We start from the raw sequence: 72,089 nt of genomic DNA, 5'->3' as shown, positions 1-72,089 counted from the left end.
TCCAAGTGGATCGAGGTCCGACCCTTAACCAGCATCAGGTCCGAGCAGGCGGTGGCGTTCTTCACAAATGTTATCCATCGCTTTGGGGTCCCGAACTCCATCATCACCGACAATGGCACGCAGTTCACTAGGAAGAAGTTCCTGGACTTCTGTGAAGACCACCACATCCGTGTGGACTGGGCCGCCGTAGCTCACCCAATGACCAATGGGCAGGTGGAGCGCGCCAACGGTATGATTTTCCAGGGACTAAAGCCGAGGATATACAACGACCTCAATAAGTTCGGTAAGCGGTGGATAAAGGAACTACCCTCGGTGGTTTGAAGTCTGAGGACGACGCCGAGCCAAGCCACGGGTTTCTCACCGTTCTTTCTAGTCTATGGGGCCGAGGCCATCCTACCCACGGACTTAGAATACGGTTCCCCGAGGACAAAGGCTTACGACGACCAAAGCAACCAGATCAACCGAGAAGATTCGTTGGACCAGCTGGAAGAGGCTCAGGACGTGGCCTTACTACACTCGGCGCGGTATCAGCAGTCCCTGCGACGCTACCACACCCGAAGAGTTCGGCCCCGAGGCTTCCAAGTGGGAGACTTGGTACTTCGGCTGCGACAAGACGCCCGAGGGCGCCACAAGCTTACTCCTCCCTGAGAAGGGCCCTTCATCATCGCCAAGATTTTGAAGCCCAGAACATACAAGCTGGCCAACGATCAAGGCGAGGTCTACAACAACGCTTGGAACATCCAACAACTACGTCGCTTTTACCCTTAAAATGTTTCAAGTCGTTTATGTACCTCGTTTTCTTTACTTAAATAAAGTCTAACCATCAAGGAAGGATCAGGCTTGCCTCGGCAAAGCCCGACCCTCCCTCAGGGGCTAGAAGGGGGGAACCCCCTCTGCGTCAAAATTTTTCTCGGAAAGGTCTTTTGCCAGAACGTCTTTCGCGCTTTTCGACTGCTTCGATAACAGAATCCTAAAGACAAGCGAGAGAGACCTTCAACGGCAAGGCCGATCGAGCCGAGGGACTCCTACGCCTCCGGGATACGGATACCTCACTCATCACCTTCCGCGAAAAGTAACTCATGCTCGGATAAGCGATTCTGCTACCGAACAGGTCCTAACGCTCGAAAACTTTTCTGCCAGAACGACTTTCGTGCCATTTCGACTGCATCGATAATAGAATCCTAAAAACGACGAGGGACCACGTAAGCGGCAAGGCCGACCGAGCCGAGGGACTCCTACGCCTCCGGGATACAGATACCTCACTCATCACCTTCCGCGAAAAGTGACTCACGCTCGGACGAGGGATTCTGCTACCGAACAGGTCTTAACACACAAAACGAGAGGAAAGAAAACACAACTTTATAATCCCACGATTAAAATGTTTAGGCCTCGGTGGCCGCAAAAAACATACGCATACTTCAAGCAAACTGTTCTTGCAGGCTCAGACAGTGGTAGGGGGAGGAGCGGCACCCTCTGCGTCGTTTCCACCCTCGGCAGAATCTGGCCCGGCCCTAGGCGGCGACACGGGCGGAAGGACCTCCACCTCGAAGGAGGAAGCCAGCGCCGCACTTGGACCCTCGACAGCCGCGTCAAGCCTCTGGAGCTCAGCTAAGGCAGCCTCCTCATCGTCGGGTAAGCAGTACCCCTTGCTAACCCACTCCAGATCCACGTCGTAGTGGGAAGCAAGCACGACGAAGGCCCGCCTAACACCATGGTGCAGCACCCCGCGGAGTCTGTTGCGCACATGGCCGCCCAAGGCCCGCAGATGACTCTGGGGGGTGCTACCCGAGGGGACGCCGTCGAGGCCAAAGGCCTGACAGAAAGCCGAGATGGCCTCGGACATGGCCACACGCTCGGCCTCCTTCTGCTCAGCCGCCTCGGCAAGCGCCTTGCAGTTCTTGACGGCCTCATCAAGAGCCGTCTCGAACCTTGCAGATGGCAGGACAACTTTTTTCAGACGCAAGGTGAAGAATGGAGACAAAAACCAAGTCGCAAAGCGGGCAAGGCATACCTTCGGCCCGGGCGCGCTGCCGCGAGGCCTCGGCTTGGGCGGACTGGGCAGACCTAAGGGCCTCGGCTAACTGCTCCGTAGCATCAGCCAGCTGACCCCAAAGGGCCTCAGCCCGGCTCACGTCCTCGGCAGCTTGGCTACGAGATCGGTCCCGCTCACCGATAGCCTGGCCAAGTGTCACACCCGGGTTTCGGGGCACCAAGACCCGGGCGTGAACATAATCATCAGGTGTGCTGGGACCAAGTCTCACACATATGATGAATCATGGCACATGATCGAATGTCACATCTTTATTGCTTAACAAGAGTTCTATACAAAATAAATAAATAATTACAACATACGGAGACAACTGTCCAGCAACCCAAAGTTGACTGGGAGACGACGACCTAAACCTCTCACGAACTCGTCAGAGCATCCTCCATGTGCCTCATCCTGTGGTACCTGTTCTTGACCTATGGGGGGTGTGAGACAGCAAGAGTGAGCTCACATACGTTCATCGCTCAACAAGTTGTGGGGAATAATGTGCATGAACTCGCCAAAGGTGGGAGCTCATGTGAAGTGTAAGGCTTACCAAAGAGGATGGTTAGAGCTGAGCATTGCTTTTAAAGTTGGTCAAAATTTTATTAGCAATTACTAAGTATAAGTAAATACCAACCCAATTAAGTAGTAGAACAAAAGTAACAACCTCACCTGCGATGCAATGCATATGACAAATTGAGTTTAGGTTCCATAATTTAATCATGTGAGTGTCCAAGCTGCTCATGACCGTGAGCATGGCTAGTATACCAGTTTTACACTCTGCAGAGGTTGCGCATCTTTACCCACAAGTCATGTTACCCATCTGCCAAGAGACGGCCAATCCCATACACCTCTACCGAGGAGGCGAGGTAGGGTAACACTACGAGGCCTTTACAAAGTTCCACTAGCTTCAGAAAACCCGCTACAGTTTATAGGAAGCTCCAATGCAGGAATCCCTCGCATGACCGCCATCGCAGCAAAATCATCCCAAGGGCCTCCCTACACTGACCACTCCCCTACTGCCCTTACCCCTTTCGGGTAAGGTAGTCATCCACTAGCTTTCCTAATTAATCAGCCAAGGGCGTCCATAAACCCTTGTGGTAGCACTGTTTTCCCGGGTGGTACTCCATGTTCCAATTAACATAATGATCTTATCATGAACAGTAAATAACAACTGATAACAAAGATATAATCATGAATAAAATGTATCTCCATACCCAAAACCACATATAGCACTAGCAAGTACTACCCAGAAAGTTCAGTGGTAAACAAGGTATAAAGATAGATAAACTAGGGTATCCTATTGGGTCCCATCAAAATTAACCTATGCAGATCATTATGATTAATTAGAACATGAGTGGGTAAAAAGAAGTGATCAAGGGCACAACTTGCCTGGGACTTGAGATTCCAGGTACCAGGATGATCTCCAGATGACTCGTGACCTCACGCTAGTCGTAGCAATACAATCAAGCAGTGCATAGGCAAAATTAACATCACACCAAACATAATAACAAACTGAATAATAATAATCTATGTGTCGCTACGAGATCGCGTGTACAAGAATCGCTAAATTCGGAGTTATAGATATGAAGTTATGGTTTTCCGAAGATCCACGTGGTTAAATATAGAATAGACTAAGTGTAACATTTTAACCTATATTTCATGATAAAAACAAAGTTACCAGATGATAATAAATATTATTGTGAGACTAATGCAACCAGAATGGATCAGAAAGGAGTTACGGTTATAAAGTTATGATTTTATAAAGATTTAAGTGTTGAACACAAAAGAAATTAAGTGCATGAATTATACCCATGTTTCATAATAAAATATGGTTACCAGATGATAAAAAATATTATTATGAATTTATAGCAACTGGAATAAATTAATTCGGAGCTAAGATGAACTAAATATGAATTAAATAAGATTCTAGGTTTATTTCTATACTAGAAAATATTTTCTGAATTATTTTATTCCATTTATTCACTTTCTGGGCTGCGGCTAGGATTTTCCAATAGCACAGGGTCTGTTTTGCGAATTGCAGGACCTAAGTTAAATTACTTTTACACAGTAGTGGAGCGTGGGTTGATATCCTATAAATCCAGGGACTCTTATGCAAAATCACACAGCCGAAGGGGGTACGCTCTAATCTCGACAGTCAGATTGATTCCAACGGTCGGGATTAGATCCTCCATAACCCGAACCGGTAATGGATGGTGACCACTGGATCAATATCCGACTGCCTGGATTTTATGAAGTCTGAACTGTTCTCACCCCTCCGATCTATGATCTACGGCAGAGAAGCACCCTGGCCGATCTGTTAGTTAGCCACCAGATCTAAGCCGCTCGTTCCCCGATCAACGCTCCAGCTCTCATCCACTTCTTTTGACACTGCCCAGGCGGCGCCGCCAAGCCCTCACGACGGCAACTTCGCCGGCGTGAGACGACTCCATGATTCTGCCCCCAACCAATACCCCGAACGGCGCAAGGCGGTGAGGAGATCATGGTAAGACACACCTTACCGATGCTTAGTATACCGACGAAGCAGACCACGCATCAAGGCGGATCCGCAGCGGAGCTGATACGACGGCAGCAAATTCGCGTCGATCACATGACCCAGCACCAGTAGTTTCTATCGCTCTTCTTCCTTACATCACCTTGAAGCACCCCCGCACGGATCGGACCTCGAACAGTGGCGCACATTGGGTTTTCCCCACGGCGGCCCATGGCGGCAAAAGATGGAGCCTGACAAAGTAGCCACCCCACCGCGGTGGCGATTGGTCCTCGGGTTGAAGCGACGAAGGCCGACCTCGTGGCATGGCGGCAACACAGGCAGTTTGATGCTCTCTCTTTCCTGGCGTCCACAGCACTGTCTTCTTCCCATAGATACCCAGCCGCGACAAAGCCCAGCATCTGAGGGCGCCATGGATGGGATCTGTGACCACGCCCAGGGGAGCCAACTCCAACCAAAACACTGTTATGAGGGCGGGGATCACGTCAAAACCTTGGAAGCGGCTCTTACCTCGCTGGTGGATGATGGTGGCTACAGCTTTTCCGCCGGCGGTCTCTTTGCTTCCTCCGTGAGGAGTCTTGGTAGGCATGGAATAGATGATTAGGGAAGGGCACCATGGTCGATTTATATTAGCGCGGGGCAGGGACATAGGACGGGGCCCACCAGATCCCGACGGATAAGGATTTAACTGGTGGTCGATCACCGACGATTAAGGACGGGTTAGGTGCGATTCGGTCGGAGATCGGCTTCAGGTAGAGGAAGGTCCCGGCGGGTGGGGCCCAATAACAGAGGCTTGGGTGACGCGTGTGAGGGCGGTCTGACGGGTGGGTCCCGCCTGGCGGTGACACACCACTACAGTCGTCTGAAGCTCAGCCAGGCGAGTGGCTTAAGTGGGTCGCGCGGTTGTATATTTGGCCCATTAGGCCCAGGGCAGAGGTGGGAGGCTGGGTCGAGCGGTGGGGAAATCTGCCCATGGGAAGCTTTCTCCTTTTTTTATTTTTTTATTTTCTTATCAATTCCTTTTGGATTTCAATCACAATTTCAATTATGTATTGATTTTGCAAACTTAAGTTCAAATGCACAGATCAAAACTCCAATGCAACAATATTGTATTAATTTATTTATTATCCTATTTAGGCAAATGCTTTCAAATATAAAACTCGTACACACTAAAATAAAGAATAGGTATTTTAAGAAATATAATCTCTCGTTTATGAAATTCTTTAGAAAATAATTATAAATATATATATTTTAACAAGGGATTGCTAGAACCATATAGGGTACTCTTTATTAGAAACTATTTTTTGTGTTTTAGGAGATGTTAGTTTCAAGAATAAGATAAGTATCATTAAATGATATCATAATTCAAAAATCTTTGGAGAAATTTTCTTAGTTTTTTAAAAAATAGGATTTTGGGTGTTACAAATCCTACCCCCTTAACAGAAATCTCGTCCTCGAGATTTGTAAGAAAGAGGATATAGGAAGAGTGATTTAAAATTTAGATTTTAGTTTCTAATTAGTTCAAAAATCAAGAGTCTCTCTTTTTTCATTAGTGAGTGATTAGGAGAGCATGGGTATATATATGTATGTCCACTTTATTATGTAGGGTAGAAGATGTCTTTAGAGCATAGATAGGTTTGGTTAAGAAAGGGTAGGGTGAGGAAAGGTTCTATCCAAGATTGTGGATCTTGATTCCTTTTGAAGATCTGGCTTGAATCTTATCCTTCCTCGATTTGATGAGGTCGATCATCTTCGATCTTGGTGTCTCCACTAGGATTTAGACGGTTTAGACAGGTAGATGGTCGAGAATTATAAGATGGGTCCAACGGGGTTTACATGTGCTTTTAGGGTGGGATAGGTAGATAAAGCAATATATCAGGTAGGTTAGGTAGTTGTGAATGATCGAGTTGTTCTTAAGGTACCAATTTAGGTTAAACATGTTTATAGGAGTAGGGTCTAATCTTTTCTTTTTTTTGCACCAACTAACAAGTTTGAGTAACTCACATTAGATTAGATCATATTAGATTAGATGGGATCTAGATTAGATTGGTATGACTAGATTATACTAGATAAGATCTAATTAATTTGGATTAGATTCTGGTTGTTAAACTAGGATGGATAAGTATGCTTATTAGGATAAGATGGACCCATAAAGATAAGATAGAATATTTTAAGATAAGATGGATCTATTAAGCTAGATATTTTGATGGAAGATAATTTAGGTTGTGTAGTTATCTTATCAATTTTATTTATTTATATTTATGCATATAAGTATATGCAGATGTAATTGTGGACATTACTCCACAACTCATCACAAAAGATCCAAATCAGACAAATTTCATAAGAACAAACATTCAAGTGCATAGATATAAAAAATAGTTTTGTTTTTGTTCTTAAGATCAGGTCTCCTATTCCTAAAAGTCACTTTAGGTACAAGATTTCAAGTTTGAAATCCACATTTGTCTTTAGAGAGAAAAGGTAAGAATAATCAGAGTATAGCGGAAATAGATGAGAAAAGATTAAGAGAAGTTTAGAAAGAATCAGAGTAGCAAAGGTAAGTAAACAATGGTTGTCCAGTTCTATCTAGGTTTCGTCCTACAGTCAACATTCCTCTGTTACCACTTCTGTCACACCCGGGTTTCGGGGCACCAAGACCCGGGCGCGAACATAATCATCAGGTGTGCTGGGACCAAGTCTCACACATATGATGAATCATGGCACAAGATCGAATGTCACATCTTTACTACATAACAGGAGTTCTATACAAAATAAATAAATAATTACATTATACGGAGACAACGGTCCAGCAATCCAAAGTTGACTGGGAGACGACGACCTAAACCTCTCACGAACTCGTCAGAGCATCCTCCATGCGCCTCATCCTGTGGTACCTGTTCTTGACCTGTGGGGGTGTGAGACAACAAGAGTGAGCTCACATACGTTCATCGCTCAACAAGTTGTGGGGAATAATGTGCATGAACTCGCCAAAGGTGGGAGCTCATGTGAAGTGTAAGGCTTACCAAAGAGGATGGTTAGAGCTGAGCATTGCTTTTAAAGTTGGTCAAAATTTTATTAGCAATTACTAAGTATAAGTAAATACCAACCCAATTAAGTAGTAGAACAAAACAACCTCACCTGCGATGCAATGCATATGACAAATTGAGTTTAGGTTCCATAATTTAATCATGTGAGTGTCCGAGCTGCTCATGACCGTGAGCACGGCTAGTATACCAGTTTTACACTCTGCAGAGGTTGCACATCTTTACCCACAAGTCATGTTACCCATCTGCCAAGAGACGGCCAATCCCATACACCTCTACCGAGGAGGCGAGGCAGGGTAACACTACGAGGCCTTTACAAAGTTCCACTAGCTTCAGAAAACCCGCTATAGTTTATAGGAAGCTCCAATGCTGGAATCCCTCGCATGACCACCATCGCAGCAAAATCATCCCAAGGGCCTCCCTACACTGACCACTCCCCTACTGCCCTTGCCCCTTTCGGGTAAGGTAGTCATCCACTAGCTTTCCTAATTAATCAGCCAAGGGCGTCCATAAACCCTTGTGGTAGCACTGTTTTCCCGGGTGGTTCTCCATGTTCCAATTAACATAATGATCTTATCATGAACAGTAAATAACAACTGATAACAAAGATATAATCATGAATAAAATGTATCTCCATACCCAAAACCACATATAGCACTAGCAAGTACTACCCAGAAAGTTCAGTGGTAAACAAGGTATAAAGATAGACAAACTAGGGTATCCTATTGGGTCCCATAAAAATTAACCTATGTAGATCATTATGATTAATTAGAACATGAGTGGGTAAAAAGAAGTGATCAAGGGCACAACTTGCCTGGGACTTGAGATTCCAGGTACCAGGATGATCTCCAGATGACTCGTGACCTCACGCTAGTCGTAGCAATACAATCAAGCAGTGCATAGGCAAAATTAACATCACACCAAACATAATAACAAACTGAATAATAATAATCTATGTGTCGCTACGAGATCGCGTGTACAAGAATCGCTAAATTCGGAGTTATAGATATGAAGTTATGGTTTTCCGAAGATCCACGTGGTTAAATATAGAATAGACTAAGTGTAACGTTTTAACCTATATTTCATGATAAAAACAAAGTTACCAGATGATAATAAATATTATTGTGAGACTAATGCAACCAGAATGGATCAGAAAGGAGTTACGGTTATAAAGTTATGATTTTATAAAGATTTAAGTGTTGAACACAAAAGAAATTAAGTGCATAAATTATACCCATGTTTCATAATAAAATAAGGTTACCAGATGATAAACAATATTATTATGAACTTATAGCAACTGGAATAAATTAATTCGGAGCTAAGATGAACTAAATATGAATTAAATAAGATTCTAGGTTTATTTCTAGACTAGAAAATATTTTCTGAATTATTTTATTCCATTTATTCACTTTCTGGGCTGCGGCTAGGATTTTCCAATAGCACAGGGTCTGTTTTGCAAATTGCAGGACCTAAGTTAAATTACTTTTACACAGTAGTGGAGCGCGAGTTGATATCCTATAAATCTAGGGACTCTTATGCAAAATCACACAGCCGAAGGGGGTACGCTCTAATCTCGACCGTCAGATTGATTGCAACGGTCGGGATTAGATCCTCCATAACCCGAACCGGTAATGGATGGTGACCACTGGATCAATATCCGACTGCTCGGATTTTATGAAGTCTGAACTGTTCTCACTCCTCCGATCTATGATCTACGGCAGAGAAGCACCCTAGCCGATCTATTAGTTAGCCACTAGATCTAAGCCGCTCGTTCCCCGATCAACGCTCCAGCTCTCATCCACTTCCCTTGACACTGCCCAGGCGCCGCCGCCAAGCCCTCACAGCGGCAACTTCACCGGCGTGAGACGACTCCGTGATTCTGCCCATCAACCAATACCCCGAACGACGCTAGGCGGTGAGGAGATCATGGTAAGACACACCTTATCGAGGCTTAGTATACCGACGAAGCAGACCACGCATCAAGGCGGATCCGCGGCGGAGCTGATACGACGGCGGCAAATTCGCGTCGATCACATGACCCAACACCAGTAGTTTCTATCGCTCTTCTTCCTTACATCACCTTGAAGCAGCCCCGCACGGGTCGGACCTCGAACGGTGGCGCACATTGGGTTTTCCCCACGGCGGCCCATGGCGGCAAAAGATGGAGCCTGACAAAGTAGCCACCCCGCCACGGTGGCGATTGGTCCTCGGGTTGAAGCGACGAAGGCCGACCTCGTGGCATGGCGGCAACACAGGCAGTTTGATGCTCTCTCTTTCCTGGCGTCCACGGCACCGTCTTCTTCCCACAGATACCCAGCCGCGACAAAGCCCAGCATCCGAGGGCGCCATGGATGGGATCCGTGACCACGCCCAGGGGAGCCAACTCCAACCAAAACACTGTTATGAGGGCGGAGATCACGTCAAAACCTTGGAAGCCGCTCTTACCTCGCTGGTGGATGATGGTGGCTACAACTTTTCCGCCGGCGGTCTCTTTGCTTCCTCCGTGACGAGTCTTGGTAGGCATGGAATAGATGATTAGGGAAGGGCACCATGGTCGATTTATATAAGCGCGGGGCAGGGACATAGGACGTGGCCCATTAGATCCCGACGGATAAGGATTTAACTGGTGGTCGATCGCCGACGATTAAGGACGGGTTAGGTGCGATTCGGTCGAAGATCGGCTTCAGGTAGAGGAAGGCCCCGGCGGGTGGGGCCCAATAACAGAGGCTTGGGTGACGCGTGTGAGGGCGGTCTGACGGGTGGGTCCTGCCTGGCGGTGACACACCACTACAGTCGTTTGAAGCTCAGCCATGCGAGTGGCTTAAGTGGGTCGCGCGGTTGTATATTTGACCCAGGGCAGAGGTGTGAGGCTGGGTCGAGCGGTGGGGAAATCTGCCCATGGGAAGCTTTCTCCTTTTTTATTTTTTTATTTTCTTATCAATTCCTTTTGGATTTCAATCACAATTTCAATTATGTATTGATTTTGCAAACTTAAGTTCAAATGCACAGATCAAAACTCCAATGCAACAATATTGTATTAATTTATTTATTACCCTATTTAGGCAAATGCTTTCAAATATAAAACTCGTACACACTAAAATAAAGAATAGGTATTTTAAGAAATATAATCTCTCGTTTATGAAATTCTTTAGAAAATATTATAAATATATATATTTTAACAAGGGATTGCTAGAACCATATAGGGTACTCTTTATTAGAAACTATTTTTTTGTGTTTTAGGAGATGTTAGTATCAAGAATAAGATAAGTATCATTAAATGATATCATAATTCAAAAATCTTTGGAGAAATTTTCTTAGTTTTTTAAAAAATAGGATTTTGGGTGTTACACCAAGCTCCAGCTGCCGCTGCCGCATCTCCTCAGCCTGGGAAGCCACCTGCTCCCGGGCCGACAAAGCCTCTGCTCGTGCCGACACCGCCTCCGACTTTAGCTCATCACAGAGCAGCCGAAGGTCCGCCACCTCGACGCTCCATTGGGCGAGGCGCTCATTGGCCTCGGTAAGCATGGCTCGCTGGGACCGCAGCGAATCCCAGACGTCGCTCTCACGGCGGAGGAACAGCGACTTGGCGGTGCTCACGTCCGCAAGTTCCTAAGGAAGGAAAACAGGATATTACAAAGAATGCCCTGGTCACGCAAGGTATACATCTAAATCCTTACCTAGAAGACCCTGGGAACATCTCTGGAAAGGATCTCCATGGTCGACCGAAGCGACCTCATCGCCGCCTCGGTATACTCACGGAAACTATCCCGGGACCTCTCCTCCAGCTCATCGTTAAGGGAGAGGAGGGGTTCCGAATCTGAGGTGCCGCGGCTCCAGAACAGGAGCGGCCGCCCACCCCACTCACTGAGGTCGAGCTACGCGGGGATAAGACCGCTGCTCCCCAAGACGGGCCACGGCTCTGCACGCCCCTCGACCAAGGCGTCGGGTCCCCCTGCAGCCGATGCATCGGGCGCCACCGCCGTTGACGTACTGGGCCCCTCCTCGGCTAAGGTGGCAAGCCCCTAACCACCGACCTCGGCAACGACGACCGCCCCCTCCTCTTGGCCAAGAACGGAGAGGTCGGGGATGACCACGGGCGGCGGTGCCTCAACCGCCCTGACGCCGGCGGCGACGGGCGGCTCCACGGGCGAATCAGCGATGACCCCTGCAGGAGTCGACGCCGACAGCAGCAACAAGTCAGTCGGGCCCGGGGCCGCGGCCGCTTCAGCAGCCTCCCCCGGCATGATGGCCGCTCCAACATGGGGGTCGGCCTGGGAGGCTTGCCCCATGGAAACTCGTGCTGCGTGGGCTCCCCCGCTGGAGAGCACCTTGTGCGGAGGCTAACCAACCGGTGTGGCGCGCCGCAGCACTGGCCACCGAAGTCGGCTTCATCTTGAGGGCCTTCGTTGGGGCCAAACCAGCCAAGCCCTGCTCCCGCTTGCTGAAAGGGAGAGATGGCAAGTTCAATACACATAGTGAAAAGAGCGAAACAGAGGTATCCTCCTCCGGACCAAGGCCAATCGTGCCTGTGGGGAGGCCCCTCGGGCCCCTATCCCCATAGGCGCTGCCAAGGGTTGCCCCGCCGCCGGCTTCGACACCGTTTCTGCCTCAGACGCCCGAGGTGCCGAGGGAGCGGCCTGCCCAGGCATTGTCACGACGGTCGAGGGACCTGCCTCCTGCACGACCAGCACGGGCACCTACTCTTGGGGGGCAGGCGGGTCAGCCTGACCCCCCGGAGTCACAACAACTACCTCGGCCAAGGGGTCAAGTACCCCCTCGGCCTGCCTCCGCTCCTCGGATTGGGACCTTGGTGTCCCAGCCCCAGGCACTGATGGTGCCAGCCCACTTGGAGGCTGGCTCGGCGACCCCTGGCCTAGCCTCGGGTCCGGGCTGAGGCCCAGTCGGGCTGCCACATCGTCGTCTTCATCGTCGTCGTCATCATCATCATCGTCGTCGTCAGGCGTCTCCGGCGACGGCCCCTCGGGAGCCCATCCCTCGCCTGCCTCCGACGACGCTTCTCCAAAGCTTCCAGAGCTAGCATCCTCTCGCGAGCTCGGGCCTTTTTCGCGTCCTTCTTCTCCTTCTCCTTCTCCGCGGCAAGCCTCCACGCGGCTCGGTCCGCCGCATCCTCCAGGACCGGTGGCCGGACGGGTTTATAAATCCTCAACCCCTGGGGACGAACAAAAATCCCAACAGTAAGAATCAAAGGCGTAGAGGACTCGGCGCAAAACAGAAGGAGGATCAGACACATACCAGGGACACATACCCACGGTCGGGACGCATCGCAGGCTGGCTAAGGGCGCCGGCATCCGGCTTCCCTACCGTATTTGTTACCCGCTTGAGGAGGTCGTCGGCGGAGATGGAGGTCGAGGACATCCGCGAGTCCTCCGAATCGACCCTCGGCCTCATCTCCATGAGCCACAACTGCCGCTCGGCCAAAGGGAGCACCCTCCAACGATGGATAGCGGTGACGACCCCCGAAGCGGTAAGGCCCGCATCTCGTAACTTCTGCAGGGCCAGCAGGATAGGCTGGAGATTCTCCTGTTTCTCGCGCGTGGCCCCCAGCGCCAGTTAGTGCCGGCGGCGGTCACCACTCGTTGAGAAAACGACGGAAGCATCCCACCATCGTTCCGGAGATAAAACCATCGGTTCTGCCACCCCTTGTTCGAAGATGCAAGGGTGGCAGGGATGTACTGCTGCGCGCGTCTCGGCCTCAGCTGGAGGGTGCAGCCACCGACCCGCATCGCCATACGGACCTTCTTCGCCTCCGTCGTTGCGGCGAAGAACTTCGCGGAAAAGAGATGGGTCCAGAGAACCCAGTGAGGGTCAATCCCCAAAAAACCCTCGCAAACTGCCACGAAGATGGCCGCTTGCGCGATAGAGTTGGGGTTGAGGTTATGCAGCTCCACTCTTTAGTGGTACAGGAGCGCCCGCATGAAGCGGCTCGCTGGCACTCCAAACCCCCGCTCGTGGAAGGGGATGAAACTGAGCACATACCCCGGCGGCGGAGTCGGGTCAGCCTCGCTCGAGGGGGCCATCCACTCCGGCTGCAGCCCATCGGAGAGGGGACGGAGTAGACCATCGGCAACGAGGGTCTCCAGATCCTCCATAGCGACGGTGGAGAAAGGCCACGGGTCGCGCGGCGGAATGACGATCACCTTGTCAGCCATCGCCGAACGGAGGTGGTGGAGGCGAAAGGGATGAGGTGGGTGGTTTCCTTTTTTCTATCTGCTCTCTCAGGTTGCGAAAACCAAAGAAGAGGGCAAGCGCAAATGGCAGGGTAAAGAAACAACACCGGCCCCTCTTCCGGGTATATAAAGGCCCGGGCAAGATCCACCCAAGGCTTCGCCCGAACCCGCCGTGGAATTCAAACTCGAAGGTGAAACGGTCTTTCTGTTCCTCAAACGGCTCGCGCACGCGCAACAGACGCCCTGCGAATCGCCCATCCAGTCGCATTAACTCCTTGGCAGGGCAAGCGACGCCTCCGGCAGAAGAAGCGGGCGCCGTTTTGTCTCCGTCATAATGACCGCGTCAAAAAAGGTGTGCCACTTCATTTAAATTCATGTCATTTTTCTTTCCCTCTCTCTCTCTTGCCACAGGGACCCGGAAAGGGGGTATTTCGAAAAAGGACCCTTCCCAGCGAAGGAAACGGGCCTCGAGCCCTCCTACTGATCAGGGGTTCGAAGGTTGCGCCCTCCGGGGTTCGGCAACCGCCCCAGAGCACTCGGGCTCCATGCCCTTTACTGATCAGGGGTTCGAAGGCTGGCCCCTCGGAAGGGTTCGACAGCCGCCCCAGAGCACGCAGAGTCAGGGATGACCCTGGGTACGTCTGTTACATGGCCGAGGCTCGGGTTATGCTCCCGAGGTACCCTAGGACATTTCCAAGACCAGTGGGAACGATTTTGTAATGGAATCCCACCGGAGGGAGGCATCGAGCCCTCGGACCCTATCGAATGGGTCCAGGTCCGGCAAATCACCTACATGTACTTTTGGAGCGCGCCTCTGGGCCACTAGCCGACCCTTATCGAACGGGGCTCGGGCGTCCACTCGGATCACCCGCTAGCAACTCACTGGAAACACCATGTTCGATGCCCCCCGAGGGTAACATGGCGCTTTCCCTCCTTCCTCCTTACGGAAAGGCGACAAAGGGGCGTACAATAAAAGTCGAGACAGTCCTTGATCGTCCTCTCGCTCCGTGCAGAGGCTCGGGGGCTGCTCTCGCACCAGGCTACCGTCGAACTGTTGACCACGTCAACAAACCTACGTGCAAACTCTAAGCCTGACCGTGCACCCGGGCTACGACCAGGCCGCATGAGGGAACAACAAGGCCATCCGAGGTATCGCAAAAAATTAAGACCTCAGAGGAGTCAAATCAAACCACTCCTCCGAGGCCTCAGGGGCTACACCCGGCGGGTGCGCTCGCGCGCACCCACCGGAACAAAATATAACCGAGAAGGGCCGGTCCCCTTGCAAAAATCCGGCAGAACCTCCAAGCGAGTGCCCGCACTCCCTTTGAGGCTCGGGGGCTACTGTCAGGTACCGTAATTAGGAGTACCCCCAATGCCCCTAAACACGGCCGAAAAGCATCTTCAGAACAAACCATACGCGGCTGGTAAAGCGCAGTTCAAGTCAAAGCCACGCCTACCAAGGGACGCGACCTCATCTGAGCCCAGCCTCGAGTGGGAACAGTAGTGCCGGATGGATTCACGCCTCGCCTGAGGGTCCCCTCAGGAAATGAGCGCACCCTTGGCTCACCTGAAGCCTAGCTTGGGCAGACTTTGTCGTGCAGCGACCTTGGCCAAATCGCCTTACCAGCCGACCGTATCGCATGCACATTTAATGCGGGGATCGCCTGACACCTTATCCTGACACACGTGCCTTAGTCGGCAAGGTCAAAGTGACCGCAGTCACTTCGCCCCTTTACTGATCGATCTGACAGGAAAACAGCGCCGTTCGCCCCGCTCCGGCTACTGTGCGAACCACCAAGACAAAACAGAGTCACGATCTCCCACGAGTTCGGCCTTGGATGCAACAGGGAGCTCCGCCTCACCCGACCTCAGGCCTCAGCCTCGGCCACAGCCTCGGAAGAAGATCTCCGCCTGGCCCGACCCAAGGCCTCAGCCTCGGCCTCGGCCTCGGGAGGAGTCACAACCTCGCTCGAGCCCAGCCTCGGCCTCAGGAGAAGTCTCCGCCTCGCCCGACCTGGGCCTCAGACCGACTGCGCTACAGGGGATACATCATTACCCTACTCCTAGCTAGCTGCCTCAGGCTACAAAGGAACAAGACCGGTGTCCCATCTAAGGTTACTCCGGCAACAGGTAATGATGGTTCCCCGCGTGCGCCCATGACGTCGGATTGCTCTCAACCTCCTACGGAAGCAAGACAACGTCAGCAGGATCCATGCCGCACTGACAACTGTGCTTCTACAGGGCTCAAGGTGCTTCTCCGACAGCCACGTTAGCCCGTCTACAGGGCTCAAGGCACTTCACCAACGGCCACGATAGCACATAACTACACCCCCTTGTACAGCTGGGCATCTCCTTGTGTCTATAAAAGGGGATGCCCAAGGCCTTCCTAAGGCACGTCGCGGACACACGTTGGACGCCGTGGGCAGACGCGGCAACACTGACAACGTTGGTCGCTCTCGCCCTAGCTCCCTCGCACGACGCTTGTAACCCCTACTACAAGCACCCCAGTGCGAGATAACATAAGCCACATTTCCCTCTTGTGTTCCATCTTGCATCAACCCATCTGGGCAGGGACACGCAGCAACAAATTTACTGGTCGGTTGACGGTCCTCGCGGGTCCGAAACGCCGACAATACCAGTTTGACACTCTATAGAGGTTGCACATCTTTACCCACAAGTCATGTTACCCATCTGCCAAGAGACGGCCAATCCCATACACCTCTACCGAGGAGGCAAGACAGGGTAACACTACGAGGCATTTACAAAGTTCCACTAGCTTCAGAAAACCCGCTACAGTTTATAGGAAGCTCCAATGCAGGGACTCCTCGCCTAACCGCCATCGTAGCAAAATCAACCTAAGGACCTCCCTACACTGACCACTCCCCTACTGCCCTTGCCCCTTTCGGGTAAGGTAGTCCTCCACTAGCTTTCCTAATTAGTCAGCCAAGGGCGTCCCATACACCCGTGTGGTAGCACTATTTTCCCGAGTGGATCTCCATGTTCCAATTAACATAATAATCTTAACATGAACAGTAAATAACAACTGATAATAAAGTATAATCATGAATAGTGTGTATCTCTATACCCAAAACCACGTAAAGCAATAGTAGGTACTACCCAAAAATTCAGTGGTAAACAAGGTATAAAGATAGTCAAACTAGGGTGGCCTATTGGGTCCCATCAAAATTAACCTATGCAGATCATTATGATTAGTCAGAACATGACTGGGTAAAAAGAAGTGATCAAGGGCACAACTTGCCTGGGACTTGAGATTCCAGGTACCAGAATGATCTTTAGATTCTCGTGACCTCACTGCTAGTCGTAGCAATACAAACAAACATGGTATAGGCAAAATTAATATCACACCAAGCATAAGAACATACTGCATAATAATAATCTACACATCGTAACGAGATCGTGGGTTCGAGTACTACTAAGATCAAAGTTACGGTGAAGGTGTTATGGAAGATCTATGTGATTTAAATATTAAACTATATTGTAAATTGATTAGTGTAAATCATATGAGATATTATTCTATAAATAACTATCTCAACTTTAATCTAAGTCATTATTTGATTAAAGATCATCAAGTCAAATTATAACCATAAGATCAGAATGCTATATTAACATTAGAAAAGCTAATCCAATAAACACAGACTGCGCGCACAATACAGAGAAGCACGGGGGCTAAATTATAAAACTCGCCTAGACTAGAACGCCTTGTGTTGGACGGCAGGTTAAATACGAAAAAGCGCAGGGGCTCTTTTGCAAGGTTGCTGCAGGCAGATTACTTGATACGTGCGGACCGTTTGATCAGAGATCAAGGGCCCGAAGTAGTTCGCATCCCGAGCCGTTGATCAAAATCCAGTGGCCAGGATTATATAACGCAAAGAGGCATTCGTGTTCCTAATCTAGACTGCTATCGTCCGATCCAATGTCCCAGGGGACCATCTTCTTCCCCAAGTACTCGGCCACAACGACGCCAAGCCCAAGCACCGGTGAGGCCACCAGAGCAGCGCAGAACCGAACCCCCCTGCCCAAAGCTCGATCTCATCACCACAAAACCATGAGTATGATTGGGCGACCTCCCAGGAAGACCACCAGCTGGCGATGGATACCCCGACCGGGCTGACTACGACGTTTCGCAGCGCCACGGAGGTGATCTCACCGACGCAATGTGTTACCATGCCAGGGTGCACTCTCTGCCCCAAGGCCTACTGCTACATCATGTTGAGGCCCAGGCGAACAATCTCAAGGTGTGTTACTGATGATTTGGAGCCGTGCATGTGCCTGACCACGACGAGATGCGGCATGATGGTAGCTCGGCGATTCCTTCAAGCAATTTCACACGGCCCCGCCACCAGATCCCCTCGGTGAGGGCATGTTCATCGTCGGTGTGCCATGGCTTCTCACCCAGACCATACCCCCAGTGCGGTGGGGACTGGGGAGATACAGGCAGGGTGCCCGCGTGACCTTCTCTCTCCCTCTCTTTCTGCGCTCCTCTCGACTCATATGTATGCTCGCGGTGCTCGACGCCCGTTGGGTTGCCCGATTGGATGAGGGGAAAACTTCGGTTTATATGGCCACGAGCGAAAGGAAGACTCCGGTTGAAAAGATCGGAGTGGGAGCGGATTTGGTCACGAGGTGAAGCTTATCAACCGCGCCTGTAGCCGTGCGACGTGGCCGGACCGCCGGTGTCGTCGTGGAAACTTTGGTGACCTCAATTATGCCACGTCGTGGCTCTTTACTGCGCAGTAGTAACCGTGGTACGTCTAGGCTTACCATCTCAGAACCGCTGCACCGGTGAACGCCATGACTAAGCCACCAGTGACCTTCTTCCTCTCCGGCCGCCAGCACGCCATGCCCAAATTAGGAGCCACCGCTCTGGGATACTATAAATTGAGCACACCTCTAGCTCCGTTAAGTCATCACGAAGCCAGAGCACCCGCTACTGCCTCCGATTAGCCACCAGAGAGCTCCAATTTCCTTCTCTGCCCAAATCAGTTTGTCCGCACCCGTGAACACCTCGCCGTGGCCAGATGTCTACCTATTAGCTCATGCTCTTCTGCGTGATGTTCTAGCCTCTCTAAAGTCCCCTGATACTCATATACCCTTTGAATTAAACTAGATCGCCCTGGGGAACCAAGAACACGTCGGTGTGTTCTTAGTTTCCGCCGTTGTCGTGGACAGTGAATTCCCAACCCAGAATTGTGCAATTGATTGAGGGGTAATGATCGTTAGGGGTTGAATTAGATGTCAGCCGAGCTAGGGGTCCAGTCGTTGCTTATTTTGGCCGGTATAGGATCGCCGGAGGGCATGTTCACCGGTGTTTAGCATCGGGGACTTGGGTCTGCGAAGAAACAAAAGTGCAGGGACTTATGTGCGAATGTCCGTGAGACAAGGAAATAGTGCCCCAGATTCTTTACTGTTTGTTTAAAAAGCCAAGGTCCTTTGCGCAAAATAAACACCGCAGGTGCCCACGGGCGCACTTTCACTTGTGTGTGGGCCGACTCGGGCCAGTTTCAGCCCACCACTGTTCACTATTTCTCTTTTGCTTTTTCTACCAGGATTAGAGAAATCATAGAAAATTCTAAAAAAATGCTAAAAATATAAGACCAATTTTTCTAGATTCCTAAATTCCTCCAGTATTTAATAAAAATAGTTCCATGATTTTTAGCCCAAACCAGGAATTATTTAGTATTTAAGAAGGCAAAAACCTAGTCTCTTGGAATTTTAGAAATTATTTAATAACTCCAAAAATCACCAAACTTTTTTTATAAGCCTAATATGATATTTAAATCCCATGAGTGAAGTTTGACTTGCTTTGCACATTGTTTGATGCCTAAACCAAAAACCCTAGCTCCTTAGGGTGAAACTGTCTAACCCTACTAGGGTATTGATCTAGAAGACCATAGTTTCCCTGATGCACCGTGAAGGAATGTTGTATTCAAGATACAAATTGATGTATCTTTTCTATTGTTGCATTTTCATAAGCATTACATGAGCATTCATGGTTATATATGGTTATGTATAGAGAATGAGGAAGAAATAACTGTTGAAGAAGAGGAGACTGCTCCTTCAACAGAAAATCCACCTGCCGGGAACTGTTTTTACTTTGACATCTGTGGAACAGAGCCCGACTCTCCTACAACACAAGGCAAGCCCTGGTGCATTTGCCACCTCCTTGCTGTTTTACACTCTTTATCACTTGAATGATGCATTAGGTGATAGGGGTTGTGTGTTAAACCAATTGCTGCATTTCCTTCCTTGGAACTATTTACCATTCCTTGATTACCTGTTTTATTAAAAGGTTTTCTGATGCTTAGTCCTGCTTTAGAAAAACAAATGTTTTGTTTTAAAACAAAAGGTGATGCTTCACAGTGGATGGGATGTTTTCAAAAATAAAACTTGATGGTGGATCCATCATGGCCGTGATGGGTTCAACATCGTAAAACATGTACCTCTGCCAGGTACCAAACTTTGGGTTTGAAATGAGAAAGCTGAGACCGGACGGGTGACTTGCATGAGAAGAGAGTCTCGGTGTAGTGTCTCTGTCTGAGTCGATTAAGGACCGTCTCGATGTAGGCTTGCTGATTGAGGACCTTTTAACTGGTCACATGCCTCATCATGGGTAAGCTTTGCCTCGGGCAGACTAATACTAGAAAGGCCAACACACAATGGGAGTGGAGAGATGGTGAGAGTAGCGTGTACCCTCCGTGGCAAGAGGCTGGACGGTGGTGTATCTGTGCTCTCGATTGGCGTGAACCCAGTCTGGTCTTAAGAAACCCGATGGCGAGTTGACATATGCAAGGGTTAAGTGCTACATATGTCGTGTGATTGGAGATCCCCAACTGGGTATGAATCGATTCGGATCGCCGTTACTTCTCGGATATGAACACTTGCTCACTGCCCTACACGTAGCATTCCAGTGAACAGAAAGGGGTTGATAAAAGGATAGCTAGTATAGGCCAAGTGCTTGAACTAGGGTAGAAAGAACTCTAGTGATAGGTAATGACTTAACTTGCTAATAAACTGGATTTTTAAGGATCCACTATTAGTAAGCATTTTTGTAAACAGAGTCTTGATTCTTGGTTAAGCCTCACCTTGACTCCCTTAAGCCAGCATATCCTTGAGAGTCTTTCTTTTGACGGGTAAGACTTGCGAAAGTAGACTCCGTACTCAGGGTTTTCGAACCCATGTTGTTGTAGGTGCGGAAACAGCAGACTTTTGTTGTTTTTGCTCTAAGGTGGTGCCCAAAGAAGAACCTCAACAGTGAAGTCGCGGGAGGATGTTGGTCTCCCATTTGGAAAACAATATACTTTTATGTAGGAGGGGTTTTTGCCTCCCAAGTTTGTAATAATAATACTTATGCACTCATATACCCTGGTTTTGTAATAACTATAACACTCTCTTTATATTTTGATGAATGTAAATTAAGTTATTGTAATTCGCTTCCACTTATTCGTTCCTCCAATGTGATGTAATATCTGCGTGACGGGTGAAACACTCTTGGGCGAGGAAATAAGGATACATATATCGAACTTGTCGAGTAATTATGTGCATCTACATGGTTGTCCAAGGTCCATTGGACAAGGACAACTGTAGGTGGGCCTAATAACTTGGGAGGTTCCGTCACAGAGGTGGCGGCGGTTTCGGGTGTAGGGGAAGCCAAGGGGATGCGGGATGGTTCGGGCAGGGGCGCGGGTCGACGTCCGGGCGGGTCGTGGTGGCACGCGAGGCGCGACACGGGCACGAGGCGGCGGTGGCACGGCTGGGAGGAGGAAGAAGTGGCCTGACGGGTGGGCCCCGTCTGGCGGTGAGAGATGGAGGGAGGAAGGGGTGGCGCAGCGGCTGGTTGGGCCCTAGTGGGCCGAAACGGACATGCGACTAGGGTTTCGGAATTGTCCTTTTTTCCTTTTTTTTCTTTTTTTCCAATTAAAAATATAAATAAATATATTTTTAAATGTTTCAAAAAAATCATAATAATTATACTAAACTTATGTACACTAAAATATTTATTTATTTATTTTTTGACTCATGTTGCTATATTAATTAATTGGGGTTTTCAATATAAAATAAATTCTACAAAACAACCATAAATCAAATATGAGCAAACAAAATTATTCTAAAGGTAAATAAAACCAAACACTTGAAGAAAAATTCTTTACTATTATTGCCACTAATATTCTAAATATATTATCTTTAGTTGATGGTTTTTTGAGGTGCTACACCGAGTATAGCAATAGGAAAAAAGAAGATATCTAATCATCCTAAGCATTGGTATAAGGTCTTATCTGAAGCCTTGTGGGCTCATAGAATCTCTAAACAACGTTGAAAGTCGCCTAGAGGGGGGGTGGATAGGCGGAAACTGAAATTTACAACTTTAAACACACTGCAAGCCGGGGTTAGCGTTAGAACAAATGTCAAGTCCGGGAGAGAGAGAAAAACAAATCAACCAAGAAATAAAGCGGATGGACACATTGATTTGTTTTACCGAGGTTCAGTTTTAAAGAACCTAGTCCCCGTTGAGGTGGTCACAAAGACCGGGTCTCTTTCAACCCTTTCCCTCTCTCAAACAGTCACTTAGACCGAGTGAGCTTTCTTCTTTGCTTCTCACGGGTCACTTAGACCCCGCAAGGACCACCACACAATTGGTGTCTCTTGCCTTGCTTACAAAGCACTTGAGAGTAACAAGAAAAGAAAGCCAACCACGCAAACAAGAGCAACAAGAGCAAACAAGAGCACTTGAGAGTTGAATTCGGGACTTTGAGTGGATCGATCGCTTGATTTGTGTCTTGGAGTGAAGTCTATTGCTCTTGTATTGAATGCAATGTGTGGAATGCTTGGATGGTTGGAGTGGGGGTGGTTGAGGGGTATTTATAGCCCTCAACCACCAACCAACCGTTGGGGAGGGGCTGCTGTCGATGGGCGCCACCGGACACTGTCCAGTGCGCCAGCCATGTCACCCAACCGTTAGGGTTCGAGCGCAGTCGACCGTTGGAGCCTTTGTCTTCTAGTGGCACCGGAAAGTCCAGTGCGGCACCGGACAGGTACTGTTCACTATCCGGTGCGCCTCTGACGGCTGCTTTGACTTCTACGCGCACTGTTCGCGCACTGTAGCGTTCGCAGGTGTCTGTTGTAGTCAATCGTTGCGCTGGTAGTCGTTGCTCCGCTGGTGCACCGGACAGTCCGGTGGCACACCGGACAGTCCGGTGAATTATAGCGGACCACGCCCTGAGAAACCCGAGGGTGGCGAGTTTGGAGTTGTACGGTCCTGGTGCACCGGACACTGTCCGGTGGCACACTGGACAGTCCGGTGCGCCAGACCAGGGCACCCTTCGGTTCCTTTGCTCCTTTTCTTTTTGAACCCTAACTTTGATCTTTTATTGGTTTGTGTTGAACCTTTATGCACCTGTGAAATATAAGCAATCTCGATATCCCCCCCCCCTTGTTGGTGATCCCTCAAAAAGTGATACCGAATGTCTATGTGCTTAGTGCGGCTGTGTTCAACAGGATTATCCGCCATGCGGATTGCACTCTCATTGTCACATAGGAGAGGGACTTTGCTCAATTTGTAGCCATAGTCCCTGAGGGTTTGCCTCATCCAAAGTAATTGCGCACAGCAATGGCCTTCGGCAATATACTTGGCTTCGGCGATAGAAAGAGCTACTGAGTTTTGTTTCTTTGAAGCCCAAGACACTAGGGATCTCCCCAGAAACTGACAAGTCCCTGATGTGCTCTTCCTATCAATTTTACACCCTGCCCAATCAACATCTGAATAACCTATCAAATTAAAAGTGGATCCCATGGGGTACCAAAAACCAAACTTAGGAGTATAAACTAAATATCTCATGATTCTTTTCACGGCCCTAAGGTGAACTTCCTTAGGATCGACTTGGAACCTTGCACACATGCATACGGAAAGCATAATATCCAGTCGAGATGCACATAAATAGAGTAAAGATCCTATCATCGACCGGTAAACCTTTTGATCTACGGACTTACCTCCCGTGTCGAGGTCGAGATGCCCATTTGTTCCCATAGGTGTCTTGATGGGCTTGACATCCTTCATTCCATACTTGGTAAGTATGTCTTGAATGTACTTTGTTTGGCTGATGAAGGTGCCATCTTGGAGTTGCTTGACTTGAAATCCTAGGAAATACTTCAACTCCCCCATCATAGACATCTCGAATTTTTGAATCATGATCCTACTAAACTCTTCACAAGTGGATATGTTAGTAGACCCAAATATGATATCATCGACATAAATTTGGCATACAAACAAATCTTTTGCAATGGTTTTAGTAAAGAGAGTAGGATCGGCTTTACCGACTTTGAAGACATTAGTGATAAGAAAATCTCATAGGCATTCATACCATGCTCTTGGGGCTTGCTTGAGCCCATAAAGCGCCTTTGAGAGTCTATAAACATGGTTAGGGTACTCACTATCTTCAAAGTCGAGAGGTTGCTCAACATAGACCTCTTCCTTGATTGGTCCATTGAGGAAGGTACTTTTCACGTCCATTTGATAAAGCTTAAAGCCATGGTAAGTAGCATAGGCAAGTAATATACGAATTGGCTCAAGCCTAGCTACGGGTGCATAAGTTTCACCAAAATCCAAACCTTCGACTTGTGAATAACCCTTGGCCACAAGTCGGGCTTTGTTCCTTGTCACCACACCATGCTCATCTTTCTTGTTGCGGAATACGCACTTGGTTCCTACAATATTATGGTTAGGACGTGGAACTAAATGCCATACCTCATTCTTCGTGAAGTTGTTGAGCTCCTCTTGCATAGCCAGCACCCAATCCGAATCTTTTAGTGCATCCTGCACCCTATATGGCTCAATAGAGGACACAAAAGAGTAATGTTCACAAAAATGAGCAACTCGATATCTAGTGGTTACCCCCTTATGAATGTCACCGAGGATGGAGTTGACGGGGTGATCTCTTTGAATTGCTTGGTGGACTCTTGGGTGTGGCGGTCTTTGACTCTGAAGTTCTTGCTCATCTTCCTTGTCTTCATCTTCCCCTTGATCATTGTCCTCCTCTTGAGGTGGCTCATCCTCTTGATCCTCATCATCTTGAGCCTGTTCCTCATCTTGAGTTGGTGGAGATGCTTGCATGGAAGATGATGGTTGATCTTGTGCTTGTGAAGGCTCTTTGGATTCCTTAGGGCACACATCCCCAATGGACATGTTCCTTAGCGCGACGCATGGAGCCTCTTCATCATCTAGTTCATCAAGATCAACTTGCTCTACTTGAGAGCCATTAGTCTCATCAAACACAATGTCACAAGAAACCTCAACTAATCCAGTGGATTTGTTGAAGACTCTATATGCCATTGCGTTTGAGTCATAACCAAGTAAAAAGCCTTCTACAGCCTTAGGAGCAAATTTGGATTTTCTACCTCTTTTAACAAGAATAAAGAATTTGCTACCAAAGACTCTAAAATATGAAACATTGGGCTTTTTACCGGTAAGGAGTTCGTATGATGTCTTCTTGAGGATTCAGTGGAGGTAGAGCCAGTTGATGGAGTAGCAGGAGGTGTTAATCGCCTCAGCCCAAAACTGGTCCGGAGTCTTGTACTCATCAAGCATGGTCCTCACCATGTCCAATAGAGTTCTATTCTTCCTCTCCACTACACCATTTTGTTGAGGGGTGTAGGGAGAAGAGAACTCATGTTTGATGCCCTCCTCCTCAAGAAAGCCTTCTATTTGAGAGTTCTTGAACTCCATCCCGTTATCGCTTCTTATTTTCTTGATCCTTAATCCGGACTTATTTTGAGCCCGTCTCAAGAATCCCTTTAAAGTCTCTTGGGTTTGAGATTTTTCCTGTAAAAGAATACCCAAGTGAAGCGAGAATAATCATCCACAATTACTAGACAGTACTTACTCCTGCCGATGCTTATGTAAGCAATCGGGGAAAATAGATCCATGTGGAGTAATTCTAGTGGTCTGTCTGTTGTCATGATGTTCTTGTGTGGATGGTGGGCACCAACTTTCTTTCCTGCTTGGCATGCGCTACGAACCCTGTCTTTCTCAAAAAAACATTGGTTAGTCCCAAAATGTGTTCTCCCTTTAGAAGTTTGTGAAGATTCTTCATTCCAACATGGGCTAGTCGGCGATGCGAGAGCCAACCCATATTAGTCTTAGCAATTAAGCAAGTATCGAGTTTAGCTTTGTTAAAATCAACTAAGTATAGCTGACCCTCTAATACTCCCTTAAATGCTACTGAATCATCACTTCTTCTAAAGACTGTAACACCTATATCCGTAAATAGACAGTTGTAGCCCATCTTACATAATTGAGATACAGAAAGCAAATTGTAATCTAAAGAATCTACAAGAAAAATATTGGAAATGGAATGGTCAGGTGATATAGCAATTTTACCAAGTCCTTTGACCAAACCTTGATTTCCATCCCCGAATATGATAGCTCGTTGGGGATCTTCATTTTTTTCATAGGAGGAGAACATCTTTTTCTCCCCTGTCATGTGGTTCGTGCATCCGCTATCAATTATCCAACTTCAGCCCCCAGATGCATAAACCTGCAAAATAATTTAGGCCCTGTTCTTAGGTACCCAAACGGTCTTGGGTCCTTTCACATTAGAAACAAGCACCTTGGGTACCCAAACACAAGTCTTGGAGCCCTTGTTTTTGCCCCCAACATATTTGGCAACTATTTTGCCTGATTTGTTAGTAAGCACATAAGAAGCATCAAAAGTCTTGAATGAAATATTATGATCATTTGATGCAGTAGGAGTTTTCTTTTTAAGCAATTTAACATGGGTTGATTGCCTAGAGCTAGAAGCCTCATTCTTATACATAAAAGCATGGTGAGAAACAGAATGAGATTTCTTAGCATGAATTCTCCTAATTTTGTGTTCGGAATAACCAACAGGATATAAAATATAGCCCTCGTTATCATGAGCCATGGGAGCCTTGCCCTTAACAAAATTAGATAATCTTTTAGGGGCATTAAGCTTGACATTGCTTCCCTGTTGGAAACCAATGCCTACCTTAATACCAGGGCGTCTCCCACTATGGAGCATGCTTCTGGCAAATTTAAACTTCTCATTTTCAATTTCATGCTCATTGATTTTTGCAGATAATTGAGCTATATGATCATTTTGTTGTTTAATTAAAGCAAGGTGATCATTTATAGCATCAACATTAATATCTCTACATCTAGTACAAATAGCAACATGTTCAACAGTAGATGTAGAGGGTTTGCAAGATTTTAATTCCTCTATCTTAGCACTTATAATTGCATTTTCATCTTTAAGATAGGAAATGGAATCATTGCAAACATTTAAATCTTTAGCCTTGGAAATAAAACTAGCATTTTCAGTTTTAAGGCTAGAAATTGTTTCATTCAATTTATCAATCTTAGCAATTAAACTAGCATTTTCATTTCTAAGATTGGTAATTGAATCATGGCAAATGCTAAGCTCCTTAGTCAAGTTTTCATTCTTCTCTACTTCCTGAGCATAAGCATTTTTCACTTTAACATGCTTTTTATTTTCCTTAATAAGGAATTCCTCTTGGCTATCCAAGAGTTCATCCTTCTCATGAATAGCTCCTATCAATTCATTTATTTTTTCTTTTTGTTGCATGTTAAGGTTGGCAAAAAGGGTAAGTAGATCATCTTCATCATCACTAGAACTACCCTCATCACTAGATGTAGTATACTTGGGGGTGGTTCTAGATTGTACCTTCTTCTTTTAGCCGTCTTTTGCCATAAGGCACTTGTGGCCGACGTTGGGGAAGAGAAGACCCTTGTTGATGGCGATGTTGGCAGCATCCTCGTCGGAGGAGGAGTCGATGGAGCTCTCATCGGAGTCTCATTCCCGACACACATGGGCATCGCCGCCCTTCTTCTTGTAGTACCTCTTCTTCTCCTTCTTCTTCCCCCTCTTGTCGTTGTCCCTGTCACTATCACTAGACATAGGGCATTTAGCGATAAAATGACCGAGCTTACCACATTTGTAGCACACCCTCTTGGAGCGGGGTTTGTAGTCCTTCCCCTCCTTTGCTTGAGGATTTGACGAAAGCTCTTGATGATGAGCGCCATCTCCTCATTGTCGAGCTTGGAGGGGTCGATGGGGAGCCTACTTGATGTAGACTCTTCTTTCTTTTCTTTCGTCGCTTTGAATGCGACGGGTTGTACCTCGGGTGTGGAGGTACCGCCTTGCTCCAAGTCGATGATGTGTTTGGAGCCTTTGATCATCAACTCAAAGCTCACAAACTTCCCAATTACCTCCTCGGGAGACATTAGCTTATATCTAGGATCACCACATATTAATTGAACTTGAGTAGGATTACGAAATATGAGGGATCTAAGAATAACCTTGACCATTTAATGGTCATCCCATTTTGTGCTCCCGAGGTTGCGCACTTGGTTGACTAAGGTCTTGAGCCGGTTGTACATCGCTTGTGGCTCCTCTCTTTGGTGAAGAACGAATCGACCGAGCTCCCCCTCGATCATCTCCCTCTTGGTGATCTTGGTCACCTCATCTCCTTTGTGCGTGGTCTTTAGGACATCCCAAATCTCTTTGGCGCTCTTTAATCCTTGCACTTTATTATACTCCTCCCGACATAGAGAGGCGAGGAGTATAGTAGTGGCTTGGGAGTTAAAGTGTCGGACTTGGGCGACCTCGTCCGAGTCGTAGCCCTCGTCCCCTACGGTAGGTACCTGCGCTCCAAACTCAACAATGTCCCATATGCTTGCGTGGAGTGAGGTTAGGTGATGCCTCATTTTATCACTCCACATGCAATAATCCTCACCATCAAAATATGGTGGTTTGCCTAATGGAACGGAAAGTAAAGGAGCACGTTTAGAAATGCGGGGATAGCGTAGGGGGATCTTACTAAACTTCTTGCGCTTATGGCGCCTAGAAGTGACGGACACGGCGTCGGAGCCGGAGGTGGAGGGCGATGCAGAGTCGGTCTCGTAGTAGACCACTTTCTTCATCTTTTTCTTCTTGTCGCCACTCCGATGCGACTTGATGCGGGGAGGTGATTCCTCCCTTCCTTTGGCGCCGGACTCCCTTGATGGAGCCTTTCCGGGGCTTGTGGCCTTCTCGCCGGTTTCCATCTCCCTTTTGGCGGATCCTCCCGACATCAGTTCGAGTGGTTAGACTCTAAATGAAATACCGAACTCCGATACCAATTGAAAGTTGCCTAGAGAGGGGGGTGGATAGGCGGAAACTAAAATTTACAATTTTAAACACACTACAAGCCGGGGTTAGCGTTAGAACAAATGTCAAGTCCGAGAGAGAGGGAAAAACAAATCAACCAAGAAATAAAGCGGATGGACACGGTGATTTGTTTTACCGAGGTTCGGTTCTAAAGAACCTAGTCCCCGTTGAGGTGGTCACAAATACCAGGTCTCTTTCAACCCTTTCCCCCTCTCAAACGGTCACTTAAACCGAGTGAGCTTTCTTCTTTGCTTCTCATGGGTCACTTAGACCCCGCAAGGACCACCATACAATTGGTGTCTCTTGCCTTACTTACAAAGCACTTGAGAGTAACAAGAAAAGAAAAGAAAGCCAACCAAGCAAACAAGAGCAACAAGAAACACAAGTGATCCTCTCACAAGCCCTAATGCGCTAGAGTTGAATTCGTGACTTTGAGTGGATCGATCGCTTGATTTGTGTCTTGGAGTGAAGTCTATTGCTCTTGTATTGAATGTAATGTGTGGAATGCTTGGATGGTTGGAGTGGGGATGGTTGAGGGGTATTTATAGCCCTCAACCACCAACCAACCGTGGGGAGGGGCTGTTGTCGATGGGCGCACCGGACAGTCCGGTGCGCCACCGGACAATGTCCGGTGCGCTAGCCACGTCACCCAACCGTTAGGGTTCAGGCACAGTCGACCGTTGAAGCCATTGTGTTCTAGTGGCACCGGACAGTCCGGTGCGGCACCAGACAGGTACTATTCACTGACCGGTGCGCCTCTGATGGCTGCTCTGACTTATGCGCACACTGTAGCGTTCGCAGGTGTCCGTTGCAGTCGACCGTTGCGCTGGTAGTCGTTGCTCCGCTGGTGCACCGGACAGTCCGGTGGCACACCGGACAGTCCGGTGAATTATAGTGGACCAAGCCCTGAGAAACCCGAGGGTGGCGAGTTTGGAGTTGTACGGTCTTGGTGCAACGGACACAGTCCGGTGCGCCAGACCAGGGCACCCTTCAGTTCCTTTGCTCCTTTGCTTTTTGAACCCTAACTTTGATCTTTTATTGGTTTGTGTTAAACCTTTATGCACCTGTGGAATATATAGTCTAGAGCAAACTAGTTAGTCCAATTATTTGTGTTGGGCATTTCAACCACCAAAATTATTTATAGGAAATGGTTAAACCCTATTTCCCTTTCAACCGTGCTACTGAAGTATCTCCATTTGAGCTTGTTTATGGGCAGGAAGCAGTGTTGCATGTAGAGGTAAGCTTAAATGTTGTCATGTTCGCCAGGCAAAATGATCTAACTATCAGTGATTATTATAATTCAATGATGGACAATATTGATGAAGTGACGGACAAGAGAGTGATAACTCTAGGAGAAATAGAGAAGGAGAAAATCATGGTCGCCAAAGCTTACAACAAGAAGTTAAGGCTAAGTCATTCCAGGTAGGAGACCTGGTATGGAAGACCATCTTGCCACTATGGAGCAGAGACCAAAAGTTTGAAAAGTGGTCGCCAAGCTAGTAAGACCCTTACAAAATCACAAAGGTAATTGTTGGGGACTTGTTCTCAAATGCTATGAATTAAGAACAAGGCGACATAAAATGTTAAACGTTAATGCCCTTCGTCCGCTGAAGCATTATCTCCCTTAGGATATAATGAACTTCGGACGAAGACCGTAAGCAAAATATCACGAAGGTCTTACCTTCGTGATTAGCTCTATAGAACAATGTAAACAATGCTAGAATATGAAAAATTAAAGAAATTTATACCAAAGACAGATATTATTAAACATATATTTTATTATACAAACTTAAATATTAAAACATAATATTCAAGTACATTTATACCTTTGCCTTGACGAAGAACAATAATTCCAGTGTGATGCGCCAATGATTACAGGATTGCGTGAACAGTAAAGGAGTACTGTTCATCTATTTATAGGCACAGGACGCAGCCTGTGAGAAATTACAATCATGCCCCTTACAAAACATTACAATTATGACTCAGACCCTTATGGACTAAGAAGTCATTTCATTTTTAAGTTGGTTCGAACCTTCGTCTTCAGATACGTTATAGTACCGAAGCTTCATGAGTGGTAGCTTCGGCACTACGTTTAAACAAATTTGCCGAAGGTGTTTCTTCGTGCAGGACCTTCAGCGACGAAGCATGGCCCCAACAGTAGCCCCTTCGCGGTGCTAGATCATTTTTCGTAACGAGCTTGATCCATGAAAAAGTCTCTTAGGCTTTGGGAAGCCGAAGGTCCGAAAAACACCTTCCCTGAGCTCATTGCCGGGAAACGATAAAATTTCCGAGCGCGGAGTGGTCCCACCATGCGGATTCACCTTCTTGGGTTTTGTGGCCCCACCGTACAGTGGGTGCGAGCGACTGTTCGTCCGGTGTAGGAGACTTGACGATTCACCTTCTTACCTGTAGCACTATATAAACAGACGAGTAGGTGTGAAGTTACCACAGCATTCATTGCTATTGCACTGTTTTGCTGCCAGGAATTTAACCATAGTCGAAGCTTGACCCTTGCGCTCAAACGAAGCACCACCTCGGATTCTGCTTTGTCACAAGAAGAGCTTCAGAAAAAAGGTCATTAATTTCAAAAAACTTCTAGAAGTTCATAATCAAATGGCTAGAGTGCGTTCCACTGCCAGGGTTGAACGTGAGGGAGATGAGACCGAAGCCACTGAAACGGTCCCAATTTCCGAAGCAATGAGGCGGTCTGGACTGGCAACATCAGGGGGTACATCTGTCGCCCAAGCAAAACAAGCTGATGTTCAAGAAGATGAATTTGAAGATGAGTACGGTGCAACGCCATCTAAACCCAGCCACTTAGAGTTTGGGAAGTCTACTATTACCGAAGGTGATATGGCTAAGCTACTGAAGCTAGGCTATTTTAGTGAAGACAAAAGGGGGTTGATCCGCTTCGGCGGAGAGGAAGTTACCCCGAAGCCAGAAAAAGATGAGGTGGTGGTTTTTAATAGCTTCTTCAAAGCAGGGTTAAGATTTCCCCTGCATGGGATGATTGCAGATGTTTTAGAGAGATTTGGGATTCACCTTCATCAGTTAACTCCTAACGCCATTGTTAGGCTTAGTGTTTACATCTGGGCACTCCAAAGCCAGGAGGTAGATCCTCTTGCCGAAGGTTTTTGCCGGGCACACGAGCTTCATTACCAGACAAAAGCTAGAGAAGATGGGCTACATGATAATTTCGGCTGCTACAATTTTGCATATCGGAAAGATGCCAAGTATCCGGTTATCAGCTATCGTACAAAATGGCCAGCTGGCTAGAAGAGTGAATGGTTTTATGTCAAAGTGGATGAGAAGAAGGAGAAGCTAGTTCAGAGCCCTTTGAGTTTAACCTTCGGAGAAACTAGGCCCCAATGCGTCATGTATCCAGATAGTCCATGCCAGATTGCACTGAGCGAATTTCGGGTTGTTGTAGAGCACATTGGCACCAGGGATCTGGTCCAAGAATTCTTAGCCTTCAGAGTATTCCCAACTTTGAAGGAATGGGAAATGCCGAAGTTGAAAGGGGAGAAGAAGAGCTTGTTCGGCTACCTTATTATTACAAGTTTAAAAAACATTTTAAAGCACCTTGCCAAGAGTGGTTGGACACAATTGAGGTTATGTGCAACGAGATCCTTGGCAACTATTCTAAGAAAGAAGATCAGTTAATGAATGCAGCTTTCGGTACTCGTCCGAAGCGAAGAATGAATCGGGTGATGGATGCCTTGAATTTTGATTATCCTGACTATGAGCAATTGGGCAGAGGTGCCGAAGGCCAGAAGAGAAAAAGAGTTGCCAGCGTCCTTGACAAAGAAGCTACTAAATTGGCTAAAAAGGACAAAGAAATTTTTGAGAAAAGAAAGCTGAGCCCTGAGCCGAAGATAGCTACTTCAAAGAAAAGGAAAGCTACAGCCCCGAAACCAAAAACGTCGGGCCAAGAAGGAGAAGCTCCTGCAACGCCTTCTGCTGCCGATGTTGAAGAAATTCTAAAGGTAATGACTGAACCTTTGCCTATCAAGCTAAGTCCGCTGGCGCCACAACTGACGAAGCTTTTTCAGAAGGAAAAGGAGCCTTCGGCAACGGAAAGTCCTGCTAAGCTGAAAAAACGGAGAATTATCCATGTGGCCGATGTTATTCATCAGACACCGCCACCGGCATCAGCGTCAAAAATACCAATTACTGAAGACGCTGGCGCTGCCGAAGCTGAAGCCACCGAAGCCGAAGGTGCCAAAGCCGAAACCGCCGAAGATTCTGATCTAGAAACCACACTTGGTGATATTGATAACATGCTTCTAAAAATGGCTGAGGAAGAAGCTACTGCGGCCGCGGTGGACACAACAATTGAGAAAGGAAAAGATCCAATTGAAATACTTTGGAAGAAGAAAACTTCAATTTTCAAGATATACTAGGGCAAGAGTTATCAGAAACTGAAAAAGAAGAACTGAAGAAATATGCTGTATCCTGTGGGTACAACCCAGGGGCTTTGCTGTTTGGCAGAGTTAATGAAGGGAAATTGAGATGCCTTCAGAATCGAACCGAGGCAAAGGTCGTTAAGACTTTCTCGAAGAGTGTTGGCCTGCCAAAGATTGAGGCAGACCTCTGCAGGTACCGGCGACAACATGTCGCCGGTAGCTTGTTCTATGCTAATTTTAAGGTAAAACTCTTAACTTTTTATTATTTTTTGAATTAAGATGTTTTCTGACGAAGGTTGTTTTGCCAGAGTATATTACTAAGTAAAGTGCTGAGGATGCAACAAGATCTCGAAGACGAGAAAACGAAGCTACAATTAAAGATCTAGAAAGTAAAGTCAAAGATCACGAAGCTGCTTTGGAGAAAAAGGACTTCGTCATCCACTCTATGGAGGGTTCGCTAGTAGAAGATCAAGCCCAAATTGACAGATTAAACAGCGAATTACTCATAAATCAGAAAAATCTGAGCAAGAAAAGAAAAATCTTGAAACGAATCTCAAAACCGAAATTGATAAGAGTTCAAATTTGCAGAAATCATTGAAGGAGCTTCAGGATAAATGTTTAGACTTCGGCAACCGTTGCGTGCAGCGGCTGAAGGGTGTCTTTTACTCAATTGGAGCCAGCTCTGAGAAGGTTACACCTTAAGTTGAAGACCTGCCAAAAACCTTTGAATATATTGAGGGCGAAGTTGATGCGCTTGACGAAGTTATCGCTGGGCATGCCGATTTCTGTGCCCTCTTAGCTTCTCGGGGCACAGCTACTGCTTTATTGAAGACTGGCTTGTAATATATCTTTTCCCCTTTGTCCGTGTACGATCTGCTTTGCTGTGGACGAAATTTTCTTTTTGAGACGAAGGCGAAAAACACCTTCCCTTCTTTTCGTACACAACGAAGCATGAAAAATTCTTCTTTCTGTTTTTCTCCAAAGCTTTATCCTCATAGCCGAAGCATCTGCCTTTTCTATATGATGATAATGATCTTATGTATGTCTAAATGAATGTTTATGAATGCAAATGTCATGATGTAATGTATCGTGCAAATGAATGTCCAAATATATATTCGAAGCCATAATCATAGCCTTCATTCCCTTAGGAATGACTCAAATCTTTTTGCCACTTATTTTTCGGCTTCACCGTTTATTTTTCGGTGTATCAGCGCTGACTTTTCGCTGTAAGCCTCCCTTAGGAGCTTCTTCGCCTTTTACTTCGACGGAATCAGCGTTTATTTTTCGCTGTAAGCCTCCCTTAGGAGCTTCTTCGCCTTTTACTTCGGCGGAATCAGCGTTTATTTTTCGCTGTAAGCCTCCCTTAGGAGCTTCTTCGCCTTTTACTTCGGCGGAATCAACGTTTATTTTTCGCTGTAAGCTCTGCATTCCCTTAGGAACGACTTTTGAGCTTCTCCCAGTTTTCTTTTCTTTTTCCTTTGCACTCGATGGTGCGTTCTCAGCTTTTACATTTACATCTTTGGGGGATATTGCTCTTATAGAGTTGAAATAAGAAAAAGAAAAATTACATGCTGTGGCCCCATTAAAAACCTTTCTCCCCCTTTGGAAAGGAAAAGGGTGCCATAAGAAAGAATAGAAAAAAATTACATCAAGCTAGACATAATATCGCCGAAGCTCATCCGCATTCCATGATCTAGGGATGTCGTTGCCGTCCATATCCTTCAATCTGTAGGAACCGGGTCTTGATGAAGATACTACTAGAAAAGGTCCTTCCCATTTCAGCTGTAGCTTGCCTACTGTGTCTGGGTTGGCCACTCTCTGAAGCACCAAATGTCCTGGCTTAATATTCTTTAGCCGAACCTTTCTATCACGCCATTTTATTGTTTCGGCTTGATATTTATTGATGTTTTCCACAGCCTGAAGCCTGATCCCTTCTATAGCATCTTTGTCCACAGAATAATCAGCTTCGTCTTCTACCGAAGCCACTGTTCTTATTGATCCTGCTTTTGCTTCTTCCAGAGTTATTGCTTCGTCACCAAATAATAACTTGAATGGTGTAAAGCCTGTTGACCTTGATGTCGTTGTATTGTGGCTCCACACCACTTTAATTAATTCATCTGGCCATTTTCCTCTGGGCTGATTGAAGATTAATTTCATTATTCCCATCATTATGATGCCATTAGCTCTTTCGACAAGTCCATTTGACTCTGGATGCCTAACCGATGCAAAATGGATCTTCGTGCCAATTTGTCCATAGAACTCTTTAAAAGCTTGGGCATCAAACTTTGTTCCGTTATCCATAGTAATGGCCTTCGACACTCCGAAGCGACAAACGATATTCTGCTAGAAAAATTTCTGAATGGTAACCGAAGTTATTGTGGCTAAAGGCTTCGCCTCAATCCACTTGGAAAAATATTCTACTGCGACCACAACATATTTTAAATTTCCTTGCGCTGGTGGTAGCGGGCCTAACAAATCAAGGCCCCACCTTTGCAATGGCCAAGTGGGTTGTATTAACTGAGTCAGAGACGAAGGCTGTTTTTGATCTCTTGCGCATTTCTGACAGCCTTCGCACTTTTGGACTAATTCCGCTGCATCAGAAGCTGCCTTTGGCCAATAAAATCCTTGACGAAAAACTTTTCCCAGCAAAGGCCTAGATCCAATATGAGATCCACACAGACCGGCGTGTATTTCCTTCATCAATTCTATACCTTCGGCTCTGGATAAACATTTGAGTAGTGGAGAACAGACTCCATGCTTGTACAACTCCCCTTCTATTATAACATATGGTCAAGCTCTTGCCTCTATTCTCTTGTTATAAGCTTCGTCATCTGAAAGGAAATTACCCTGAAGGAAAGAAATGATCTCAGTTCTCCAGTCTTCACTGTGAACAGGTGATATATTGAGGACTGCTCTTTCATGAAGTTCAACCGAAGGTGCTTTTATTGTTTCAAAAAATGCTTCCGAAGGTAAGGGCAGCCCCTGTGCTGCTGACTTGGCTAGCAAATCAACATGTTCATTTTCTCCTCGAGGAATGTTTTTGACAGAAAACCCTTCAAAGGAAGCTTCAATTCTTCGGACCGTGCCTAAATAATTCTCAAGTTTCAGGTCTCTTGCTTTACAACTCTTGTCAATATGGCCAGAAATAACCTGGGAATCGGTTTTAAGAACCGCCCTTCTAAACCCCATTGACTTTAACTTCCGAAGTCCCAAAAGCAAAGCTTCATACTCAGCAATATTATTTGTGCAGCTAAAATCAAGTCTTGTTGCGTAGCAAGTTCTAACTTTGGAGGGTGCAACTAACACAGCAGTTACTCCTGCCCCGAAGGTTCCCCAAGAACCGTCACAAAATACCGGCCATACTTCGGTATCCTTAGTTGTTTCTTCTCCTTGAACCCCTGGCGTCCAATCGGCAATGAAGTCTGCTAACGCCTGGGACTGTATTGAGGATCTGTGCACATAATCAATGCTGAACTCATTGAGCTCCGCAGCCCACTTTCCAATTCTTCCAGTAGCCTCTCTGTTCCTCATGACATCCTTCAAAGGTTGTGACGAAGGAATAATTATATGATATGCTTGAAAATAATGTCGAAGTTTCCTGGATGCCATTAAGACGGCATATAAGACCTTCTTCAGTTCTGTATAATTCTTCATTGATAGACTAAGAACTTCGGAGACGAAGTATATTGGGGCTTGCTTTTTGGTTTGTCCCTCAAGTTTTTCTTGAACAAGTGCCGCACTCACTGTAGAGTGTGAAGCTGCCACGTACAACAACAGAGGAGCCCCTGGCGCTGGTGGAGTTAACGTCGTTAAGTCTATCAAATACTGCTTCAGCTCTTCGAAGGCTCTATGCTGAGCTGATCCCCATTGAAAGACTTCGGCTGACTTCAGCACTTCGAAGAATGGTAAATTTCTCTCTGCTGATCTAGATATGAATCGATTGAGAGATGCCAGTATTCCTGTCAGTCGTTGAGCCCCCTTCTTCGTGCTTGGCGGCTCCATCCGAAGAATAGCTTCGATCTTATTTGGATTAGCTTCGATTCCTTTTGTTGAGACCAGATAACCAAGGAATTTCCCCTTCTTTACTCCGAAGACACACTTCTCTGGATTCAGCTTCAGACCAGCTTGTCTGAAATTAGCGAATGTCTCCTGCAGATCAGCAATGTGATTTTCTTGCTTGGTGCTTTTTACTATAATATCATCAACATAGGTTAGCACATTTCTGCCTATCTGAGAATGGAGAACCTTCGCTGTCATTCTGCTGAAGCTTCCTCCAGCATTCTTGAGCCCCTCAGGCATCCGAAGATAACAATATGTTCCACTAGGGGTTATGAAGCTGGTTTTTGCCTCATCCTCCTTCTTCATCCAAATTTGATGATAGCCTGAGTAACATTCTAGCAGACTCATAAGCTCTGACGAAGCTGCTGCGTCTACCAGAGAATCTATCCTTGGTAATGGAAATTCATCCTTTGGACAAGCCTTGTTGAGATCAGTAAAATCAATACACATTCTCCATTTACCATTGGCCTTCTTCACCATAACAGTGTTGGCTAGCCACTCTGGGTATTTCACTTCTCTGATGACCCCAGCGCTAAGAAGTCTTTTTACTTCATTCCGAGCACCTTCAGCTTTGTCGTCACACATTTTCCAAAGCCTCTACTTTCTAGGTCTGAAGGATGGGTCAACATTGAGCGAGTGTTCAATGACATCCCTGTTAACACCACAGAGATCATTAGCTGACCACGCAAAGACATCTTTGTTGTTGAACAGAAACCTTATCAAGGTTTTCTCCTATTCCTCAGACAATTGAGATCCCAATAGCACCTTCTGCTCTGCGATATCTTCGCATAAAAGCATGGGTTTCGGCTGATCGGCTGAAGCAACCTTCTCCCTTCTGTACTTGTATTGTTCACAAGCTTCGGCTTCATCTATATTATGGATTGCCTTTGAATATGTCCAGTTCCCCTCAGCCTTTCTGGCAGCTTCCTAACTCCCATAAATAGCAATAGGTCCTTGATCCGAAGGTATCTTCATATAAAGATATGCTGGATGAAGAACTGCTTCGAAAGCATTGAGTGTTCCGCGACCAATGATTGCATTGTAAGGGTATTCCATGTCGACAATGTCAAACACAACTTGCTCAGTCCTTGTATTGTTGACAAATCCGAAGGTCACTGGCATGGTAATCTTGCCGAGTGCTACAATCTGCCTTCCTCTGAAGCCACAAAGGGGATGTGTAGCATCATGGATCTTATCTTCGAGCTCTTGCATTTGTCTGAAGGCCTTAGCAAATATAATATCCGCTGCACTGCCTATGTCAACTAGAACATTGTGAACCAGAAATCCTTTGATAACACAAGAAATAACCATAGCATCATTGTGAGGGTAATCCTTGAGCTGAAGGTCCTCTTGAGAGAAGGTAATTGGGATGTGGGACCATCTTGACTTGATAAAGGGTCCTTGCACCCCGACATGTTGTACCCTTCTCTGTGCCTCCTTCTTCTGCTTCTTGTTAGCTGGCTCTGAACATGAACCGCCTGTTATCGGGAGCACCAGCTTCGGAGCCGAAGCAGCTCCAGCTTGGTTGTGGAACGAAGCCATCAGCTCAAACAAGTGAAAGTGAGTTCACCAGAGGTGGGCGCCAATGTTGGGGACTTGTTCTCAAATGCTATGAATTAAGAACAAGGCAACATAAAATGTTAAACGTTAATGCCCTTCGTCCGCTGAAGCATTATCTCCCTTTGGATATAATGAACTTCGGACGAAGACCGTAAGCAAAATATCACGAAGGTCTTACCTTCGTGATTAGCTCTATAGAACAATATAAACAATGCTAGAATATGAAAAATTAAAGAAATTTATACCAATGACAGATATTATTAAACATATATTTTATTATACAAACTTAAATATTAAAACATAATATTCAAGTACATTTATACATTTGCCTTGACAAAGAACAATAATTCCAGTGTGATGCGTCAATGATTATAGGATTGCGTGAACAGTAAAGGAGTACTGTTCATCTATTTATAGGCATATGACGCAGCCTGTGAGAAATTACAATCATGCACCCTTATGGACTAAGAAGTCATTTCATTTTTAAGTCGGTTCGAACCTTCGTCTTCAGATACGTTATAGTACCGAAGCTTCATGAGTGGTAGCTTCGACACTATGTTTAAACGAATTTGTCGAAGGTGTTTCTTCCTGCAGGACCTTCGGCGACGAAGCATGGCCCCAACAGTAATGTCTTGTAACACCTACTTGTTGCAAACATTACAAGGCGAAGGCTTGCCCAAGGCACTAACCAGGTGTTTCCTAAAGCAATACCATCCTAGTGTGTGGCAAGATGCCTAAGAGAACCGATGTGATCACATCGAGTTAGTTCCAGCCTATGTTAGTGCTTTTGGTTCGCTCAACTTCTCCAAAAGGCAGGGAGGCATGTGTTGAGCACCATTTGTGGCAGTGGACAGGGCTGGACGGTCCGCCCATAGGTGCGAACGGTCCGAATAGATTGAATCAGGCGGTTAAAACTCCAATCTCCTCGCGTGTTTAGCCCTCTAATCCCACGTGAGTTGTTGGAGAACTCCTAGGAACGGGTTTAGACCTCCCCCCTTATATATTTGAAGCGGTATGGCCAATTGAACAACCAACAATAGATCAAACAATAAAATTATCTTCCGTTCTTTACTTTTTGCCCTAAGAGTATACAATAACTTAGATTCCTCTCTCTAATCTTCACCTCTCTCCGGCTCTACGTCGTTTAGAGGCGTCTTGGGTGGCCTGCCGATCCCAAGACAAACCCTAGGATCTCTCCTCCACAATGGGATCCCTCCAGGGAGCGAGATCCTAGCGCTGTTCGGTGAACTCCGCCGCCCCTATGCATGCGCGGACCGTCCGGCTCGTCAGACAGAAACCCTAGCTCTGGCGCCAGGTCGCGGACCGTCCGGCCCTCGGCCTCGGACCGTCTGCACCTTCGTAGAGGGCACCGCAACTGATATTCATCGATGTGATTGGCGCGCGGATCGGCACCAACAAGAAGGTGAGGACGAGAGATATTGCGTTAATAGGGTGATTAACAGGGGTATAATTGTAATGTACCAAGGCCAGGCTAATGGTGGCGTAATTCGGCGAGAGGCACTCGTATTTGTGGGGTATTTTAGCTATTGACAATGTTAGTGGGGTATTTTATTGAGAAGCAACATATAAGAACCCAAATAAGCAATTTTGCCCACAACCGCCCACTAGTTGTCCGAACCTGCCTGACCGGCGACCAAACCGACTCCACCGCCAAACCATCGCCGCCTTAAAACCCTCCCTCTAAGCTAGTGAATAATGGAACCCAACCCGAAATCCTAACCTTATGCCCCGCCGGCATCAACCACCACCCCGCCTGGAGGCGACTTTGCCATCGGCTGCTCCCCCACATTCCGCCTGCTCTCTAGGCTCGGCTCCTCGGCGACGACAATGAGGGCTGGAAGAGGAATACGAAGTGGAGTGGGCCACGACTAGCAGGCCAAAGGTAGACCAGGCTCGGTCGCGCGCTCATCTTAACACGTGGCGTGCGGGTTGGAGTTTTCCTTTTGGATATTACGTACTCTCTTTATTCCAAATTAAAATTCGTTTTAGTCTTTTATTGGATCTATACAATAACAAGTGTATCTGTTTTATAAATATGTCTAGATTTATTATCATTTATTTAAATATAGTAGATAAAAAAAGCAAATGGTAAAACGAACTCTATTATGTAACGGAGTATTTGAGAATATGTGTATGGAGAGACGCCACCCCGGCCTGGCCCATATCCAATTAAATAATGAGCGTCGAAGTCAGCCAGCAGCCCAGCACGATGGACTATATATTAAATGTGAGTGCTAGTTTTCCTTTTGGATATTACGTACATGAAAATATGTGTATGGAGAGACGCCGCCCCGGCCTGGCCCATATCCAAACAGCCAGCAGCCCAGCACGATCGACTATAAAATGCATCTTATCACCAACCCTAGCTAAGTCATCGCCCGTCCACTTCAATTTCCATCTCTCTGGGCACTCCGGCGGAACGAAGAACGCCCACGGATCCGAGGAACAAGCCGTCTTTGTGGGCTTTAGGTATACGAGGTAGCTCTAATCTCTATACTAGCAGTCTTATTCGTATTTGTGGTACCGGTGTCCGGTGATCTCTCTATATATAGCAAGCGTAGTGTCAGTGTCACTGTGTCAGGTAGTAGGATTACTGGAGTATTGGCTGGAATCTGTGTCTCGTCTCAAATGATTCGTTGTGAGGACTCTCAATTTATCTTCTTCTACAACCTGTTTGAGTTGTTGTTTTTTTGGATATTAATTGTTCTATAGCCTAAACAGAAGAAAGATGAAAGGGTCTTCTGTTGAATTCAGTTGCTGGTTCATACGAAGGGCTGCATTGCTGCAAATTTTGTTTTCCAATTAGATCGATGCATTCTGGCTGGCAAGTAGAAAGTGTATTCAGCAAAAATGTGAACTAACACATTCAGTTTCTCTCTTCAATGTGAGCCATGTTATTTTTAAGGTGGTGCCTATTGGAAATGTTGGCGCTTTTTGTGCATTGTTGTATAGCTCAAATAATTAAAAGTTGTATCAAAGCATTCTTTTTGTCTACATTAAAACAACTGATGATGTTTGGTGGGTGTGCTCATTCAGAATGCAGATCTTCGTGAGGAGCCCCAGCGGCAAGATGATTTGCCTCAGGGTCCAACCTGACGATACCTTGCATACAGTTAAGAAAAAGATTTTAGAAAAATACCACCTTGTCTTTGAAGGAGTGCAGATGGAGGATAACCTCACACTGGCTGATTATAACATCCAGCATCAATCCACGCTTGACCTCCAAGAAAAGATGCAAATCTATGTGAAGGAGACGCTAAAAGGCCTAACCATCACTCTTGATGTTGATAGCTTAGATACTATTGACATCATAAAGGACAAGATTGAATACAACGAGGGATTTCCCAAGGGTCGGCAATGCCTCATCTTTGGCGACGAACAGCTAGAGGGCAAGTACACCTTGGCGGACTACAACATTTGCAACGAGTCCACGCTTCTCCTTGTCATCCACCCATGTACAAGTACAAGTGACGCAATGCAGATCTTTGTGAAGATGCAAAACGGAAAGACCACCACTGTTAGGGTCGACAGCTCAGATACCGTCAACAGTATCACGGTGAAGATCTATGAAATGGAGGGCATCCCACCCCTAGAACAGCGCATCATCTTTCGCGGCAGGCGTCTTGAGGGCAGACGCACCCTGGCGGACTACGGCATCCAGAAGGAGGAAACCCTCCATCTGATGCTTTGCCTTTGTGGCTGGTGATGAGACTGATGCCATGCATGCATGCATGGTCATTCAATATTACTACTAGTGGTTTGTTATCAGTAAAAAGTATCATTAATTATAGGGATGCCGTGTCATTTAGCTAAAGGTCTTTCTTACCAGGAGAGTTCTGTCATCAGTAAAAGTTTTTATTGTGGTACGTCAGTGTGTGACATCTTATATCAAGAGTTTTTTTTTATTTACAAATATAGCTAGTCAGCAGCTTCAACTTGCGCGTGTCTCCAAGCATGCAGCGCCATTTTTTAACGTGCGTGACACGTTTCTATTAAGAGACAATTCCTTTGAAGCCATTATAAAAGATATGAGACGAACCACTCAAAAATTTGTCACTGCTTCGGTGCCATTAGAAAGCAATTTTTTATCCTTAAGCGCCGCTGTTGTTAGCTTTGTTACCCAAAGGTGTCGTTATGTCCTGTTAAGTGTGCCTAAATGGCGATTTTGCCCTTGCGACTTAAACACAACTCAATTCTCTCCTCCCCTCAGTTCTCCCCCCTCCTCTCCCCCGAACACAGCTTTCCCTTCTGAAATCCTAGACCACGGCGGCGCCCACTCCACACTCAATCCCTAGACCATGTGCGATTAGATCTTGGACATGGATCCATGGAAGAGGAATGGAGGCCGGAATGGCGAGGGAGAACGACACCGGCGAAGGTAGACAAGCGTCCTTCATGGCTTCCCGATGGGTATGTTCTCCAACTCTTGTTCCTGCTCTTGTCTCTACCATTTTGCTGTTTTTCGGGAAGGACATGTTGGAGAAGGACACACTAGAGAAGGACACACCATTTAGCTGTAGCCTGCGTTGTTGGTGACCCAAATTACTTTGTGTTTATCTATAGGATGGACCCGGAAAGTTCCTTCAAACTAGAATTTAGGATAATTGCCACAAATGCACGATTTGCATGTTTCTGCATACTTAGGTTGTTGACTTTGATACTACCAATTTCGAAGATATTTGGACGAAATGTTGAGGAAGTACCCATGTTCTTATGGAGAAGTAGCCAAACTATATTACTACTCTGTTCAATCGAAGCAAACATTGAGGTGTCAATGACCAAAACCTACTTAAAATGTTCCAGAAACATGCATTTAGTAAGACCTGTTATATGTCCATTGCTCGTCATCATCCTAGTGCTAACCCTCCAGACATACCACTATGCTAGTGATTATACCCAACAGTCTGATGCTTCCACTCAACCAAAGGTATCCACTGACTTTGATGAGAAATACCTACAAAACCCTAAACCAAAAAATGAGCATGTAGGTGTTGATGAAGGGGGTTTGTTATTGATCTTGGACAAATGCATCAGTCAAAAGCAGACTAAGATGAGGACTATGTACCTAGAACTGATTCTGATGATGAATCTAATGGATCTAGTGTATATGATGAGGATGAAATGGTGAAAGATAGTGTTCCTCCTCACATGCCAGAAGTAGTGTATGACAAGTCTGACCCACATATGGAAGTAGGCAGCATATATGAAAACATGAATGCATTTATGTCAGCTTTAATTACTCATTCAATCAAAAAAGAGTTTGAGTATAACATTGAGAAGAGTGAACCATGGAGGTACCAGGCCTATTGTAGTGGGAGGATTGACGGGTGTAAGTGGAGGATTCATGCTTCTACAATGGGTGATAATGTTATAGTGAAGGTAAGTTGTGTATTATGTATCCTTTTTGTAGTTGTAGATTTTTTTGAAGTTTACTGGTTGTATATGTTGTAAGTGTAGGTGAAGAGGAACCCATACGGTCATGACTATAAAAGCACTAGGAGAAATGAGAAGGTGAAGCGTGTTACCAAGCACTGGGTTGCAGATAAGGTGAAAGATTGGTTAATAGACAATCCAAAGTTAGGACCACAGGCTTTACAAGGGAAGTTAAAGGATAAATTCAAGGTACTAGTGCCCTACAATAGGGTTTACCATGGGAAAGAAGTAGCCATGACTCAGTTGTTTGGTGATTGCGATAAGACTTTTGATAACCTATATAGGTTCAAGAAACAAATAGAAGAATCATCTCCTCGTAGTTCAGTTGTCATTGATCATCACACAATCAATAACAAGATAAGGTTCTAGAGGCTCTTTTTGCAATGAAACCATGCATTCTTGGATTTTTGCAAGGATGTAGGCCTTATTTAGATATGGACAACACATTTGTAATAGGAAAGTTTAGGGGCTATTTATGTGTAGCTTGTGCAATGGATGGCCATAACAGGATGTATCCAGTTGCTATAGGTGTTTTGGACTTAGAGACCAATGAAAATTAGACTTGGTTTTTCAGAATGGCTCGCTATTCTAGCGAAGGGAAGGTGTTTTTTCGAACCTTCGGCTAAAGGCCTTCGTTCATTTCACAGTCTAAATTTGTTAAAAGGAAAAAACTAATACGACGAGGGGCTACTGTTGGGGCATTCGTCTTCCGAAGGTCCTCAAAAACATGACTAACTATTTGTTTTTAGCATACTATTAAGTATTACATGGGCTTCGTTACCAGGAAAGCTTCAACATAACTCGAGGGAAGTACGACGAAGCAAGCTTCGTCACGATGAAGCAAGAAGGCAACGAAGGGAGAAGGTGTTGTTCAAGTTATTGAATATAAATGACGACACTATCCCTGTGACATTTGTAAACCTTGTATGTAATTGTTAAGGGTATAAATGTAATAACGTACGAAGTTGTACGATTGTCTATAAATAGATGAACAATACCCCCATATTGTTCACGCTGGATTGTAATCATACTCGTGTCATTACCTTCAAGCAAGCCGAAGGTATCAATGTAATACGAATTTTGATAACATCAATACATTTATTATGAAGTAAATATGTGACATTATATAGCACTTGTAATTATGTTTTTATATCTGTGGATAATGAGGTCTTGTCCTTTATAAGCTTTGTCTAAGATTCATTATACCCGAGAGGGAATAATATTTCGAAGAACAAAGGTCTTTAACGTATAACAAATGTGTTGCCTTGCTCTTGATTCACAGCAATTGAGAACAAGTGGCCAACACCTTCCTCCAAAAAATGAAGATCAAAACCTCGCCCCTTGTATTTTGTGTAATCTAGACCTCCAAAATCGCCTCCAATGGAAGTTGGCTGCGAGATACACAATTCCAATCGGCGGAGAAGAAGGGGTATTTATAATACAAAGTTCACTAGCGGGTTGCTTAAGAAACCGCCACTGGAAACCTATTTCCACTGGGGGTTCTCTTAAAGCAACTGCCAGTGAAAACATTATATTAACACTAGCGGTTGGCTTAAGGAATCGCCAGTGGAAATCACTTTCTATTTGAACAGTCGTGTCTTTTCAACTGCCCCTGTAGAATTGAAACGACAATTATGCTCACCGAACACGAAGCAGTGACTTTGAACGCCTCTTTGCTCCTCGAAGTTCGCGTAAATGTCGATCCACTTCTCGATTTTAATCTATTTAACTGATCATCGAACACATTTCCACTATTGATCGCCTACAAACTCAGAAAAAACCCTCTGGCTTCCTTCCACCCATGGCGACCTCACCGAGTGATTGCTCTACTTCTTTTGTCTCCCATTCCTCTAGCCGTGAACCAACCCCAGAGTGGGATCCTATACAAGCATATGGAAAATAGGCCCCTTTGCACTAGGATGCAGATGGATGGGACTTTGAGGCTGCATCAGATTCTGATGGCGACCACACCGAGGGGGAGGATGGCCTCCAGTTCCTCCTTGACAGGGAACTGGACTTCGACACCAGCATTGACCGGTCTTGGACGATCGACGGAGAATCATCGGATGTGGAGTCCTTACAATGACGGCGACCTGATGTCTGGACATTGGATGGGCATCTGCTCCTCGGACGAAGAGGACGACGATGACGAGAACGACGACGGCAGCAGTGACGACTGCTGCAGTGACGACGACAGCGACGACAGTGGCGACGATGACGGTGATGATGATGGCGGGGCAAGCCAAATATGCGATGAGATGCCTCCCAACAAGCATCATCAGCTACATGGTAGCTTATTCTGTTAGGAAAAGTAGTAGCTTGTATTAGGATGAAACCATCCTTTTATTTGGATAAATAGTCATGGTAGTTTGTAAAAACCATCCTTTTTAATGAACATAGCCTAGTTCTTGTTAACTAGTACTTTTATGATGAAATCTGATAACTAGTCAAAGTGATTTAGCATCCGAAAATACTTTCCACTGGCATTCCTCTTAAAGATCCACCAGTGAAAACGGTCAATTAACATTGGTGGCTGGCTTAAGGAACCACAAGTGAAAACACTCAATTAACATTAGCGGCTGGCTTAAGGAACCGCTTGTGGAAATCATTTCTACGGGCGGTTCTTTGTAAGAACCACCAGTAGAAATCGTTTTTCCTTTAGATGATTATTCCCATTTGCGAGGAATCTCCACAAGGTTGGAGTCTCTCGCCCTTACAACAAAGATCACAGTGAAAGCACGGAGTAAGGTTGGGATGAGCAACACACACAAGACACAAGTCGCAGCACACCCACGCACACAAGAGAAGACTTGAGCTCAAATGACAACACAGGGAGTCCTTGACTCGAATAGAGCTCAAATCTCTAACACAACGAAACGAATGCGCGGGAACAGAGTCTGGGTGCCTTAGAATGCTTAGTGAATGCTTGGGTATCTTCTCCATGCGCCTAGGGGTCCCTTTTATAGCCCCAAGGCAGCTAGGAGACGTTGGAGGCCAAACTTGCCTTCTGTCGGGTGGTGCACTGGACAGTCACTGTAGCTGTCCGGTGCGTGATTGCCTTCCAAAAAGGGCGCAGTCGACCGTTGCAGCTTCGGGCCCGATGGCGCACCAAACACTGTTCGGTGCACACCGGATAGTCTGGTGCACACCAGATAGTCCGGTGCCCCCTGCCGACCGTTAGTTCGGGCCACGCGTCACCCGCGGATTGCGCGAACGACCGTTGCGCTGGCGACCGTTGGCTCACCGGACAGTCCGATGCACCACCGGACAGTCTGGTGAATTATAGCCGTACGCCGCTGAACTTTTCCCGAGAGCGGCCTTTTCACCGGAGACCAGCCTGGCGCACCGGACACTATCCGGTGCACCACCGGACAGTCCGGTGTGCCAGACTGAGCTGAGTTTTGGCTGCACCGAGCCAAGTCTTTTTCCAATTCTTTTCTCCCTGTTTCTAGCACTTAGACAAAATATGTTAGTACTCAAAACAATGTACTAAGTCTAGAAACGTACCTTGTTACATGATTTGCACTTCTTGCTTGTTTGGCACATAGCTACTCACTTACTATGTGTTGGACACTTAATCACCAAAACATTATAGAAATGGCCCAAGGGCATATTTCCCTTTCAATCTCCCCCTTTTTGGTGATTTATGCCAACACATCAAAAAGCAACCAAAATAAGTGCAATATCAATGCAAATGAGGACCAAATTGTTTTTTACTCTAATTTGGCATATTTGGGTCATTCTTTGCCACCACTTAGTTTGTTTTTGCAAATCAAATTCTTTTTCCTACCTCTAAGTCAAACACACTTGTTTGGGCACAAGGAGAGATATTCCAAGAGAAAAATTGATCAAGTGCCAAAACTCCCCCTTTTCCCATAATCAGAATTCTCCCCCACAAGAGACAAAATTTTCAATAAGAGTATTTTGGACAAATCAAAAGTTCTAACTTGTTGGGGACTTGTTCTCAAATGCTATGAATTAAGAACAAGGCAACATAAAATGTTAAATGTTAACGTCCTTCGTTCATGAAACATTATTCCCTTGGGGATAATGGGCCTTGAACGAAGGTTGATAAGAGTAAAATTACGAAGCTTAAATCTTCGTAATAAAATGCCAAGAGACATAAGATAAGAGGTATAAAAAAGGGGTAAATAAATCATAGATGAATTATATTATATTTACTTAATATGTTAAAACAATGAACACAATAATACCTCTGCCTTGACAAAGGTTGAATTTCAGGTTATGCGATTGCAATTACTAGAATGCGTGAACAGCAACGGAATACTGTTCACTATTTATAGGCACAGGACACAGCCTGTGAGAAATTACAAGTATGCCCCTTATAAAAGCTTACAACATTGACTCAGACCTTTATGGACTAAAAAGTCATTCTATCTTTAAGTCGGTTTATACTGTCGAAGCTTCATGGAGAGGAACCTTCGGCTATCTCATACAAACAGCTTCAGCCGAAAGCCGCTTCTCCCTTGAAGACCTTCGGCGACGAAGCATAGACCCAACAGTAGCCCCTTTCGCGGTGCTAGATCGTTTTTCGTAACGAGCTTGATCCGTGAAAAAAGTCTCTTAAGCTTCGGAGAGCCGAAGGTCCAAAAAACACCTTCCCTGAGCTCGTTGCCGAGAAACGATTTAATTTCCCAGCACGTAGCGGTCCCACCTTGCAGAGTTACTGTTTGTCCCTGCGGTCCACCGCGCAGCGAGCGCAAGCGGGTGTCCGCCTGGTGTAAAAATTCTGGCGCTTCGCCTTCTTACCTGCAGCACTATATAAACAGACGAGTAGGTGTGAAGTTACCACAGCATTCATTGCTATTTGCACTGTTTTCCTGTCAAAATTTTTAACCATCGCCGAAGCTTGTCTGTCAGAATCGAACGAAGCTCCAGTTTGAAAGCTGCTTCGGAAGAAGAAAATATTAAAGTTTCTCAAGCTCATAATTAAATGGCCAGAGTCCGCTCTACCGCCAGGGTTGAGCGCGAGGGGGACGAAACTGAAGCTTCGGAGACTCTCCCTATCTCCGAAGCCATGCAACGATCCGGGCTGGTGACTTCGGAAAAGATCCCTCATGATGATGCAGAACAAGCAATCGCTGAAGCAGAGGAAGAAGATATTGAGGAAACTGATTCTGAAGATGATTATCGCATTGCCATGCCAAGCAAGCCGAGCCACTTGGACTTCGGGAAATCTACTGTTTCGAAGGCTGATCTGTCCAAGATGGTAAAATCGGGCTTTTTCACTGAAAATCAGAAGAAGCTTTTGCGCTTCGGGGGAGAAGAGACTACCCCAAAACCGGAGAAAGATGAAATTGTTATTTTCGAAAGCTTTCTAAAGGCTGGATTAAGGTTCCCTCTACATGGGATTATTGCAGAGGTGCTGAAGAGGTTCGGTATTTATTTTCACCAGCTGACCCCCAACGCTATTGTTAGACTTATTGTTTATATCTGGGCACTCCGAAGCCAAGCAGTGGAACCATTTGCGGACAGCTTTTGCCGGGTCCACGAGTTGCATTATCAAACGAAGGCTAGAAAGGATGGATTGCACGAAAATTTTGGTTGTTATAACTTCGCCTATCGGAAAACTACTAAGTTTCCTGTAATTAGTTACCGAAGCAAATGGGCAGCAGGCTGGAAATCTGAGTGGTTCTATGTCAAAGTTGATGACGACAAGGAAAAGCTTGTACAAAGCCCGCTGGAATTAATCTTCGGAGAAACCCGACCCCGTTGCAACATGACACCGGAAGGTCCAACACAACAAGCAATGAGTGAATTCAGAATTATTGCAGAGCATATCAGCACAAGGGACCTGGTTCAAGAGTTTTTAGCATTCAAAGTTTTTCCCAGTTTGAAAGAATGGGAAATGCCGAAGCTACAGGAGGAAAAGAAAGAAGGTGAACTCGTACGTTTACCTTACTATTTCAAGTTTAAAAAGTACTTTAAAGCACCTTGCCAAGAGTGGCTAGATACGATTGAAGCAATGTGCAATGAAATTCTTGGCAATTATTCCAAAAAGGAAGATCAATTGATGACCGCAGCCTTCGGCACCCGTCCGAAGCGAAGGCTAAATCGAGTGTTGGACGCCTTGGGCTTCGATTATCCTGATTATGAAAATCTGAACAAAGGTGCTGGGGGCCAAAAAAGAAAAAGGATAACTGAGGCCATAAGTGAAGAAAAAGAACCATTAAAGAAGAAAATTCCGAAGAAGAGGAAAACTTCTTCTCCGAAGCACCAAATATCCGAAGCAGAAGAAACCCCCGCATCACCTTCTGCTGCTGTCGTTGAGGAAATTCTGAAGGTAATGACTGAAACCTTACCTGCGAAGCTAAGTCCACTGGACCCTCAACTGACAAAGTTTTTTCAGAAGGACAAGGAGCCCGAAAAATCGAAGAAAACAATCAAGGCAAAGAAACAAAGAATTATCACTGTGACAGAAGTAATTGACAAGACGCCGCCAAGAGCTTCGGTCCAGAAAACACCAGCGGCTGCAGAGAAGATAGATATTGAAATTGCTCCTTCGGAGGCCACAGCTGCCGAAGCTTCCTCAGCTGAAGATTTGAACCTGGAGAGCACAATTGAACACATTGACCAAATACTGTTAGACATGGCTGCAGAAGAAGGTACTACCGCCGCCGAAGAGGCCGTAACCGCAGCTTCGGGAAAAGGAAAAGAAATTGCTGACGAAGCTTTAGAAAACGAAGCCTTCATGTTCCAAAATTTAGTTGGAGAACAACTATCAAAAGCTGAAATAGAAGAGCTTAGAGAGTATGCCAAATCCTGTGGATACAAACCTGGGGCACTCCTCTTCGGAGGTGTTGACGACGAAAAATTAGATTGCATTCGAGATCAAACTGGGGCCAAAATTATCGGTACTCTGTCAAAGAGTATCGGCTTCCCGAAGCTGGAAACAGACATCAGTCGCTACCGACGACAACATGTCGTTGGTAGTTTATTTTATTCCAACTTCAAGGTGATACTTGTCCCTTAACTCTATTGTTTCTAAGAATAAAAACATTTCTGACGAAGGTTATTTTCGTGCAGAGTATGCTGTTGAGTAAAGCCTTGCAAATGCAGCAAGATTTTGAAGATAAAAAACATGAAGTTATAATTGAAAATCTGGAAAACAGAATAAAGGAGCAATCGGATGTTATTGAGAAAAAGAACTTTGAGCTCCAGGCAGCCGAAGGTTCGTTGGCGGAAGCTGAAGCAAAAATAACAGAACTGAACACGAAGCTTCTCCGCCAGTCTGAACAGTTCGAGCGAGAAAAGCTAGAGCTTACTGCAAAACTTGAAGCCGAAGCTCAACAAAATTCAGATTTGAGAAAACTACTGACAAGTCTTCAAGAAAAATGCTTGGAATTTAGCAATAAATGCATTCAACGATTAAGAAAGATTTTTTACTCAGTTGGAGCCAGCAGTGAAAAATTCACCCCCTCAGCTGAAGATCTACCGAAAACCTTCGAACATATTGAGGGGGAGATTGACGAGCTCGACGAAGTCATAGCTGGGCATGGTGACTTCTGTGCCTGGGTGGCTTCTCGAGGCACTGCTGCAGCTTTCCTGAAGGCTGGCTGCGATCATGCAAAGATTGTTAACAGGCCAAATTTCACCTTATCACCATCAATCCTGGATGATATTCCTGATCTCGCCCGGAGTATCTCGAATAGATTTGTAAAAATGATATGGACAAAAGGTGGGCGGGAAAAGGCTGGAGACGAAGCTCGTAGCCACCTTGAACCAGTAAGAAACCATACCTTATGCTTACCTTTTCCTGAAAGCTTGGTTTTGACTTACAATGACCTTAATCATATAGGATGACGAAGCCGAAGCCGAAGCTCAAGAATGACGCCGAAACCGAAGCTCCTTGGAGATTAGATAGTATACTGTAGACAGTACTTGAGGAACTTTTGAGATAACTTTTGTAACTAAAACTTTTGAGATGACTGCTGTTCATACCTTGTTATATATCCTTATCCTTCCATTGATGTATGAGAAATGCTTTGATGTGGACGAAATTTTCTTTTGAGCCGAAGGCGAAAAAACACCTTCCCTTCTTTTCGTACGCCGCAAAGCATAAAAAACAATATTTTTCCTTTTTTCCGAAGCTTTTCTTTTTGTACACGAAGCTATTTCTTCCCCTTCTTTTTCTTCTTTTTTGCCGAAACAACCATTTATGCCATGAAGATGATTATCCTGCAGATGCCTAGATGAATGTTTATGAATGCAAATGTTATGATGTAATGTGATGTGCAAATGAATGGCCAAACACGTATCCGAAGCCATATTCATAGCCATTATTTTCTTAAAAACAATCACACCTCAGCTCTGCATTCCTTTAGGAACGACTTTGGAGCTTCTTCGCCTTTACTTTTGGCGGAATCAGCGTTGACTTTTCGCTGTAAGCTCTGCATTCCCTTAGGAACGACTTTGGAGCTTCTTCGCCTTTACTTTTGGCGGAATCAGCGTTGACTTTTCGCTGTAAGCTCTGCATTCCCTTAGGAACGACTTTGGAGCTTCTTCGCCTTTACTTTTTGGCACTCGATGGTGCGTTCTCAGCTTTTACATTTACATTCCTTGGGGGATTTTGCTCTTATAGAACTAAAAAAGGAAATTACATATGCTGGCCCCATTAAAAACCTTTCTCCCCCTTTGGAAAGGAAAAGGGTGCCATAAAAGAAAAAATAAAAAATATGAAAAATTACATCGAGTTATACATAATATCGCCGAAGCTCATCCGCATTCCAAGACCTAGGAATGTTATTGCCGTCCATATCCTTCAATCTGTATGAACCGGGTCTTGACGAAGATGCTACTAAGAAAGGTCCGTCCCATTTTAACTGCAATTTGCCCACTGTTTCTGGGTTGGCCACTCTCCGAAGCACCAAGTGCCCTGGCTCAATATTTTTTAGCCGAACCTTTCTATCCCGCCATTTGACTGTTTCGGCTTGATATTTATTGATATTCTCCACGGCTTGCAGTCTGATCCCTTCTAAAGCATCTTTTTCTATGGAATAAGTGGCTTCGGAATCTGCTTCTGCCGAAGCTAATACCCTTATTGATCCGGTTTTAGCTTCCTCCGGAGTTATTGCTTCGTCACCGAATAACAACTTAAATGGAGTAAAACCTGTAGACCTTGATGTTGTTGTGTTGTGGCCCCACACTACTTTGGTTAACTGATCTGGCCATTTTCCCCTTGGTTGGTTGAAGATTAACTTCATTATTCCTGTCATTATAATGCCGTTGGCTCTTTCGACGAGTCCATTTGACTCCGGGTGCCTAACTGATGCAAAATGGATCTTCGTACCAATTTGGTCACAGAAATCCCTGAAAGCTTCGGAGTCAAACTGTGTCCCATTATCCACAGTTATAGCCTTTGGCACCCTGAAACGACAAACAATATTCTGCCAGAAAAACTTTTGGACGGTGGCCGAAGTTACTGTGGCCAATGGCTTCGCCTCAATCCATTTAGAAAAATATTCCACGGCTACTATAACATATCTCAGGTTCCCTTGGGCCGGTGGTAACGGACCTAACAAGTCAAGGCCCCACCTTTGCAATGGCCAAGAGGGTTGTATGAGCTGTGTTAAAGACGAAGGTTGTTTTTGATCTTTTGCACATTTCTGACAACCTTCGCACTTTTGAACCAATTCTGCTGCATCCGAAGCTGCCTTCGGCCAATAAAATCCTTGGCGGAAAATTTTTCCAAGTAACGGCCTAGATCCGATGTGAGATCCACACAGGCCTGCATGTATTTCTTTCATTAACTCTATACCTTCGGCTCTGGATAAACATTTGAGTAGCGGAGCACAAACTCCATGCTTGTACAACTCCCCTTCTATTATGACATATGGACGAGCTCTTGCCTCTATCCTTTTGTTATAAGCTTCGTCATCTGAAAGGAATTTGCCCTGAAGGTAAGAGATGATCTCAGTTCTCCAATCTTCGCTAAAAACAGGAGATATATTAAGGACTGCTCTTTCGAGAAGTTCCACCGAGGGTGCTTTTATTGTTTCGAAGAACACATCCGAAGGTAAAGGCAGCCCCTGTGCTGCTGACTTAGCTAGCAAATCAGCATGCTCATTTTGTCCTCGAGGGATATTTTTGACAGAAAACCCTTCGAAGGAGGCTTCAACTCTTCGAATCATATCCAGATATTTTTCAAGCTTCGGATCCTTAGCCTTGCAACTCTTGTCAATATGACCCGAAACAACCTGGGAATCAGTTTTAAGTATGGCCCTTCTGATTCCCATTGCTTTTAACTTCCGAAGGCCTAGAATCAATGCTTCGTACTCAGCAATGTTATTTGTGCAACTAAAATCAAGCTTCGCCGCATAACAAGTTTTGACTTTGGAAGGTGATACCAACACAGCAGCCGCTCCTGCTCCGAAGGTTCCCCAAGATCCATCACAAAACACTGTCCAGGCTTCGTTGTCTTTATTCGTTTCCTCCTCCTGAGCCCCTGGCGTCCAGTCAGCAATGAAGTCTGCCAACGCCTGGGACTGAATCGAAGATCTATGAACATATTCAATACAAAATTCATTGAGCTCTGTAGCCCATTTTCCAATCCTTCCAGTAGCTTCTCGGTTCCTCATAATATCCTTCAGAGGTTGTGAAGAAGGAACAATTATGTTGTAAGCTTGGAAATAGTGCCGAAGCTTCCTGGAGGCCATCAAGACAGCATACAGTACCTTCTCCAACTCTGTATAATTTTTCTTTGATAAACTAAGAACCTCGGAAACAAAATATATTGGGGCCTGCCTCTTGACTTGACCATCAATCTTCTCCTGGACAAGCGCTGCACTTACCGCTGAGTACGAAGCTGCCACATATAATAATAAAGGAGCCCCTGGCATTGGTGGAGTCAATGTTGTTAGATCTATCAAATACTGTTTCAGTTCTTCGAAAGCCTTCTGCTGGATTGGTCCCCATTGAAAGACTTCGGCTGACTTCAGCACTTCGAAGAATGGTAAATTTCTCTCTGCTGATCTAGATATGAATCTATTGAGAGATGCCAACCTTCCTGTCAATCTTTGAGCCCCCTTCTTTGTAGTTGGTGGCTCCATCCGAAGTATAGCTTCAATTTTACTTGGATTAGCTTCAATTCCCTTTGTTGAAACCAAGCATCTAAGAAATTTCCCCTTCTTCACTCCGAAGACGCATTTTTCTGGATTTAACTTTAAGCCAGCTTGCCTGAAACTGGCGAAGGTCTCCTGCAAATCAGCAATATGATTCTCCTGCTTTGTGCTTTTAACAATGATGTCATCAACATAAGTTAGCACATTTCTGCCTATTTGAGATTGGAGAACCTTCGCAGTCATTCGGCTGAAACTTCCTCCAGCGTTTTTGAGCCCCTCAGGCATCCGAAGATAGCAATATGTGCCACTTGGAGTTATGAAGCTAGTCTTCGGCTCATCTTCCTTCTTCATCCAAATTTGGTGATAGCCTGAATAACAATCTAACAGACTCATGAGCTCTGAAGAAGCTGCTGCATCAACCAAAGAGTCTATCCTTGGTAGTGGGAATTCATCCTTCGGACAAGCCTTGTTAAGATCTGTAAAATCGATGCACATTCGCCACTTGCCATTGGCCTTTTTTACCATAACAGTGTTAGCTAACCATTCTGGGTACTTCACTTCTCTGATAACTCCTGCACTGAGGAGTCTTTTGACTTCGTTGCGAGCTCCTTCGGCCTTATCATCTGACATTTTCCGAAGCCTTTGCTTTCTGGGTCTGAAGGATGGATCGACATTGAGCGAGTGCTCAATAACATCTCTATTAACTCCACAAAGATCATTGGCTGACCATGCAAAAACATCTTTGTTATTGAACAAAAACCTTATCAAGGTTTTCTCCTGCTCTTCGGATAATTGAGAGCCTAACAGCACCTTCTACTCTGCTATGTCCTCACATAAGAGCTTAGGCTTCGGCTGATCTGCTGAAGCTACTTTCTCCCTTCTGAATTTGTACTGTTCACAAGCTTCGGCTCCATCTATGTTATGGATTGCTTTTGAGTCAGTCCAATTGCCTTCGGCCCTTCTTGCAGCTTCCTGACTTCCATGGATAGCAATGGGTCCCTGATCCGAAGGTATCTTCATGCAAAGATAAGCAGGATGAAGGATTGCTTCGAAGGCATTGAGGGTACCACGACCAATGATTGCATTGTAAGGGTATTCCATATCAACAATGTCAAACACAACTTGCTCAGTTCTAGTGTTGTTGATGAACCCGAAGGTCACTGACATGGTGATCTTGCCCAATGCTACAATCTGTCTTCCTCCGAAGCCACAGAGAGGATGTGTAGCATCATGAATCTTATCTTCTGGCTCTTGCATTTGTCTGAAGGCCTTAGCAAATATGATGTCAGCTGCACTGCCTGTGTCAACCAAGACATTGTGGACCAGAAATCCTTTGGTAACACAGGAGATAACCATGGCATCATTGTGTGGGTAATCTTTGAGCTGAAGGTCCTCTTGGGAGAAGGTAATAGGAATGTGAGACCATCTTGACTTGATGAAGGGTCCTTGCACCCCAACATGCTGTACCCTTCTCTGTGCTTCCTTCTTTTGTTTCTTGTTAGCTGGCTCTGAGGACGAGCCACCTGTGATCGGGAGCACCAGCTTCGGGTCCGAAGCAGCGCCAGCTTGGTCGTTGAACGAAGCCATCAGCTCAAAAAGTGGGAGTGAGTTCACCGGAGGTGGGCGCCAATGTTGGGGACTTGTTCTCAAATGCTATGAATTAAGAACAAGGCAACATAAAATGTTAAATGTTAACGTCCTTCGTTCATGAAACATTATTCCCTTGGGGATAATGGGCCTTGAACGAAGGTTGATAAGAGTAAAATTACGAAGCTTAAATCTTCGTAATAAAATGCTAAGAGACATAAGATAAGAGGTATAAAAAAGGGGTAAATAAATCATAGATGAATTATATTATATTTACTTAATATGTTAAAACAATGAACACAATAATACCTCTGCCTTGACAAAGGTTGAATTTCAGGTTATGCGATTGCAATTACTAGAATGCGTGAACAGCAACGGAATACTGTTCACTATTTATAGGCACAGGACGCAGCCTGTGAGAAATTACAAGTATGCCCCTTATAAAAGCTTACAACATTGACTCAGACCTTTATGGACTAAAAAGTCATTCTATCTTTAAGTCGGTTTATACTGTCGAAGCTTCATGGAGAGGAACCTTCGGCTATCTCATACAAACAGCTTCAGCCGAAAGCCGCTTCTCCCTTGAAGACCTTCGGCGACGAAGCATAGACCCAACAGGATCCCTAGCCATTCACCTCGGTAGTGTCTAAGGGCCTTGCAAACCCTGGCGACATGGGATACACGACTTGTGGGTACAGGTGAAAGGGAAATGTGCCCTTGGGCCATTTCTATAATGTTTTGGTGATTAAGTGTCCAACACATAGTAAGTGAGTAGCTATGTGCCAAACAAGCAAGAAGTGCAAATCATGTAACAAGGTACGTTTCTAGACTTAGTACATTGTTTTGAGTACTAACATATTTTGTCTAAGTGCTAGAAACAGGGAGAAAAGAATTGGAAAAAGACTTGGCTCGGTACAGCCAAAACTCAGCTCAGTCTGGCACACCGAACTGTCCGGTGTGCCAGGCTGGTCTCCGGTGAAAAGGCCGCTCAATCTGCGGGCGACAAGTTCAGTGGCATAAGGCTATAATTCACTAGACTGTCCGGTGGTGCATCGGACTGTCCGATGAGCCAACGATCACAAGCGCAACGGTCAGCCGCGCAATCTGCGGGCGACGCGTGGCCCACACTAACGGTCGGCAAGGGGCACCGGACTGTCCGGTGTGCACTGGACAGTGTCAGGTGCGCCATCGGGCCCAATGCTGCAACGGTCGACTGCACCCTTTTTGAAAGGCAATCACGCACCGGACAACTACAGTGACTGTCCGGTGGTGCACCGGACTGTTCGGTGCACCACCCGACAGAAGGCAAGTTTGGCCTTCCAAGTTGGCCTTCAACGGCTCCTAGCTGCCTTAGGGCTATAAAAGGGACCCCTAGGCGCATGGAGAAGATACCAAAGCATTCACTAAGCATCCTAAGGCACCCAGACTCTGTTCTCGCGCATTCGTTTCGCTGTGTTAGAGATTTGAGCTCTATTCGAGCCGAGGACACCCTGTGTTGTCATTTCAGCTCAAGTCTTCTCTTATGTGCGTGGGTGTGCTGCGATTTGTGTCTTGTGTGTGTTGCTCATCCCAACCTTACTCCGTGCTTTCACTGTGATCTTTGTTATAAGGACGAGAGACTCCAATCTTGTGGAGATTCCTCGCAAATGGGAATAATCATCTAAAGGAAAAATCGTGGTATTTAAGTTGATCATCGGATCACTTGAAAGGGGTTGAGCGCAACCCTCGTCCATTGGGACGCCACAACGTGGAAGTAGGCAAGTGTTACTTGGCCGAACCATGGGATATAAATCGTGTGTCTTGTGTTGATCTCTTTGTGATTATTTGTGTTCACAAGACCTCGCTTCAAGTTATTTAGCCATACTAACACTCATAACTAAGTTTTGTGGCTATTAGTGTTTGAATTTTACAGGATCACCTATTCACCCCCCCTCTAAGTGCTCTCAATTGGTATCGGAGTCGTACTGTTCACGTAAGGGACTAATCGTCCGAAGAGATGGATCCTAAGGGAAAGGGGATGGTGGTCAACGATAAGGAGAAGGAGTCCATCTTCAACGAGCCAAGAGATGACAAGCCCACTAACTCTGGCTCGAGTCACAAGAAGAAGGACGGGAAGAATAAGAGGCACATCAAGAAGATCATCTACTACGACAGTGATGCATCTTCTTCTTCACCAAGAGACAACGACGACGATGATTCTTCGTCAAAGAAAAAGACGGTTAATTAGAACTACTCTTTTGACTATTCTCGCATGCCGTACAATTCTAATGCTCATTTGCTATCAATTCCACTTGGGAAACTCTCCCACTTTGATGGAGAAGATTATTCTTTCTGGAGTCATAAAATGCATAGTCATTTATTTTCTCTCCATCCTAGTATTTTGGAAATTATCGAAAACGGAATGCACTTTGATAGTACTGACAATGTCGTTATTATAAATGAGCAAATTCATAAGAATGCCCAAGCTACTACTGTGTTGCTAGCATCTCTTTGCAGGGATGAGTACAATAAGGTGAGTGGCTTGGACAATGCCAAGCAAATTTGGGATACCCTCAAGATATCACATGAGGAAAACGACGCCACCATGATCACCAAAATGGAGTTGGTGGAAGGCGAGTTGGGAAGATTTGCGATGATCAGGGGAGAGGAGCCAACTCAGACCTACAACAGGCTCAAGACCCTCATCAACAAGATTAGAAGCTATGGAAGCACAAGATGGACGGACCACGATGTTGTCCGACTCATGCTAAGGTCATTCACGGTAATTGACCCCCCATCTTGTCAATCTTATTCGTGAAAATTCCAGGTACACCAAGATGACGCCCGAGGAGATTCTTGGAAAATTCGTGAGCGGCCGTATGATGGTGAAGGAGGCTCGATATGTGGACGATGCTCTAAACGGTCCACTACCCGTCTACGAGCCTCAACCTGTTGCTCTTAAGGTAACTAGTAGCAGGGAGGCGCTTCCAAGTAAGGTGGCACAAGTGGAGGTTGCTAGCCTCAATGAGGATGAGATGGTGCTTATCATCAAGCGCTTCAAGACCGCACTTAAAAAACGCAAGGAGTACCCCCAACAAGAACAAAACAAGGGGAAAGCGCTCCTTCTTCAAATGCGGTAAGACTTGTCACTTTATTGCTCAATGTCCCGATAATGAGAATGACTAGGCACTAGAAAGACACAACAAGAAGGAGAAGAAAAAGAACTATAAGAAGGTGAAGGGCGAGGCGCACCTTGGAAAGGAGTGGGACTCTGACTGCTCTTCATCTGACTCCGACGATGAGGGACTGGCGACCTCAGCCTTCGACAAGTCTTCACTCTTCCCCAACGAACGCTATACGTGTCTCATGGCCAAGGAGAAGAAAGTAAGTATTCGAGATACACCTAAGTACTGCTCTTCTAGTGATGAGGAATCTTCTGATGATGAAGTAGATTACTCTAGTTTATTTAAAGGTTTAGATAGAGCTAAGATAGAAAACATTAATGAATTAATTGATGCTCTAAATGAAAATGATAAACTTTTAGAAAAGCAAGAGGATATTTTGTATGAAGAACATGATAAATTTGTTAGTGTTCAAAAATCTCTTGCTCTAGAAATTAAGAGAAATGAAATGTTATCCTCTGAATTATCTGCTTGCCATGAAACTATGTCTAGTTTAAAGAGTTTAAATGATGAATTAACTACTAAGCTAGAGGGAGTTAATAAATCTAGTTCATGTGTAGAGAATGCTGTTATTTGCAATAGATGCAAGGACTTTGATGTTAATTCTTGTGATGAACACCTTATTTCTATTGCTAAACTAAATGATGAGGTGGCAAGTCTTAATGCTCAACTTAAGACTTGCAAAATTGATTTTGATAAGTTAAAATTTGCTAGGAATGCCTACACCGTTGGTAGACATCCCTCAATTAAGGATGGGCTTGGTTTTCGAAAGGAAGCCAAGAACTTAACAAGCCAAAGGGCTCCCATTCCCAACAAGGAGAAAGGGAAGGCCCCTATGGCTAATAGTACTCAAAAGGATCATGCTTTCATTTATAATAGGAAAGTTGCTAGTAATTCCAATTATAATAGGAGTTATGATCATGATTCTTTTGATTCACATGCTATGTTTGCCTCTAGTTCTACTTTTGTGCATGGTAGAAGTAGGCCTAGGAGAAGTAATGTTGTACCTCATGTGCCTAGGAGAATGTGCAATGAACCTTCTACCATTTACCATGCTTGCAATGCAATACGTCATTTGCGCTTTTTTGTAAGAATGAAAAAGTAGTTGCTAGAAAGTTGGGATCCAAATGCAAGGGAGACAAGACTTGTATTTGGGTTCCAATGGCTATTGTGACTAACCTTGTAGGACCCAACAAGAGTTGGGTATCTAAAACCCAAGTGTAAATTGCCTTGCAGGTTTATGCATCCGGGGGCTTAAGCTGGATTATCAACAGCGGATGCACAAACCACATGACGGGGGAGAAGAAGATGTTCACCTCCTACATCAAGAACAAGGATTCCCAGGATTCGATCATCTTTGGAGATGGGAACCAAGGCAAGGTTAAAGCATTGGGAAAGATAGCCATTTCATCTGAGCATTCTATCTCCAATGTGTTCTTAGTTGAATCGCTCGGGTACAACTTACTGTCTGTGAGTCAATTATGTCACATGGGTTATAATTGTCTATTTACCAATATAGATGTATCTGTCTTTAGAAGGAGTGATGGTTCATTAGCTTTTAAGGGTGTACTAGACGACAAACTCTACTTAGTTGATTTTTCGAAAGAGGAGGCCGATCTAGATGCATGCTTAATAGCTAAGACTAGTATGGGTTGGCTGTGGCATCACCATCTAGCACATGTTGGGATGAAGAACCTTCATAAACTTCTAAAGGGAGAACATGTGTTAGGACTAACCAATGTATGTTTCGAAAAAGATAGACCTTGTGTAGCTTGTCAGGCAGGGAAACAGGTGGGAAGCACTCATCACAGCAAGAATGTGATGACAACATCAATACCACTGGAGCTTCTTCACATGGACCTCTTCGGACCCGTCTCCTACCTTAACATCAGGGGAAGTAAGTATGGTCTTGTAATTGTTGATGACTTTTCCCGCTTCAATTGGGTGTTATTTTTGCAGGATAAATCAGAAAACCAAGGGACCCTAAAGCGCTTTCTAAGGAGGGCTCAAAACGAATTTGAGCTAAAGGTGAAAAAGATAAGGAGCGACAATGGGTCCGAGTTCAAGAACCTACAAGTTGAGGAGTATCTTGAGGAGGAAGGCGTCAAGCACGAGTTCTCTGGTCCCTACACACCATAGCAAAATGGTGTGGTAGAGAGGAAGAACATGACGCTTATCGACATGGCGAGGACGATGCTTGGAAAGTTCAAGATGCCCGAGCGGTTTTGGTCGGAAGCTGTGAACACAGCTTGCCACGCCATAAACCGGCTCTATCTGCATCACCTCCTCAAGAAGACCTCGTACGAACTTCTTACCAGTAACAAACCCAATGTTTCTTACTTTCGTGTATTTGGAGCAAATGTTACATTCTGGTGAAGAAAGGTAGACATTCCAAATTTGCTCCCAAGGCAGTAGAAGGGTTTTTACTAGGGTATGACTCAAATACAAAGGCGTATAGGGTCTTCAACAAATCATCTGGTTTGGTTGAAGTCTCTAGCGACGTTGTATTTGATGAGACTAATGGCTCTCCAAGAGAGCAAGTTGATCTTGATGACATAGATGAAGATGATGTTTCGACGGCCGTAATGCGCACGATGGCGATAGGAGAGGTGCGGCCACAGGAACAATAGGAGCAAGATCAACCATCTTCCTCTACAATGGTGCATCCCCCAACTCAAGATGATGGACAGGTTCCTCAAGAAGAGGCGCGTGATCAAGGGGGAGCACAAGAAGAACAAGTTATGGAGGAAGAAGCACCACTGGCCCCTCCAACTCAAGTCTGAGCGACGATCCAAAGAAATCACCCCGTCGATCAGATTCTGGGTGACATAAGCAAGGGAGTAACAACTCACTCACGTTTAGCTAATTTTTGTGAACATTACTCGTTTGTCTCTTCTATTGAGCCTTTCAGGGTAGAAGAGGCCTTGCAGGATCTGGACTGGGTGTTGGCCATGCAGGAAGAGCTCAACAACTTCAAGAGGAACGAAGTTTGGAGCCTGGTGCCACGTCCAAAGCAAAATGTTGTGGGAACCAAGTGGGTGTTCCGCAACAAGCAAGACGAGCACGGGGTGGTGACAAGAAACAAGGCTCGACGTGTGGCAAAAGGTTATGCCCAGGTCGCAGGTTTGGATTTCGAGGAGACTTTTGCTCCTGTGGCTAGGCTAGAGTATATCTTAATATTATTAGCCTATGCCGCTCACCACTCTTTCAGGTTGTTTCAAATGGATGTGAAGAGCGCTTTCCTCAATGGGCCAATCAAGGAGGAGGTATACATGGAACAACCCCTTGGCTTTGAGGATGACAGGTACCCCGACCATGTGTTTAAGCTCTCTAAGGCGCTCTATGGACTTAAGCAAGCCCCAAGAGCATGGTATGAATGCCTTAGAGATTTCTTAATTGCTAATGCTTTCAAGGTTGGGAAAGTCGATCCCATTATTTTCACTAAAACTTGTGATGGTGATCTTTTTGTGTGCCAAATTTATGTCGATGACATAATATTTGGTTCTACTAACCAAAAGTCTTGTGAGGAGTTTAGCAGGGTGATGACTCAAAAATTTGAGATGTCGATGATGGGCGAGTTGAACTACTTCATTGGGTTCCAAGTGAAGCAACTCAAGGACGACACCTTTCTCTCCCAAACGAAGTATACTCAAGACCTTTTCAAGAGGTTTGGGATGAAGGACGCCAAGCCCGCGAAGACACCGATGGGAACCGACGGGCATGTTGACTTCAACAAAGGAGGTAAGTTCGTTGATCAAAAGGCATACCGGTCCATGATAGGTTCATTGCTTTATTTATGTGCTAGTAGACCGGACATTATGCTAAGTGTATGCATGTGTGCTAGATATCAATCTGACCCCAAGAAATGTCACCTTGTGGTCGTTAAGCGAATTCTTAGATATTTAGTTTCTACGCCTTGCTTCGGGATCTGGTATCCAAAGGGGTCTACCTTTAACTTGATTGGATATTCAGACTCCGATTATGCTGGATGCAAGGTTGATAGGAAGAGTACATCAGGGACGTGCCAATTCCTATGAAGGTCCCTGGTGTCTTGGAGTTCAAAGAAACAAACATCCGTTGCCCTATCCATCGCTGAGGCCGAGTATGTTGCCGCTGGACAGTGTTGCGCGCAACTACTTTGGATGAGGCAAACCCTCCGGGACTTTGGCTACAATTTGAGCAAAGTCCCACTCCTATGTGACAATGAGAGTGCAATCCGCATGGCGGATAATCTTATTGAACACAGCCGCACTAAGCACATAGACATCCGGCATCACTTTCTGAGAGACCACCAGCAAAAGGGAGATATCGAGGTGTACCATATTAGCACCGAGAACCAGCTAGTCGATATCTTTATTGTAACGCCCTAAATTTGGGGGTAGAATTTTTTCTTCTTTTCTCTCACCAAATTCAGGCGTTACTCTTTCCTTTTTCCCTTTTCTTCTCGCTAAGCCTTGTTTTTTTTTCAAAAGTTATAGCGAGAATTAGCTCGACATCTTGTGTAAGCAAAACCTAGAACTATTTTTATTTGTTGCATCATGCTGGATTATGCACTCTTTTGTTTGTGGTTGAGTGAAGTGGAGAATTAGGCATATAAGAAATTGTGGAAATTAGAAAAAGAAAAGCCTTTTCTTTTTCTCTCTCCCCCCCTTCTCCCCTTTTGGCCCAGCCGCCCCCTTCCCCTTGGCCCATGCGGCCCAGCCGCCCTCCCCCGCCGTGGGCCGGCCTGGCGGCCCAGCCGTGCGCCCCCTCCCCCCCTTTGGGCCCAGCCGGCCCAACCGCCCCCTCCCCTTTTCTTTTTTCCAAAAATCCTCCCTGTGGGCCCCGCCCGTCATCCCTCTCTCTCCCTCACCCTAACCCTAACCCTAGCCGTCGCCGCCCCTTCCCCCGCGCCGCCGCCTCCCCTCCCCGGCGCCGCCGCCGCCGTCCTCCCCTCCGGCGAGGCCCTCCCTCCTCCCTCCCCTCCCTCCGGCGCCCTCCCCACGCCCCGTCGCGCCCGGCCACGGCGAGCTCGGCCCCGGCCTCGACCTCGCCCGCCCGGCCGCTCGGCTCGGCCGCCCCGGCGCCCCCGTCCCGCGCCGGCATCCCCCGCCCCCGACCCCGCTCGGCCCCGCGCCCGGCCGCGCTCGCCCTCCCCGCGCCCGCCCACCCCGCGCCGCTCTCCGGCGAGCCCCCGGCTCGGCGAGCTCGGCCGCCTCCGGTGAGCTCGGCCCCGGCCCCGGCCGCCCCGCGCCCAACCGCCCTCGGCCCCTCGCGCCCCGCTTGGCCCCGGCTCGGCCGCCCCCCACCCCGGCGGGCCCGTCCGCCCCGCCCTCGGCCGCTCCTGTGAGCCCCGCCCCCGTCCACCCCGCCCTCGGCCGCCCGCCTCCTGGCGAGCACGGCCGCCTCCCGGCGAGCTCGGCCGCCCTCTCCGGCGAGCTCGGCCGCCCCGTGCCCCGGCTCGGCCGCTCCCGTCGCGCCCCGGCTCGGCCACCCGCTCCCGCGCCCGGCCTCGCCCGGCCGTGTCCTCGCCCGGCCGCGTCCTCGCTCGCCCATGCTCGCTTGCCCCGGTGCGCTTGCCCGCTCGCCCCGCCGTGCCTTGCTCGCGTCGTGACGGCCCCGGCGTGGCCTCGAGCTCGGCCCAGCGTGCCTTTAGCGCGCGGCTTTGAGCTCGGCTAGCGCTCGGCCCCGACGTGCGCACGGCTAGTTCGTGGCATGTGCGTGCGGCCTCGCGCGCGTGCTCGCGTAGTGCGCGTGCCTTGGCACGACCCGTCGTGCCCCGTCTACCCCCAGACGCCCCGTCTACCCCCCCCCCCCCCCCCCGTGTCCTATGTGCGCTAATCACGTGTTTATATTAATAAGATAGGAGTCTCAATTTGGAAATTGGTTACAATAGTTAATTTGTATAGCTAATCATCTATCTCATTCAATGATAATCTACTAAAAGTGGTCACGTTTACATTAGTGCATGTAGCTAATTCTTTTGTTAGAACCAATTAGAACTAGAGCATGTGACGTTTAATCATTTGTTTACCCATAGTGCGTCTCGGGCATAAGCTTTAACTCTCGCGAGACCTTTTCTCATTTCTTTCTAACCATGGTGAATTCATTATCGTATGTGATATTCTATGCATATTTACTTTATTTGTTCTCTTGTATGGTGTACTGTTTGTTTCCTAATTTGAATGGATGGATGTATGTATGCTTGCAATCGCATAGAGAACGATCCGGTTGAAGAGCCCGAGGAACTCGCAGGAGAAGCCCCTGAGCAGCAGTCGGTTGGTGGAGGCAAGTGTCCCTTGACCTATCTCTGTCCTATTCATTCTTTAACTCACCTCTCGCTTTACACATTTATGCCTAAGGATTGACTAGCTTTGTTATCCATGTCCTTGTTTACCTATTTGGGTTGGATTATTATTGTCTAGCTTTATGCTATTGCTTAACTCTAATCAATGAACATGATGAGATTATCTATGATACGCTGTTTTCCCCTCTCTTATGATGATGTTATACGTGTGGTCTTCAAGGGGGCTCGAGCGGTTTCTCGAGTGCCTCTCCGTAAGGACCTGTTCTATGGATGACCGCCCGGGAAAACAGTGCAACCATGAGGGTGGAATGGGATGCCCTTAGCTGAATAATTAGAGGATCCGAGGTGTAGTTCGCTTCGCCGTCGTGCCGTCAATGGGGCTCGGTGTATGCGGCTCTCTCTGCCAAGGTTGATTTGTCCCTTGGGGAGGAGTGCGGTACATTTAGGAAACCTAACGGGTGGCTACAGCCCCGGGGAATCTTTGTAAAGGCTACGTAGTGATGCCCTGTTAGGCCACCTACGTAGTGGTCAATGGGGAGTAGCTCTCTCCGGGCAGAAAGGGAATCACGGCTTGTGGGTAAAGTGCACAACCTCTGCAGAGTTTTTGAAAACTGATATATCAGCCGTGCTCGCGGTTATGAGCGGCCTAGGAGCTCCAGTGATTAGTGGTAGTTGATTAGAGACATTATGGTACAGGTGGCTATGAGATCGATGGTTCTGGTTATGACTATGGTGCTGGTAAGTGGTATTCTTTCCGTTTGGAAAGGGTACATCGGGCTAATAACTTGGGTTAATGCTAAAACCTGGCTTTCTATTAGTAAATAATAATCTGACCAACTAAAAGCAACTGCTTGACTTATCCCCACATAAAGCTAGTCCACTACAGCCAAACAGGATACTTGCTGAGTATGTTGATGTGTACTCACCCTTGCTCTACACACCAAACCCCCCCATCCACAGGTTGTCAGCATTGCAACCACTGCTCAGGAGAAGATGAAGCTGTGGAAGGAGACCTTCAGGAGTTCCAAGACTACGACGAGTTCTAGGCGTGGGTTAGCGGCAACCCCCAGTCGGCTGCCTGTGAAGGCCGCGTTTATCTACGTTTCTTTTCCGCACTTTGATTTATTGTAAGGACTATATGGACGTCTCAGACGTATGATGTAATCGACTATTATTTCCCTTTCTAATACTATTTGAGCACTGTGTGATGATGTCCATGTTATGTAACTACTGTGTACGTGAATAACTGATCCTGGCACGTACATGGTTCGCATTCGGTTTGCCTTCTAAAACCGGTTGTGACATAAGTGGTATCAAAGCCGTGCTGACTGTAGGACCGCTAACCTAGAATAGAATGGTTGTTCTAAGGATTATAGACCTCTGTCCCTGCCTTGACTTTGATATCCCTTCAAAAGTTGGTCATACCGACCAAACCTATGTTCTACTATATATTACACCTTGCTGAAAATTATGTTTTATTCTAATCCTTCATTTATTTATGGTTCATTACTTGCTGGTCATATTGATTCTATTCACTCTTTTGCTTGTGGTTTCTTTTGTAGATGGCTCGACTTAGACACACTGCACGAAAGTCTGTCATCCCCTTCTTACCCTCCCGCCTTGCTGAGCGTCCGCTTCGCCATCCCGTGGCCGGACAGTCCAGCCACTTGGAGAGACTGCACCACCGCCTGCATGAGTAGGAGCGTCGACGACAGGAGCAGCAGGGCTCTTCTTTCTCGCTCCAACAGGAGATAGAGTCTGTGAGGAGCTGCTCCCCTGTGCTTCCTCTAGAGGCGCCCCCTGCACCACCACTGGGCGCCCCAGCCTCTGGAGTAGCTGCTGGAGGAGACCCAGACGACGGAGGTGGCGACGACAGCTCGAGCCACGACACCGACTTTTCTGCTGACCAGGAGCCGGAAGGATGGGTTGCTCGACCCATCACTCGCGACGCTGCTCGCGGGTGTCACTTCCATGATGCGCTCGACACCCTGTTACGTCGGGCACTTAACCGGCGTACTTGGTCCATCGAGTATCGCTGTGTGGTCTACCAGCATAGTCGCGGGGTCTACCCGGACCGCTGGGAGGCGACCTGCTTGGTGCGCCGCCCGGAGAACAGTCTCCAGGGTGCAGAGGCTTGCTCAGAGCACTATTCTATCTCTGAGCGGGACTCAGCTGAGGCGGCCATGCAAGATGCTGCACGGCGTGCGCTTTCGCACTACTGCTCGGTTCTCGGTGGGGTAGCTGACGGTCTTGACCTGAAGTATTACCCCCGCCGTCCATCTGGCAGCATAGAAGGCATGATTGTTTCACCTGTTGGTGAGAACAATCCTAGGTTGAGCAGCACAGTCAACCTAGCCGCCGTGCTAAACACGGAGCTGGACCATGCATTAGACGAGCTGACTAGGGCTCATGCTGAGATCGCCCTGCTGCGGGCTGAGCGCGCGGAACGTCGTCACCTGGATGATGGTTCCCTCGCTCCCGTCGGGACTCAGCACCCGTACCGCTCACCTCGGCGTGGACGCCAGCCTTATGGCAATCCCGACTGCAAGACCAAGATAAATCTAGAACTATAGATTGTTAGAGTTGGATCTTGTAATTAATACGAAATATATACGTAGAAGCTACGGTCTTAGCGTTAGTCTCGCCCTTAGTTAAGTCTTAGTTAGACAGGGTAGTTTGCTATATCCTGTGCATTTATGTTTGTCATGATGAACTATGTTTGGTTTGGATCTTTGTAATGACTGTCACCAGACTGTGGGTATCCCCTGCATTTTGGTTTACCTATTATGTTAATGGAGTTAGTTATATAGCTGGAAAACCTTTTATTCCACTTTCCTCTTTATCTGAGAAGCTGTGTGGTCTGTGTTGGAGATCAGTGAAGATGCTCATCTGTTCAGTGCTGTTGAAGAATTCTATACTCTTTTCTTATGCTGCAAGATTTGCCAGATCAGTTCTGATGTGTGGTTGCATTCTGTAGATGTTAGAGAACAGGCGCAGAGGAGGAAGGCGTGCTCAGCAGGAGCGAGCCGCTCAACAGGAGGAGGTGCCCCAGCAACAGCACCTGCCGCCCCCGCCCCCGATGTCGTTCGAGCAGATGTTTCTGATGCAGACTCAGGCAGTTCAAGCCATTGGTCAGACTCTGGCCGCCATTCAGCAGCAGCAGCAGCAACAGCAGCAGGCCCCACCTCAGCCTCAGATGCCTCAGATGCCCAGAGGTAAGCGTGCTGAATTCATGAGAGGTCAATCACCAACATTCGCTCATTCTTCTGACCCCATGGATGCTGAAGACTGGCTGCGCACTGTGGAGCGGGAGTTGCACACCGCTCAGTGCGATGACAGGGAGAAAGTCCTGTATGGTCCCCGTCTGTTGAGAGGAGCAGCTCAGTCATGGTGGGAGTCTTACCTCGCCACCCATGCCCACCCCGACACCATCACCTGGGAAGAGTTCAGAGGTAGCTTTCGTCAGTACCATATCCCTGCAGGTCTGATGACGGTGAAGAAGGAGGAGTTCCTGGCCCTTAAGCAAGGGTCGATGTCAGTCAGTGAGTATCGAGACAGGTTTCTACAGTTGTCTTGCTATGCTCCTGAAGATGTCAACACCGACGCCAAGCGACAGTACCGTTTCCTGAGAGGCTTGGTTGACCCTCTGCAGTACCAACTGATGAATCATACCTTCCCGACATTCCAGCACCTGATTGACAGAGCAATCATGACAGAGAGGAAGCGTAAGGAGATGGAGGATCGTAAGCGCAAGATCAGTGGACCCCAGCCTGGAAGCAGCAATCGTCCTCGTTTCTCAGGCAATCAACCTCAGCAGTTCAGGCAGAACCAGCGTCCACCTCAGCAACATCAGCAGTTCCAAAGGTAGTATCCTCAGCATCAGTACCAGAACCGTCAGAGCAATCAGTCAGGAGGTCAGTTTCAGAGGCAGAATCAGCAGGCACCTCGTCTTCCTGCCCCAGCCCAGCAGAACAGTCAGGCAGCACCAGCTCAGGTCGGAAACAGAGCATGTTTCCACTGTGGAGAGCAATGCCACTGGGTGATGCAATGTCCAAAGAAGGCAGCCCAGCAGCAATCAGGCCCCAATGCCCCAGCAAAGCAGAACGTGTCAGCCTGGAGCGGGAACCGCTCTCAGCCGCGTTATAATCACGGAAGACTGAACCACTTGGAGGCTGAAGCAATTCAGGAGACCCCCGGCATGATAGTAGGTATGTTCCCAGTCGACTCCCATATTGCAGAAGTGTTATTTGATAATGGAGCAATGCATTCTTTCATTACTGCATCATGGGTAGAAGCACATAATCTTCCAATTACTACCATGTCAACCCCCATTCAAATTGACTCAGCCGGTGGTAGAATTCGAGCCGATAGCATTTGTTTGAATGTAAGTGTGGAAATAAGGGGGATAGTGTTTCCCGCTAACCTTATAGTAATGGGTACTCAGGGAATAGATGTCATCCTAGGGATGAATTGGCTAAATAAGTATCAGGCAGTTATCAGTTGTGATAAAAGGACAATCAAGTTGGTGTCCCCACTAGGAGAGGAAGTGGTGACCGAGTTAGTCCCGCCTGAGCCAAAGAAAGGAAGTTGTTATCAGATGGCTGTCGATAGCAGTGAAGCAGACCCAATTGAGAGGATCAAGGTTGTGTCCGAGTTCCCAGATGTGTTTCCAAAGGACTTACCGGGTATGCCACCAGAGCGGAAAGTTGAGTTTGCCATAGAGCTTCTTCCTGGAACCGCCCCTATCTTTAAGAGGGCTTAAAGAATATCTGGACCAGAGTTGGTTGAACTTAAGGAGCAGATTGATGAGCTGTCAGAGAAAGGTTACATTTGGCCAAGCACCTCGCCTTGGGCCGCTCCTGTCTTGTTTGTGGAAAAGAAAGATGGCACCAAAAGGATGTACATCGATGAACTATGTATCGATTATCGAGCTCTGAATGAAGTCACGATCAAGAACAAGTACCCTTTGCCCAGAATAGAAGATCTGTTCGACCAGTTGAGAGGAGCCAGTGTGTTCTCCAAGATTGATTTGAGGTCAGGTTATCATCAGCTCAGGATCCGACCTTCGGACATTCCGAAGACGGCATTCATTACCAAGTATGGGTTGTATGAGTTCACTGTGATGTCTTTTGGCCTAACCAATGCACCAGCGTTCTTCATGAACTTGATGAACAGTATATTCATGGATTATCTTGACAAGTTTGTGGTGGTATTCATTGATGACATTCTGGTTTATTCTCAAAGCGAAGAAGAGCATGCAGGTCATTTGAAGATGGTATTGCAGAGATTGCGAGAGCACCAGTTGTATGCAAAGTTGAGCAAATGTGAATTCTGGATCAATGAAGTCCTGTTCTTGGGTCACATAATCAACAAAGAAGGATTGGCCGTGGATCCGAAGAAAGTGGCAGATATTCTGAACTGGAAAGCGCCAACGGATGCTCGAGGAATCAAGAGTTTCATTGGAATGGCCGGATATTATCGGCGATTCATTGAGGGGTTTTCGAAGATTGCGAAACCAATGACAG

General features: G+C 46.4%; 1 protein-coding gene across 1 annotated transcript; it reads left to right on the top strand.

Moving 5' to 3' along the window:
- Positions 1 to 41,384: 41,384 nt before the first annotated feature.
- Positions 41,385 to 42,883, top strand: LOC103647073 (polyubiquitin). Its single transcript, XM_008671635.4, has 2 exons — positions 41,385 to 41,485; positions 42,053 to 42,883. Exon 2 carries the CDS (start codon positions 42,054 to 42,056, stop codon positions 42,720 to 42,722), a length of 669 nt encoding a protein of 222 aa, XP_008669857.1. The 5' UTR covers positions 41,385 to 41,485; position 42,053; the 3' UTR covers positions 42,723 to 42,883.
- Positions 42,884 to 72,089: the final 29,206 nt, after the last annotated feature.

Source organism: Zea mays, chromosome 2 (assembly GCF_902167145.1).
Source record: "Zea mays cultivar B73 chromosome 2, Zm-B73-REFERENCE-NAM-5.0, whole genome shotgun sequence".
NCBI lineage: Eukaryota > Viridiplantae > Streptophyta > Magnoliopsida > Poales > Poaceae > Zea > Zea mays.
This window is presented reverse-complemented; position numbering and strand designations above follow the sequence as displayed.

What these genes read in the sequence shown, in the direction of transcription:
- LOC103647073 (XM_008671635.4), top strand. Translation starts at nt 42,054, where the DNA reads ATGCAGATCTTCGTGAGGAGCCCCAGCGGCAAGATGATTTGCCTCAGG.